The following is a 60948-nucleotide window of genomic DNA, read 5'->3' as shown; positions in this document are numbered from 1 at the left end:
ATGCATACAGTGCCTTGCAAAAGTGTTCAACCTGTGTTAACATAAGATTTACACCACAAAATATTTTTTTAAGAAAATGAAAAATGGATTATGCTGTATTCAACCCCTTTCACTTTGGCAAAACTCAATTCAATTAGGTACACAATGTTACCTTCAGAAGCAACCTAATTAGTTGGGTGGTCTATTGTAGTGTATAATAATAATGGTTCAAATGTACTGTAAACCATAAAGCCCAATTCTATCAGAATAAGAAACATTGTGACTACTTTAAAATAATAAAGTGCATCAGTTGGCTCCTTAGCTGGCAACTGTGCAAGGAGACTAGCTCAGAAAGCTAACATTATCCGATTATCTCTAGCGAACTACGTCAACTAATGTTGTTTGACACCAACATGGAACCATGGAACTATAACCAGACACTTTGTAGGTAAGGAATAAACCACCACTGACAGTTTATTTCCATAGAACTGGACCGCCAATTTAAAATTTAATTACTTAAAAATGTACTATATTAGCCTACATTAAAAATACTATACGTATACATCTAGGCTTCAGCTACTGAAACTACAGTAACATAGACCATTAACTAGAAATTTCTGATATAGCCAGCTACACAGTGTCTGCTTAGCTGGTGAAGTGGATAATGTTACATTCGGTGACTATAAGCTACATCGTACTCATTTACTGAAATGAAATTGAACGTTTCCATTTATTGTAAAAGTCTCCAAGTCTAAATTCTTGCCAAAAGGTTAAATGTTATTTCTGAGAAATTCTCCATTTTAAGTGGCAAATGTCACCGTGCATTGAGGATGTCACTTTGATGATGCTCTAGCGATGTCGTTGCTGTTAACTGTAACGTTAGGCCTATCTAATGTTATTACAATGTTGCCGTTATGTTCAGTTGTAAATGGAATCTTCAGTAAAGTCGAATGAGCTTGCGTATCAATTTCGAACGGTGATAAGGTCACTTTCACTGGAACTACTTCATAGCCGTGCATTATTACCGTGCATTTACTGGGAAATAATGCACACCCCTCCAGCCAATCAGAAACGAGTATAAACGAGTATAAACCTGTTTAAATAAAGCCATTTGAACCTGTAATTGTTATTGTTGTTGTTATTATTATTATTATTATTATTATTATTATTAGTAGTAGTAGTAGTAGTAGTAGTGGTGGTGGTGGTGGTGGTAGCAGTGTTAGTGGTGGTGGCGATGGTGTTATTGTTATATTGGATGCACATTCAGCTCCCTATTTTGCATATCAGTTAACAGAGTTTTCTTTTTTATTGTATAGTGTGCAGGTGGCCCTGTTTTATTCCCACTGGGCCTGTTGCAGCCATCTTTTTTGCAATATTTTAAACCTCAGCCTCAGAACACTCATCACTGAACTCCATTGCAACTGGAGCGGCTTCTTTATCTGTGGAATGGGCAATTATCGGTAACCACAGTTTCAGTTCCGATGTAGTTTTGGTGGTCTAGTTCCCTGAGTTCAGGCCTCTGGTAAGGTCATTCTAGTTGGCCCACTGACTTTGCGTACCCTTGTCATGTGCATGCTGTGGTTAAGTGCATGACATCACAAATGTAACAAATGTAGTTAGGATGAGTTGATGACATCAGCGCCATTCTAATAAAAATACAGTAGACTGTGTCATCTGTACCCTTGGCAAGTGTGTTAAAAGGCGGACATTGAGACACTTAGGATATGGGATGGAGTGGATGTGTGCATTTGCTGTCCCCCACTGACACACCCCCAACAGCAGGGCTGCCTTTGAGGATGCAGCCAAGAAGCCCACACCAGTGTGGTTTATCCATCTGTCACGCTGGTAGATGGGATAGAATGCATGGGAGAAATGTTCAGCATAAGGAAACACAGTACAATGTTTTTTTTTTTTTTTTTTTCTGTGCTGAAATATATTGTAATTGTGTTTGCTTTTAATGGATGACTGTATATTGTATGAATATTAATGGGTTAATGTACCTTGCTTACCATTGTAGTTGTTCAGGCACTGTTATTGATAGAGTCTAAGTATATGAAATGACTTATTGTGCAGTCGATGGTATTAATAGATAAAATTACTTAAAAAACTCAAGAAACAATGGGAAGAAAATAATGTCATACGGAAAACCCTAACATTTCCAGTGCAGCAATGCAAAGACTGAGAGGAGTGGTGAAAAAAGTGACACTCATGACATCATCCAACTGCAACTGAGCTGTGGTCCGTCTGTTGAGTACCGCGCACGACTCGCAGCGCTACAGTCTTAATACTGTGCTTCCTGGTCGAGGTCTGGTAACGGACAGAAGGGGATGTTGGGTTCGCTTTAAGACTAGCGATCGCTCTTGCTGTAAGATTTCGAAATCGCCATTGTTGCATTCAGCACAGCGATGTGGAGTGGAGATTGGGGCTTCCGGTTTGAAAGAGCCATCTATGTGAAATACATCGAGCTGCGGAGCTGTTGAGTCCTGGACCTTTTAATCTCAATCTATTGTTATCGGAGATGATATAGAGACGGTATCAGCACGGTCCGTCTGACACACCTGGGATTTCGAGACCATCCAGAGTCAGCAAAGCTCATTTCGATTTTTTTCAGGCTGTGGAATATATAATTCCTGAAAGGGGAATTTGTTTAGCAGTAAATAGTAAAGCGAGGCATTCTAGGGAGTTTTATTTCATGGGGATGTGTTCAAGGCAAGAGAGAATACAAAAAGACGTCGACATCGTAATTCAAAGGTGCAAGGCAGAGAAAGACTGCCTATTTTCTGGTGAGTTTCCCCACTTCAGTGATGTTTCCCAGCCAGGTTCCTGGTTAGTCACTGTCGTAGACTACCTAATTTTTTATGCACTTGTGTACGTTTTAAATTATACACACATACACATGAGCACATGATTAAATGTATCGTATTTTGCTCAACTTCAGTGTTAATACCTCGCAGTTCAGACGAATTTGTTTGATTCATTTATATGAAATAATCGATGAGGCGATATTGTAAGCAATAACTGATTGGTTGATTTATGGTTATTTCGCTATTAACAAAATCATTTACCACAAACAGCTGCATTGCCTGCAAGTTTACTGGTTTGAAGCAAATGGAAATGGTTACATTAAGTATACTTAAAAATGTAATAAAACATTATTATGCTAGTCATGACGTTAGGTTGTGCTTTACATGCCAACCGAATGTAGCTATAGTAGCTAACACTCAGTCGAGCTGGAGCAGCCAGATAAACACCCAAGGATTCTAAATGACCAGCAGTTTTTTTCCCTGGCACAAAACGATTCTGAAAATATTTATTAGCCATCAATCAGCCTCCCTTTCATCCATTGTCAATGGAAACCCCTTCTGATGTTGCCATGGAAACTGCACTTGTTGAAGGGGGACTTTTCCTGAGATCGTTTTATTCTCAATGTAAATTCACTGTGTTGTGCACCCTTCTCGGTTTTACCTTACGGGTCAATTATTCTTGTGTTTCAGATTTCCGATTCACAGACGCCACTTTCACATTCACTTACTCCAAGGGATCTAAAAGGTAAATATTCCCTTGTATTTATGTGAAAAGACTTATATTTAAAATTAAGGAAGTCAACATATCTGACAAGTTAAGGCTTTTGATATTTAAATGGATAGACCTATATCTGTAATTAAATGAACACACAAACCTGTGCGCTATATGTTGTCAGAGTGTAATATGCTGCCCCTTTGTATTTAATACAAGGTAGCATGAAGACATTGCATCAGTGTGCAAGTCCTTCGCTGTTTGCTCAGAATATCCTTCAAACATACCAGAAGTGTTGATATTATCATGCCTCAGAGAGGGCCTACGTGAAAGAAACAATTATACTAATAACAATGACGATAAATTTAGGAAATTAGGGTACCGACTGGCAGTTCCAGCTTTGTGTTTTATTCGATATATGTAGTAGATTCCTTTTTAATGATACAATCAGGCTGTTGTTTGTTGTATTAAAACAAAGTACATGAAGACCTGTCAGTCTTATATTACATTTTTTTATGTGCCTTATTGAAGACTGTTGCCGTAATGCTTGAGGATATTTGGTTATGCTTAAAGGCAGCCTGAAAACCACCCCTTGTGGCACAAATTAGCACACTAAAAGAAATTCTCTTTTCCAGTCATGCAAATTTCATGATAAATATGCTAATTTAAAATGAGAAGCTCACAGATTCATTTTGCCTGTGTAGCAGCACCAGTATACACAAGACAGCATCAACAAGATTTATATTATATTTAAAGTAGCAACACCTACTTTCCAGAATTCCTTCTCTCTTAATTAGAGGAGACCTTTAGTCTAGACTACATCTTCATTGCTCCGCCAAGTGATTTCTGTTTTCTAAACCCCTGTAGAATTCATTACCTTGGCCATTGCTGGCGAAGGTTCTTTCCTCTGTTTGTTTACTGGACTCAGTGATATCATGTGTGCTGTGCTGATTTTTCATTGGTTAGCGCACAGTGCATGTAATGTTCTACCTGGTTATATGATACCACCCTTAGGCTGACATTTCATATACCTTTCTCCCTTATCGAGCAGTATAGGCCTGCTGTTCTTGTTTGATTGTAGATGTTGATACAGTATGTAGGATTGTACCTTTATGTTCCTCTTCCTCCTGCAGTAGTATATGATTCTTACTGTTGAGCATGGCCTGGATATAGTCAAGTACTGTAATGGGGTGAAGATAGTAAGTTAACCACTCATAGAAGAATATTTGATTGGTAATACTAGGGGAGCGCTGAAACTTTTTGGGCCGTTGCCCATTTCAGACGTTTGCCCCGGCACATCTGCTGATAGAGATCATGATGCTTCAGTAAGAATTGTTTACATATGCAAGCAGAGTGAGAATGTACATTTCTTGGTAACTGTGCCTCCAGTGTGCCCTCGTTACTGAATGGAGTACAACCTCTTTACTTAAAGGATGACGTCACCCACAATCCGAGTATAATAGGTTGTAATATTTTGTTACTTACCTCAGTTTAGTAGATGTGCATATTGAAAAACAAGGCAGCAGAGATAGCAGAGATATCTCCATTTCCAGAGCCCAGAATGCTTTGCAAATCTGCCTGCGAATCTGGTTGTGCCTGTGAGAATAAGACTAGTGCATTGTTAAAATGGATTTAAATTCACATTTAGTACAGTACAAAAAAGGTACAAAAGCAGCACAAAAAACAGTGGGTTTATGATTATGCATTTAAGTGATAGAGAAAGAATGAGTTAACAACAGTGTGAACCGCTGCAATCCAAAGAAAGAGGCAGAGGAGGAGCAGTGCATTCGAGACTTTCTATGATAGCCTGAAGTAGGTTACATAATCATGAAAACGTTTCAAATTAGCTCATGTCCTTAGTTATCAAAACAAATGAGGGGCCTGCTATAGTAAATGTAAATAAGAACGTAGTACAGTTACAGTGAGGGTACTCTGTAAGCGTCAGATGGACACATTTGTGCAGTATAATCTGCTCTTCCAGCTTATGAGTTATTTCATAGCAAGTTCATTAAAGTAGATCTCACAGCACAGTATGAGGAGGTGGATGTCAAACAAAAATGACACTCACCCATTTTAGCGTAACACAATAATGTTGACCAAATGAATGCTATCCCATTAGTCCGTTTTATGACACACTTATAGCAATTTAATATGAGAATTTATTTATCATTAAACAAGCTTAATGGGCTGATCTTACTACATTGCTTTGATCCTCCACATTTCTAGTACGTTGGATGAAATGGTCCCAGTTGGGTATGAATTGCCGAATTCCTGGGCATGTAAAACAACCCTGCCTAACTTGCGGTTAAGTTTAACGTGGAGGTAGAAATGCATTTGAGTGCTCAATGTCTTTCTGATTTTTCACAGTTAGGGAATTGCAACATTTGAGAGAAACTGTCTAGAGTGTAGTGCTGTGGACATCTAAATCACCAACAACAGAAAATGGCCGATCACAGTCCATTGTGATAAATGACAATAATTTTTGTGTTAGTTCACTTGCTCTCCAATTCTGTGAATGATTGTAAAGGAATTTCTGAGAATGCTGCAATTGCTTCATAGATGGCAGTACTGCGGCTTGCTTTTTCTGTGCAAAAGGTAACTGATCGTTTTTCCTTTCATCATTCTAAGGACTGCAAGGTGCTCAGTTCCTCTGTGTGAATATTGCAGAGAAATCTGTGGGTTAGCTGTTGTTTTCAACTGCACTGTGAAACTTACACACCACTGTTGCTGGGGGCTAGCTTAATGAGAAGACGCACAGTGCTTTCTGTACCGCAGCTAAGCTTGTCAACTCCTTCTCCATGTTCAGTGTTCATAAACACATGTTGTAGTCTCGTTTGTGTTGCATTTTACAGGTCATAGCACTGGTCTTTAACTTTGGTGAAAAAAAAAAAATGCCATTAGCTCAGAAGTGATGGCACATTTTAACCCTTTATCTTGTTGATATCAATGCCCAAACTGTGCGTCAGTGTACCTCTGGGAATTACATAGCTTCTCACTGCATTATATTTCTTATATTGAGTGTTGTGTTTTCAGTTCCATTGTCAATTCACCTCTGTACTAAAGTGTTTAAAGGACAGGACATGTCAAAACAAATTAAATTGGCTGGTGATGTCCTGGTTCCAGGCTGTATTTTTGTCGGTTTACCAATGAAGTACCCCATGAAAGCTGGCTTCAGTGTGTGCCCTGCTGGAATATCTCAGAGACTCATTTGGCCTTACCACAGAAAAAAAAAGGTCCTGAAGCGCACCTTGAAATCATCATGAATGACAATAGCAGCATTATGCCCCATCTCTGAGAATTCAGTGATCAGAATTGGTGCTTGTTTTGGAGTGAAATGAGTGAAGCCTGAGTTCCTACGGGTGCTCATAAATGATATTATTGATGGATGGACCCCAATACAGACTGTGCTGGAAAAATAGCTTGCGTAAGGCAATTTGTTGATCAGTAGTCGCTCTGTCATTAACCAGACGTGTAGGATTATGGATGATTCTTTGCCAGTGATTTCAAATACTTGGATGACTTCAGTATCCTCTAGAACGAAAATCCAAGGTCTTGTCTGTTGCCGGGGGTGAATAAAAAAGCAGATTTTACATTTTATATAGCCTGTTCGTTCCATCACTTTTAACTGCGTTTTGGGCATGAGTGATTGTTTCCCTCAAAACGTTTTTTTTCCTTGTCTTCCATAATGGAGTTTCCCCAGGAGAACCTAAGAGAGGACTTAAAGCCTGTAGCAGAGACAAAGAGTGTTTTTTTGCTGTGCAGATTTTTTCTGAAACATTTCATCAGCATTACATAGCTTTGCTATGAGTCAGACCTGCACTCCATGGAGAAGTTTTGTTTTATATTTTTCTGGCATCTTCGAGAGGAAGGGGTTGGCTCTTTTCCCTGCTTCACTAAACGGGCTCACTCTGTGTGGAAAGCTCAAGAGTGCTGGGTACAGATCGAGGGATACCGCTGTCATCTAACCTAGAACTGCACTGCACTGAGTCTTTTCATCTTTTACATAATATTTAATCAGAAAAAAATATGCATCATTGAAGCTAAAAACCAAGCAAACAAACTTTTGAACCATTCCTTTATGTCACATGCCAGACCAGAAATGCAGTTTTGCAGTTTTTTTTTTTTTTGTAGGGTAGACAGGAAACAGTTTGGCACAGCAGCGAGCAGCCAAAGTAGTACGGTAATGCCAACCTCCTTGCAAGAAATTTTTTGCCCAATATGATCAAACTCTGTAGACTGGGGTAGGCAAAAAACAATAAAATAAGAGAAGTATAATGGTCAAGGAACTGGTAGCTGCTGCTTCTGCTAATACATTTTGTGAAGCCATCACTGTTTGCTGGTTTCCAGAATTTATTAGAATTTCCTCCTAACGATCTATCAAAAGTATTTACAATTACAATTAATCTCTTGGTGTCGGTCCAAGCCTTGATTTAAGAAGACAAAATTATTTAGCAGGCAGGCTAATAGCTCTAAAATGGCAAACATTTTTTTAAGGGCAAGCTTTTTAAAAAAAAAATTTACTACATGGATTAAATCGATTAAGAGTGATAATTCCAAATTCCAAATGGAGAACTTTGTTGAAACCAAACCAGTGAATTGACGTGTGTGAGACTAAAATGTCACAGAGTTAAAACTTGCCAATTTATTTAGCATCTAAAAATAAAATCCGGCAGCATAAGTAGGTAGAATCTTTGCTGCTTTAACACTGAAAGATGGAAGTAGTACTCACAGAATGATCTTATTAAAAATGCTGACAGGGGGAACACGCCTTGTAAGCAAGCCCAGTTAACAAGTAAATGTTTTCAGGAAGAAACAGAGCCAGGGGAGTAAGCCACTATATGTACTGTTTATTTCTCATTTTAAAGCTGTAATAAAGCTGGCAGAAGTCACCAAGGGACAGTTTTAGATCATTTGTGCACTTGAGGAACTGCCAATTCTCACGGCCGACTTGAAAAGGGGTGAGTTTAAATTCAAAGCTAATCGACAGCTGTACAAGAAAAACAAACATGTTTGATATATCAGCCAATGGAATATCAGCCAATCACTTTGCATAAACAAAATGTTATTAAGGAAAAGCATCTCTTATGAAATGTAAATCCATCATGGTGTTAAGAATCAAAGAGAATTTTGACTGAATCAGCAGTATTGTGCATAGACAGGCGGTTGAATTATTATAGTTCCTCTAAAATTTTATCCGCCATGGTGGATGGAGATACTACGCTTTGTAAGCAGGAAGACAAGTGCTAGCAGTTCTTTTTTTTGCAGTTTTGTCATTGTGGTTCATGCTAAAAGGAAACAACTCACTTCCTGATACCGGTTCATAGAAATACAATGACTTACAGAGCCAGGTGGGTTTAGAGAGTGCATTGTTTTGTGTTTGAAGATTTGCATGTTATTTATTAGAAACTATGGTGTGACGTCCTAATGTCTATTTGACTAGGAGCAGAAATATTGCATTAACATGTTTTGATCTGCAAGCTAGCAGACACCTGTTAACATTACAATACACTTTATTAACTAGTTAACTGTATAATGCACAGTTTCTAGCTGACCTCCAGAGTTACTGTCCAAAAACCAGTGTGCGAGACTTGTTTGTATGTTGTGTAATGTACAACCGGGACATTTTATTGGCATTTTAGGGCATGCTGTAGTTTGCTAAATGTCAAATTGGGTGCATTCAAATTGAACAACCCCATTAGGAACAGTACTTCCCCTGTCCACAGCTGGTGCCTGCTTAATCAGCAATGCTCACCCAGGCATAGCCTCTGCACAGAAATGCATACATTTCACGCACACTCACACACAGGTGCACACACTTACAAGATTCCATATTCAGTGAGATATGTGTGATTTAGAATTGAATTAAGGTACTAACAGACATACATTCATGTCATTCAAAACATATACAGGAATACCAGAGATGGCTTTCTAAAAATATTGATTTAGAGTATTATTGCGCTAACTGGTCATATAAATATTGGGGCTAACAGTAAGTTTAAATAATAGATTTGTATCAGCATTTTGTGTTATTTTCCCAGAATGCTTCAGGTGTTGGTTTTCCAGAGAATGTAAAGACTACAGAACACTGAAGTGGGGCACATTTGGCCAGTGTGGCAGAGAGTAGTGTGTCTGAAAACCAACCTTTGCTTTGCTGTAGCAAGACACACATCAAGCAGCGTTAGTAAGCGTAGCAAATTGCTTCATTGTAAATGTTTTCATCCAAAGAGCCTATTGAGACGGAAGAATGACATCTCAGCGATATGAAGCTCAATCGTGTCTGCAGTGGCCTCTGACTTATCTCTCGACATAGCCTGCCTGGGAGTAAGCATTTGGTTCATATCAGCAGGAAGGATGTGAGCTTAACTGCCCCACCTCCAATCAAAGCCTGCTTCTAGCGGCCCAGTTGTGCGTTGGACCCGAAAGCTAATTAATGTGTTATCAAAATACACACAGTGAGCCAGCACTTTCATTGTGCAAGTCCAGTACTTATATGAATACAGAATGTTCCAAAATGCTTAGGATGTTACCTTTAAAATGTCTAAAAAATGCTTGCGTCTGCCTACAAAATGACTTTTTCTTGGTATTTTTCTTGCTTTTTGAGATGGCATTCTTTTTTTCTGTTCAGCAGCTAGTGTTAAAAACTAATAAAAAATGTAAGTTCCTTCTGAGGTTAATGAAATAATGTTTGCTTTTTTGTATGTGGACTGCTGTTGCACAGCTTGTAAATAAATAGAGAACGGCACCTTGTGTTGTTAGTACATTACAAGAGAAGGAAAGGGTTAAATACGGAAAACTGAAGCCTTTTTGTTTTACGGTACAGTTTATTTCTTTTAACTTATGACAGACAGCATAATTCCTTTAAGTGCTTTTGTTGTTTTCAAACCTCTTCATTTTGCTTTCCACTGGCAGGAGTAAGAATGGACACAATACTGTTTCAAGATATTGTGACAAGGACTGAGAGTCTGAGACATGTGGGTTGGCCATAGAGGAAAACCTGCTATTTCTCTCTGTTTGTTTTGTTGTACATTAAGATTTTTAGCATTTCTCTTAACGCTTAATTCACCCTTTCGAAATCACGGGTTGTGCTGGGTTAAGCAACATGCTCTATGTTCCTGCAGGAGCACTGAAGCAAGATGCTGCGATATGCTAGGATATTTTTCACACTAAATATAACGGTGCACCACTGTGGAATATACATCGACTGGAGGATAGGCCATTCTCCACTGACGTCATCTGAGGGACTTGCTTACCCCACTTTAGAGGGTGTCAGAGTGGTGGGACGAGGGGATGCTGGCCAGCAAAACGTACTCTTTCCTGGTGGAATGAATCCGCTTGTGTTCTGCTGCTGTGGAGTCCTGGTCACTGTTGGCAAATGACACAGCTCAGACTCAAACCTGGGACATATAGCTCAGCCTGCTCAGAACAAGCCCCTTAATCGGCTGAGCCCCAAATTACATTTTCAAACAAACAAGTATATGCCTCGCATTGGTGATTGGTTTTGAAATATGAAAAACAGAAAGATCTGCAGCAAAATAATGTAACTGGATTACTGTGTGCTCTGAAGTTAGGTAAACACGTTTCAGTACGTCCAGGAGTAGGTCGGCATGGTGACGGGGACGTTTCCTGTGGCGGTTTGGAGGAAAGCCCTCAGAGCATCCCTGTTTCCGTGGCATTTTCCATTCTGAAATGATCTGGAATTGATTTGCCGTTGCTCTGGGAGGTCAGGTCGGGATTACCGCAGATGAAATCCATTCCGCTGTGTTTTGGAGGCAGGACACGCAAAGCAAGGATCCTGCTGGCTTGTGTGGGGAATTCACAATCTAAAAACTCAGTGCTGGCAATGTGTGTGTGCAATGCTGTGATATCCAATGCTAAGGGCATTTATAGTAGGGGGAGGAACAGCAGATACATGAACGATGTCATTGGTCTGAGAATCCCCTGACTCTGGTATTGTTACAGTATTTTACTTAGCTCTCTTTGGGAGTGTGAAAATGCATTGCTCCCACACATTATTTGAGTAACTCTTCTCCTAAGTGGTGTGGGCAGACTGACCTGAAAAGGTCTTTTTTTATTGTGGTAATTTGCAATAAATGTGCTTTTTGTTAGTTCCAGCTGTGATTTGGATTGTTAAGTAAGGCTGTATGTGTCCTTGCTGAAAGCAACCATGGTGAATGATGAGCACTCAGCTCAGTGGTCAAGTAAGGCTGTAAATATTTGTGTTTATGCAGTAACTGGTGCTCGTGACAAAATACGCATTATTTGAATTGCTGAGTGAAGCTGAAACCTAAATTATTATTATTTTTTAAGACATCTTTGTATAAATGGATAGCTTTTCAAGAAAAGCTTTCAACTTTCTTATAAAATGAGTACACTGGTATTTTTTGGAGGGATTGTGCTTGCATGCACTTCATAGCTTATCTGCATAAGTTCAATTTAATACTTGTTCTGTTATTGTAAGAACTGCTAGCTGATACGCTTTTGTGAAATCAGCCTTTAGTTGTATATACTTGAAGGTTGAAGCAGCAGTGCTACCTCTTTGGCCTGTGGTATTCCACAAAAAAAGATGCCCGTGGTATTCCTGCTGCCTACTGAAGCAACATTCTACAAAAATTTCAATACAGTGATCTGTAAGCGAATCTTGGGAACTCCTAGAATTTGTCAGATGTGTGTATTTCTCAAAGTATGGTACAAGCTGTCAAAAATCCCACTTATTAGGGCTGAAGTAGGTTGACTCTTACTGGACTAGAGTAGCACTGGACCAGCGTGCATAGTGACATGCAATGCTTGTGTAGCATCAGCCTTATCCTACATATTCTTCTTTATCCCATTCTCATGTCAATAGGTCTCATCCATGTCTGTCCATTTTTTAAAGTTAATCATTAATAAGTTAACTATTAATATTAAGATGTACAGGGGCGATCATTTATCCTTTCCCCTCCTACTGGTGAGGGAGATCATTAAGAATAATGAGGTAGACCCAACTGAACAAACTCAAAAATAACATATTGTGAGCACTCTAAGGTATTTCCTACATCCCTGTGACTAATCAGGGCTTAGCTCTGAGAAGGTGTATGCTCTCCTTAAAAAAAAAATTCAGTTGATGATTGTTAAATTTCAGTTCTATATTGTATGAACATAGTTTGCTTATGTTGCTGTGTTTCTTTTAAGTGTGTGTGTGCGTGTGTGTGTGTATGTGTGTGCGCATGTGGGTTTCATTTTATTATATATGCTGACTTTTGTGAGCAAACGGCAGATTTTTACTTTAAAAAATACCTTTCTGTTGTGTGGAGAACAAATGGTTAACAGATTCCAGTGTCACTCCAATGAGCAATCTGTATGTATTTGGCAATGTGATTCCTTACCTGTGGACGTGTTTTAACATACACCAGTTGATAAGTGGGTAAGTCAATACCACATACATCTATGGTACCAAGAGCTTTTTCTCCTGTATACAACCCAGTATGGTAAGCGCATGATACTGCAACAACCTCCCCCCGTGCAGGAGTGCTGAAGTGAGACAAGTGCAATCCTTGGATGCACTCGCATGCAACTGTAGGCTGTTTTTTTGCGCTACAAGTCACACAGCTCGCTACAGTGGAGTGGGTGCTCATTGGAGGATAGGGGCTTCTGTGGGAGCCTATTGTCAGCAAATAACATGGCCGGTTCTGAGCCTGGGCTTCAATACTGAGCCTGCACTCAAAGCAAATGCCTTACCGACTGACCCTGGACTAAGTTTAAGTCTCTTAATGAAGGCTTTTATTAAAAATGGTCTCAAACTGCATTAGTCTTGTCCTTTTTTGGTGATAAATGCAGTGATTGATTAATATTGAGACATATGGCTCTCTTGGTAAGACTCACACAGTCTTACCTCCTTTGCTGTCTGATCTCCTAGAATTCTCCAAACCAGTGATGTCCAGCCCTCTTCCTGTGGCCAGCCTGATGTGGCAGGTGCAGTCAGTCATTGGTGACCGCTCTGAAGCTAATGTCTCCTTAAATTTCCCCTGCACGGCCATTCGTTGGTCTCCGTTAGGCGCCAGGAACTCTGGGACATATTTCAGTCATAGATTACGACGACTTTAAGGAGCAGTAGATTCAGCAAATCCAATTCCCCGCTCAGACTCTTGGCTCTGATTGTGAACGATCACCAGGGCGGAGGCTTGTCCTCGAACGGCCTCCATTGTTTCACGTCAGATCTACGGCAGGCGGTCCCGACCTGAACCCAAACTGAAGGGTTTCATTACTGCCAGAGGGAATGGGGGCGGTTGAACGATGCTGAATATGATGACCGCATCATCCTGGCTCTGGAAGCCCAAAACCTTGTACAGGAACTTGTCAGCATGCCACCGAATTGCAGGGTGGCATAGCAGGTGGGAATGCTAAATTAAACCGCTGACAGATTTACACCACATAAAACCCGTGGAGCGGTGTTACCCTCCAGCATAGCATTTAATTTAATTCTATTAATTCCCTCTGCCTGAATATATTTTCACTGCAGATGGCAAAACTTCTAACCCAACTTGTAGACTTAAGCTCTATGTATGCTTGAAATATATGGAATATGAAAATTATTTTAATCACAGGTTATTACCTTGGATATTTTGGCAGCGTTGGAGATGTTGTTGGAGTAGGATGTATACTTCAGGCTGCAGAATTTGTTGTATGTGCTTTTTGGATGAAATGAAAACATTATTTACGAATAACGTTGACTGATATTCCTGCATTCAATCATCCGTCTCCAACAGGACAGTAAAAACATTTTAATTGTGTCTCCTCTTGCATGGGGAAGAGAGCACACCTCGTTAGTTTGTGGTGCGTTTATGAGCAACTGTGAGCTTGGGAAAATAAACAAGGCCACTGTCTCTGCTGATGAGAAACTGCTTTCACCTTTTCTCTGTGCCTGCCTTTTTAAAAATTCCCTTTCAAATGCAGTGCTACCTCATTGTGCTTTTGATGGGGGATGTGCCTGAGAGAGGTGTGTCAACATAAGTATTTTACGGTTCCCACATATGAACTGATGATGTCTGAGAAAAAAACTGATCAGTCTCACAGAGTGGCAAAGAATGTCTGTTGGGTTTTCCAGCAAAAGCTGACCTTGGTTTGATACCATCGCGGGTACTTGAGGGTCCTCCAAATGTATTTGTCACTCAGATGACTGTGACAGACGTTTTCGCTGGATCTTGATGCTACATTGCTGCATAGATGCTATATACAGGACGTAATCAAAATAATGGCAATGCCAAACAATATACGAATATGTATTAACTAATAAGGGGTTCGACCACCCTTTGACTTTGGCTTCACCCCTTCTTGGAATGTTGTTATATGAGTTTTGAAGCACTTCTAATGGGATGTTGGGCCATTTGAAGAATAAAAGCCTCTAGTTCTTTGAAAGGAGGTGGAAATCTACTCCATTCTCCAGAGAATGATGTTTAGATCTAGGGAATGGGGAGGCCATTGGTGATGTGTTAATTCAACCTGGTGTTCACGAGACAACTCTTGAATCCATTTAGCGAGGTGTATGAGGCATTATAATCTTGGAATGTGGGGATGTCTTGAGGAAACAATGTTTGTGCCATAGTTTGCGCCTGGTTTCCTGAAGTAGCTCGTTATTCCTTGGCCAGAGTATTATTTCTAATATGTTGTCTACCCTCTGTATATATATATGTATAGATAGATAGGTAGAGATAGGTAGATAGACAGAAATATAGAGATAGATTGAGATATATGGATGGACAGACAGATGTATAGATAGGTAAATAAATATATTCCGTACGAGTGTAAAATACACAGTAATTCTCAGAACACTGTTTACGTGTCAGAGAAGGCATTCCTCTCAGTTCTTATAGGGAGAGATGAGGCAAGAGCAGAGTTGCCAGTGGAGAGGGGTGAGAGGGTGGGGGTGTTCTGCGCACTCCACTCTTTGAAAGGACCTCCGCAAGCAACCAGGGCAGGAGGTGCCAGTTCTGTACTGGTCTTCATTTGTCACTGAGCCGAGAGCGGGGGTTGTGTACTGCAAAGTGTTCCCTCATAATGACGTGCTTTGCAAATTCAAGTGGCTGGCGAGTGACACCCGACAAAGCGATGTGGATGTATCAGAGAGGGCGGCAATTTTCTATCCTCTCCCAGTCGCGTAAATCCCGCGGACGTCAGCAGGATCGAATCACCCACGCACCGGTATACAAAGGAATATTCAGCATAAACCGGAACTCTTAGAGACAGCTATATTAAAGTGATCAATCTTGGGTCTACTGCACAAGTCGGGGGGAGAAGACCCATCTTTTTTTCTCTTACCTATGTTGTGGAAATGGGTAACAAGGCCCGGATTCAATCTAATGAGACAGGGAGCTCTGTGACTAAATTTTTCACTAATATGTCACTTCTACAGAATGAGTTATGAGTTTGCGGATTGTGAATAAAAATGTTGTGTGGGAGTAATGTTAAAAAAATGTTGATGCTTGTTTAAATCTTATCTGAAATTAAGGACAAAGCATACTGCAGTTCGACCAAACTGGGGCCCCGAGACTCACTGGGTTTTTCTTAGTAGCGAGAGAAGAGGCTGCTGATTGCAAGGGACAAAAGGCGTCATTAGAGTGCGGCCCTGTTTTGAGCTGCATCAGCACAGGTGCGAGATCAAAGGCAGCACTCTGCTTGCCATCAGCGGTCTGGCCAAAGTTTCTGCTCTGCACACGTGCTCTGGGTATATTTCATATTTCATATTTACATAAGCAATGGCGGCGCGAGCGAAAACCGTTAAACCTGTTTTTAAAATGCTAAGGGTCTGGATCGTGGTGCTTGATTACTGAGGAAGTCTAACCATTGCTTGAGTTTTTTTTTTTTTTTTTCATGTCGGCACATTCCGAGTGAGGTCTCAGAACTACTCATTCTGTAATTAACGGGCTGATGGAGATTAATGATGAGTGTACTTTCACAAGTGTATTTAGATTTGCAGCCCCTGAATGTTGATTGGAAGTAAAATGCTCTAATTGACTACATTTATTTTTTTTATGCTGGCATATTTTTTGCAATTTAGAATGGGTGCCCTCGGCTTGTGTTGCCAAATCACGTATTTATTGTTGACGGGCTGCAACTGAGGGGTGTAGGGAAGTGATACTTTCCGCCATTAGAAGATGTGGCAAGATTTGACTCAGCGTGTGCTGTGTAATTACTGTTGTCCTCAACTCCATAGGGCCAGATGCCACTTTGAATAATGTCTGTTTTGAGTGTTAACCTCCACTGTCACTATCCTGCTTGAGGTTTTGAAATGTCCCCATGTGGCAATGCAAAATGTTCAGCCTCTCTGTGATATTTCAGGTTTTTGTCAGTTTCAAGTAAAACTGTGGACCTGCAGTCCAAAATCACCTTATATATAATATGCCAGAATCTAGATAAAATACCCTTTGTTTTCTGTGGGCGTCCTGAAAGAACCTTACAATACTGTGTCTCACACATTGCCCCATATCGGTTTCCCTCAGCTCCCCTGCATTCTGCAGACCTCATTTACTTGATTGAATGTGTAATTGAGCCAACAATTTGGTTAATTAGTTTTTCAATTGTTTCTTGCCTGAAAAACACCTGGAGCGTTCAGGTTATTTGCGAAGCCCTCAGTGTAACTTGACATCCCAACTTTTTAGGAGTGGAGAAAAAATTGCAAATGTCAACACCTGCACAGCCCCCATCTGTTCTCCTCCGGTCATGCCGAACGTGTGCTTACAGTGGCGGCCTGTTTCTCCTGTGGAGTGAAAGCCAAGCACAGGGATTAATGACAGCTTTACGTTACATGGAGCAGAGCTTAATGCGTCTCTGGTTTTGTATAGATTGATTTTACGTCATCTTTAGCACAAAATCGTCTCGGTGTAGCGAGAGCTATAGAGATCAGCTCTCAGTCCACGGTATCAAGGCTTTGAGGACAAATCTCATACATTCCCCTTAACTTCATGTGTTATTTCAAAGTAGCTGTATTGCCTGTGGTATGTCCTGTACAAACCAAAGCAATGAAATAACTCAACATCTCATTAATGTTAAGACCACAAAATCAGTGTTATTAAGTCAGTGTCTAAATCAGCATCTAATTAGTATCTGCTGAATTTAGTCAGGAAGTAGGCTAATGACAAGCATCAAATGTTTTCCTGATGCGTTAGACTGGATGCCCAAAACATTTTCTGTTGAAATGTCTGTGTGGAGTTGTCTGCTTCCTTCATATATCAAATGATGTGCATCCGATTTTTTCAGTAGCCTCCAAGGGCAAGACTAAAATAATGCAGGAAGAGCCTTTCAGCTTTACAGCTGAAGAGATCTAAACCAATACTGCAGCTTTCATCATATTAGTCACTGAAGTATTTGGCATTTGGGATTTGAAACAAGGAGAGCAACTTGCAGTGTGACAGCATTGTTGGTGAAAATGTATCCATCTTTCTTTTGTCTGGCAGGGAATGTTATCTCGAGTTCATGAAGTGCAAGGCTGCTAGAAACAGTACGATGCGCTCATTTGTAGCAGTTTGTAACCGTGCTAATTTCAATCGTGCAATTTCCCAGATTATGTGGGAGATCTGGGAGAGCAGTCATGCGGAAATGAGAAGGAAAGATATACCTCAGCCTGTGCTGTGAAGGATGTGTGCTTAGTGCAGGAAGCATTATCTCTGAAGGTCTGTGGTGCTGAGAATGTAAGTTGTTTGCTGCATTAATCACGTTCCAGCGTAAGCACGTCTTGTGAAGTTAGGTAACCCGGAAATGAAATGCCTGTTGGAAAAACTTCACTAGACTTTGGTTTGAAAAGCACATAGTGGGTGCCTCATTCACGGGTATGCATCGGAAGCCTTGAAGTTCAAGAAGTTGACAAGAGCTCCCAAAGTCTTGAAATTGGTGTCAGAGACAATAGAGACAATGTTTTTCTGATGTCTTCTGATCTTTTTCTCTCTCTGGCTTTCTGTCTGTCTGTCTCTCTCTCTCTCTCTCACACACACACACACACACACACACACATACACACACACACACACACACACACACATTTAAATTTTATCTCTCACAGATATACAGTATATCCAAGGTTTACCTTTTGTGTGGTTTAACTGTCTTTCGTAGTAGTGCACTGTCATAGTCATGCACTGTCAGTTCAAGGACTGATTAATAATTTTGAAGAATGACTTGTGTGGGTAAATCTGTTGATTCCAGTGAGTGTTTCATATAGCGTACCCATTGCTAAAGTGCCTCCCTGGAAACATGTTCTAGATTTTGGTCATAAATTACAGACTAATGATTAATCTTTCCTTCTCAAAGGGTGTCCTATTCTGTGCACGTCTCGGAAGACTATCCAGGTAGGCTGTCAGTCCATGTTTACATTTCTAGTAAAAGAATTTAAAAAACTTTGATGGATAATTTATGCAGTTTCGATCTCTGTTTTGTGTAATCGCACACAAGTTGCTTAAAAACCACATAACCTATTTCAGAATAGCTATTTCCTGTCAGAGTTTACCAAGGTACACTGTCCACAAAATTTCCAGTATGCTACTCATTCACTCTGACTTAAATTTAGCCACTGAACCCGCATTACACTGACGAGAATACAGTCTGAAGATGTGACACGCAGTGCCACTTTTTTTCTCTTTTAATTACTTCAGTCCTTGTAATGAGAAGCCATCCTCAGTAATAATAAAGTGTTGTAATCACCAATGCCTGTTTTAAAACAAGACCGTCGGCCACGCACATGAAGTGAGTCTCAAAAAAAAAAGTGATTACGTTCACTTGTCCACAGAATGCTTACAGTGCATTGTGAACTTGTGGGCATGTCTAAAAGGGGAAAAACAACTATTTGAGAGTGGGTAGTTTCTGGTGAAAACCCACAGTGCTCTCTATTCTCTGGACAGTTAATCCACACTAGCTCGCCTAGTCACTACCAGGTGTTCGCTTGGCTGCCAGAGAGCGCGTTGCCACTGTGTTCCAATGGACTATTTTATTCCAAAAGAACAAATGTTTTTTTTCCCCCCACATTGGGACTCAAACACCCCTAACCACAGCGGGTTGGTGAAGACAGATATAGCATGGCCCATCTCACAGCATTCTGCAGGGAAAATTTAAATATGCAGCTCAACTTACATAAGCAGAGAAATAGTGGTTGAAAATAGTTTTTTCATTGACTACTCCACACCCCAGTAAAAGTTGTTCTGGGCCCCAGGATGAATTTATCCAGCAGTTTTTAAAATTTTATTCTTATGTGCAAAATATTGTCTCCAAAAGATTTGTATGTAGTTGCTGATAGCTGTTCTTTTTTCACAGACAACACCTACGTGTCAAATTCTGAAAATGATGATGACGTTTTAGTTACAAGAGATCCTATTCCGGTCATTTTCCACAGAGTATCAACAGGTAAGCGAGTTTGCCATACTGATGAAGTGGACTGTTGCATGACTGTCCTGCACACATCTTAATTCACTTTAAACACTTGTCTTGAACCTGTTGTTTTAAATTCTACACAAGTAATATGTATACAACCAAATCAAAGACTTATGAATTTCACATATCATTGTAATGAAATCAATGGCGCACAAATTCAAGAATGTCACAGATTGTGTTTAGTGAGCTCACACTTTTCACAAAGTGAAACAAGAGTTGTGGAGGCAAAACAGCAATCCAGTACTTGTCTACACTCTTTCCCTTTGGCGATTATTCAAAAGTGTTTATCTTTCTTCATATACTGCCTGCACATTTGACAAAAAAATGTTGACACTGCAGGCAAAGAATCCGATACCTAATAAGCAAATCTGTGTACATAGTCTGTGGGGCCTGAAGTGTATTCAGCTTGCTAATTTAGAAAGCATGTTGTCTTGGGCTCAGCACGGACTCCTCCGTAAACAGTGAATCTTATTTTTTAGTTTACTGATGTCTCAGCAGTACAACCTCATTTCGCCAAGCACCCTTTGTCGAGGGCAACATTTCTCAACTCTGGTCCCGAGGGACCACTGTATATGCTGGTTGTAGCTCCAACTGGGATAAATTAATCAGGGTTAATTAAATGGTTACTTGATTTCTGTTCTGGATATGACACCTCCTCCGGGTTATCTGGTATAAATCACTTGTAGAAGAAATGCATAACAGGGTGTGGATTTAAACTAAGAGACATAAGTGTGTGCTCTAGATAAGTACTATAGATTACTTTCAGTGTAATTGATTACCACTAATTGTTCAATTATCTGTAAGGGCCAAGGACAATAAAGCTGTTAACTTTAATCAACTGAGACAGCTGTTCTAAATTTGAATAGCATATGGTAAAAAAATATAATAAATAAGCATTACATAATAATGTAGTAAATCAATAAATAATAAATTAGCAGTACAAACACTTCTTATTACACCAGGTTATTGGATTAGTAAAGGTGATCAGCATTAAATCAACATTTCAGGCAAATATAATTCATTAAAAGCAGTTTGAATTAAAACCAGCATACATATTGGTTCACCAGGAGCAGGATTTGGAAAGGAAGTGGTTTAGATTGATTTGCCAGACTGCTGAATCTTTAGATTTATTTTTGACAGTTTAATTTTCATTGTCAACAGAAATTAGAATAAACAATGATGCCACCAGCTGCCTGTCCATCAAATCAAAGCTTCAGAATGACAAAAACCAGGTAAGACAGTTCACAATGATTATTGTGTTGCCATAGAAAATTATGTCACTGTGCGGCACATGAGGAATAGTTATTTTTATATGCTGATATAAAAACATATTTTGTGCTGTATTGGTTATCTTGAATTCATTGGAAATGCTCGATGCAGTGTCAACCATATGCTAGAACTACCATTACACATTTCCTACAAAAACATCAAACATTTCAGAATCATTTATATAATGAGCATGAAAAGAAATGTATTACTCTGTACATGACTATTTAAATGTGTTTTTACAAAAATAAAGCGCACAATTCATGACGATGTGTTCAAGACTTTCCTGCTAATGGGAAAATCCATGAACACTGTACTGCATCATGCAGGTTTAGGTTAGTGGTTAGTTCTTGATGGTATTTTGAGTATAAAATCTATATAATAATGTGATAAACAATATATTATATGTACATTAAGTGCTAATACAAAAATAAAGGATTCATATTTCTATTTATGCAATACATTAGTGTTAAATAGGATCCAGAGTGGATGCTGGTAAAGACACTCATTCCGAGCACAGGCTGAGCCTGTGCTCAAGGAGTGTTAAGTTCAAGTCCAGACAATATCTAGCAAGTACACAGGAAGTCCACAGTGCCAGAACATTGTTCGCTAAGTTCTGCCAGGGGTTGTGTGAATTAGGTCGCCCAGGGTCCCCTCATTGCTTTGTCTATCAGAACTCTCTAGCAGCTCGTCCTATCAGATGATGTCAGTGAGATGTGCGTATCCTCCAATCGACATTCGCTTTCCTGTGGCGCACTGTTCGTCTTGCAGTGTTAAAAACAGCAGAACATGAAAGCGTATCGGAGGATTCCGTTCACCTTTCTTCAGCACTCCTACATAAGCAAAGCACAGTAAAGTTTCACACACAATTAGCAATTCCAAAAATGAGCACAAAAATGAAAAAACTGGAAATTTATGATGATAAAAAAAAAAAAAAAATTGACAGAGAAAAGGAAGTGTGCTATCTGAAGCAAGCGCTCAAAACTGCAAATCACAAACTTGTTAATAGTGAGGGTCTTCAGCGTATGGATTTTGATCAAATGTTATGGACCTCAATTTCATTAATTTATCATCCATGACTGACCATGATGTGCTTCAGCGACTTTGACTGTTACATAAGCCACACATCACCTCATCAGTCGGAGAGGCACATGTGATGAGAGGCGAACAAAGTCTGATGAAAATAGAGAAACAAAAACATGTTGCTCACACAGGCTCTCAAAGCCATCCTATTTTTAACCTGGAGAGATGTTAGAGCCAAGCAGAGTTTGTGAATGATTGGTTAGATTGATAGGCTGCAGCATCTTGACAATATTGAAATATCTTCGTGTTAAATCTTCATGGTGGTTTTTGCACTACCAGTTTCACTTCAACACAAATGAAGTCAAGACAACAAAAGTGAGCGGTTCAACCATGAGAAGGGTGCTATACAGTCATTACTTGCAGGCCAGACAACTGCACAGGGAACCAGTACTTACTTACATCCATACTGTACTGTGTGCTGGCACAGACACAGGGAATAGTGTGTTAGTCAGTGTGTACATAGACCAGTGGAAGGGCAGGTCTAAGTGTGGTAGTCTTGGTAGAAGCGTCTAGTCATATTACTCAACTTTTAATAAATGGAAATGTGACGGGGTGTGGGACTTGCTACAAGAAGAGATTTTTATCTAGATTTACTTCATGCTGAGTGTATCATCTGCAATATATTTTGTGGTTATTATCAGTTTTTTTTTTACTCAAAAATGGAAATACATTTGAGCAGATATTTCAACTGATCAAGTAAGTGCACTTTGAGCTTCAAAAAAAGATTGAACGGAAATAACAGAATCTCTCTGTTCCATAATAAGAAAATGACATCAGTGAGCTCCAGGCAAGGTTTAATCTGAAGGAATATTTAGACCTGGAAGGTGAAGTAATAAATTGCCTGCATCTTTCAGTGTCATTCCACCATAGAGGAAGATTCGGAGGACAATGACTCAGAGGAGTTCTATTACGGCGGCCAGGTGAGTGGGAGGAGCATTATCCTTTCCTTATACATTTATAGATCCCAGCTTCCCTCCAGGGGCTTACTTGTCAGAACGGTCAGATAGTCAATAACTGTCAAAACCTGCTCAGAAGCACAGTATTCTTAACTGCGCCAAAACGCGAAATCACATGAAGCCATTTTTGCGGAGTAAAGTGTGATTTGTTGAAGTCAGCAGTTACATGCGCTCCTACTGGCTTGCTCATCTACAATTCAGAGCAATCTGCAGAGCCACTAAGAGGCAGTGCCACTGACAGTCCATTAATGAAACTTTGAAGCTTGTTTCCATTTTACATGATGGATTTGCAACATTTATTAAATTAGTGCTTCGGTTATGCAAACTGTCTAGAGCTGATCACTCTTGCAGTTTCATTAATATTGAGCGTGTTTGGAGAAACTCAATGTTTCATAATTGCTAGCCTGTCTGTCACTCAATTATTCAAACAAATTAGTCTCAGAACCTGTCAAGAAAGTGATTATACATCTTTCCAAGCTCATTGAAACAAACTGAGGCTGTTATTTCTATAGGTATCCAGGAATACGCCTGCGACAACAGTGCTATATGTGAATCTCTATGGAATTAAAACTGATCTGAGTTTGTGTAAAATAAATCTGCTTATATTAGGGTGATATTAATAGACTTATCATAGATGACTCACCAATATAAAGTGAATTTAACACAGTATTGACAAAACGTGCCCCAACGAGTGATCCCATTGCTGTTGTCTTGCCATATATTTATCGGTGATGTTGGATTTTTGCCCCAGCACAACGTATTGGCTGCTGATATAGTTTAATTATGCTGCAAGTGAATGTTGATGTAATCAATTTGTTAAATTGACTGTGTTGTGTAATATTCAGGAATATCTGTCATGGTTGTATGTAAGGGTTTCATTTGGTATGCATTGCATTGTGCCAGTTTTGCATTGTGTTAAATAAAACTAACCCCCATTATTCTGCAGGTGCTCCAAACACGGAACACATAATGTTCCTAGTTTGATTGCATACTATTACGAACTCATTAGAGAACTCCTGAAGGCAATCAATTTCACTGCAACTCTGTGCACCAAGAGCCATGATGCATATGTTCGTTCTAGAGCAAAGTAAAGTATGTTTATTTCATTTGTTCATTTAAGACTGTCACCAACCTGTCACATCCACAAGTATAAAATTCTCACTCACCACTTCATTCTCACATCTGCTGTTCACAGCATTCTTCCTCTTCCTCATCACTTCCTCTTATTTTTGTTCTTGTTATGATGTCCAAATTAAGGGTCAACAACAAAGGTACAACCCCTTCCACAGACTCCAAGCCAAAGACCTGTACCCCTTTACCCCCATGAACGACTGCAATTCTTGTTACCTGATGAAAAATAAGAAACATATTGCATTCCACAACATGGCCTAATGTGGAGCTTGCGTGTAACAACAATGCTCTTTCCCAGGGAAAATTTCCAGTTTTGACACTCAGCTCAGCACCTTGTGAAAAATGGTGCGAGATGTTTTGCACGCCTTACAGTTTGACTGCATATGCATATCGTAACCCATTTTTACTGGCACACAAGAACAGTGTTGGTTACAGCGGTGCTAAACATCCGTGCCAACCGCAAGGCCCACAGCACTCTGCTGCCCTAGCCACTCTACCACCTGCTGGTTTACAGACTTAACAACACGCTGGAAGGGACCCAACAACACAGGAGAATAGAGAAATAAAAATGCTTTATGTCACGTCTCTACCTAAGCATGGAGGCTTTTGATTTCATGGTAAATTACCTGAAAGAAGTCAGGGGCTGTAATGTGCTCTTAATAAAAGCACTTTTAAAACTTTTCAGAACTTCTGTCAGTTCAAAGGTTTGTGTGACTCATTCTGCACTGTAGAGAGTATTTCTCAACCAGCAGAATTAATATAATTCTTCTGTGTTGACTTTCCTCTGAAGTATAGTGTGCCGGTTCAGTTCAACAGTGGCAGTGTCCATCAAGAATGAGTGTTTGAATGAGTGCATCCTGTTTTGCCCAAGATAGCAGCATGTTTCTGGATTGATTTACACACTACAGCGCTTACATGATGGCGCATCTAACCAACCATGTTAGTTGTAGCTTTGAGTATGTATTCACTACGCTACGTTTACCGAGCCAGTGCAAGATGCGTCTACATGTAGCATGTAGCGCAGACAGGGCCTGGAGTGTTGAGCAGCACAGCACTTCATTGCATCTACACGCTATCCCTCATGCCTTCTGGTTTGCTCTGACACAACTGGATCATGGTCTGCCTTCCGGGACTACCATCAGATCCCTGTAGCAAGGACACGGCCATACGCCCCTTTCTCTCCACACCCGGTGTCAGTCATCCTCACACCATGCTCCACCAATGGAAGGTCATGGTGACTTTGCTGTGTGCACGCGTGTGTAAACATGTGTGGATAAAGTCGGCGATCGGTTGGACAGAGAAATGCGGAAGAGCAGCCTGAAGGACGCCGAAGACCTGGCCTCATCACTCTGCCATGGCAGGCAGGCTTGTGACGAATGCTCTTTGGCTCTGAGACGGAAGACATTTGTCTTGTAATAGGGAGAGAGATGTCTCCAGACCAGTGCCCCAGCTTGTGAGAATATGCACTGATGCACAATAGATTGCTAACGTAGTGCTAAACGAAGGAAAGATAACCTCAAAGGATTCAGTGTACATGGCATGCAACTTACGCATGTCATCCATACAGTTAGATACAGACTCGGGTACCTTGGGGCAATTCGGATACCTTGTTGGAAGGTACTGTGTCCCATTTAGGATCTGGCATCCACACTGGGCGCGATGGCAGGGCCACTAGTCCACAAAGTCACCAAAGACCTTTTCTGACCTTTGTGCTGTCTGAGCACGCCCGGTTTGTCTAATTTAATTCTGGTCTCCAACAAAAGAACCAATTAAAGAGATGGAATGGGAAAGGAAGTATCGGTGTAGTTAGCTGGTTATTTATAAAGTCACAGATAGCGGCTCTTCAGGCAATGTCTTCCATGCTTCCTGGCAGTGTTTTTATCTGCTGATTAAAGCACAGGGACATGCATACAAAGCTGACAAAGTGTTCACATATTCCTCTGTTCTCTTTTGTGCTGTGGGTTTTGATGAAGGGTGGGATAAAAACGCTTTCCACTGTTCAGACACCGTTCCAAGATGTGATTTTCTCCGTCTGTATTCAAATGGCATCCTGAAGGTTTTGAGCTTATAGGCTGGCTAACTTTGGACAGGAATGCTGATCAGTCACGCACCGAGTCTCCCTGGAGATCTCTGCTCACAAATCCGATGACTTTTTTTTCCCCCAGCCTGCCGAAGATTCCACTCCTGCTTTTAATCATCCGTCTGAACAGAAGGTGAAAGTTGAGATCAAAAAGGCTCACTTAGAATCCTCCGGTATATGGGCACCAGAATGAGATGCACGGAAATGTAAGATAGGCTTTGCAAGTCACCTGACCCCAGGCCTGTCTGATAGGTGAACTACGATGGAGAGCTCCACAAACACCCACAGCTGGAGGCTGACCTGGCAGCAGTGAGGGAAATATATGGACATCATGCAGTATCTCTCAGGTAAAGGAGCCTGCCCCCCATTTCTCTCTCCCTCTCTCTCCGTCATTTATAACCCTTCTCTCTTCCTCTACTTCTGTATTACTCTCTGTGGGATCAAGACCACTGCTTTGGAGTGAGGCTGTATTGTCCATCAAAGGGGCTTACATAAGAGTGTGACAATTGTCTTTCCGAGATTCACTATATGTTAATGAGGGTTTCAAGAGTGCACATCGAGTATCACATGAATATTCTGTGTAGAGGGATGGATTTTGTGTGTTCTCAGAATGTAATTCTCTGCAGACAGGGATATACCAAGGGAATGTGGACAGCTGATGAATTTGTGTGATGTGCTTTGAGTTCCATCGCAGGGCTGTCACTGTGGACAATGCTTAGAGGGTGGATTTAGTCATCGTTGTCATTGAGACAGCGGTATCGGGGGCGGTCGGACAAGGTGGGAATCCGTCACCGAAAATCGATGTGGTTGTTTGTTGGCGCCACGATATGATTCAGCATGTGCCGCCTCGGCCCACGAAACAGATCGCCCCAGACACATTTAAATGTCACAGCCGTGTATCTGATCAGCATCCTAAAGAGACGGAAAGTGACAATGTACGCGGTGGACCTCAAACATAAACAATTATTGCTAAATGTGAATGATCTTAAAACCAAACTGACTGCAGCATTTGGGGGGAGGGCATACAGTGACGGAATGCTGTCATGAATGCTATATTTTATTTTTGCTTAAAAATGCATACTGCAACAAATAATGAGACAATAAGTCAGTGGAAGCAAATCCTCAGATTATAACCGAGACCTCATGTACATTTGACACTAAAAATATGCTAATGACCTGCACTATAAATAAACAATTACACTATTGTTGCTCACCAGTGATGACAGGATTGCCTGTGCAGAACGGCAAAAGTAAAATGTTTTGATTAGTTTAGGTCTTCTCATTCTAATAACAGTTACAAACAACACGCTGTTACCTTTTTTCCCCTTATGTGAGCCGTACCTCTGCCACGTATTTGATATGTAATGTATGTTTGCACTTTCCTTTAGTTTTAATGATTACTGTCCTGCTGCTAAGAGTAGAGACGCTTAGGCTATGTGCTGCTGTTATCTCATGTCTCTGAAGTGCTCCAAGATGCATCAGTCCCACAATAAAATCATTGCAATACATTATTTATCACAAACGGTCCGCGAGCATCGATGCTAACCCCGCCGGCGTTTGGCGGAGCTGTTGTTAAAGACCCATGTGCCACCAGCCGCGAAATATGATGTAGAACGCGATCACCTGTTTCTCCATCCCCACGCCCGGGCAGTCACCGGTCCTCTTCCAAACCATACGTCACGGAGATGGATGGGCCGCCCCCCCGGGCCCCCTCGTGGCCTGCCTTAACAACCTTTACGGGGGATGATTTATGTGTTACAGCACGTCGAGCCCTGCCATGACGTTAACCTCCTACCTTCGTTGCGGGGAGGAGTCCACTCAAGGTCGTTCCGTGCCAACACGATTACAGTCGCACCGCTCGCTGAGCGAGACGGAGAGAGGGAAAGACGCTCAGGCTTCTGGGCTCCGGTGGCGGCCCCTTTTCTGTCTTAATCTGTCGTCAGCGGGAGACGTGGTGTCCTTTAGAATGTAACCGGCCAAATGAACACCTGACGGCAATCTGCTAAGCTTCCAAGATGTTCAGCCTAATGAAGCTTTGATTACTCCGGCGCCTGCCTCGAGTGGAAATGAACACCGCGAGTTTCCCTGCCTCTCCGCGCAGCCCCCGCTGAAAGACTGACTTTCTGTCACCATTACGACTTAATGGTTCATTAAACTTCGCCGCAAACCGCGTTCGGTGTAGGCAGTTAACATGGGCTCATGATTCCCAATGAAACCCATGTTGAGGTTCTCTTTTTTCCTGCATACAATTCAGAAATGCGTTACCGTAAGCCACCCATTATATTCCAGGGTCAGATTTATGAACAGTGTATTTTTGCTTGTGTAAACAAGTTTATAGGTCCATTAAACTTCACATTGTTAAAACTATGTCTGGAGATGCTTTTTGAAAAAACAACTTTTGTAATTTTAAATGCAATTTGAGTATAAGTTAAAATGCTCATAATTTGGTTGTCCGTATTAAAAGGAGCACCTTTGGGAAACAGTGGGCTTATGCAGTATGAGGAATTTGTTAAAGCTGATTAACTTGACTCACTGTTCAGGGAAGACTGCATAAGGAAAGAGTTCAGATAGCAATTATTTAAGTCCATTTTTAACTCATTAATATCCTCGTGGAAATGTTTGACATGGAGTTGACACCAGTGCAAACAGTATATGTTTTAACCAACTGCATAAATTGATGGTATTTAAGTGATGAAAGTATTCTAGATAAGGGTATCTGTTAATAATAATAATGCAAAGTCTGGAAACTACAAATATTTCCATGCACCCATTTTTGATCAATGGTGGCTTTGAATAAAAATGTTAGACATGCATGAACCATGAGCCCCAGGTCAAAAAATATTGAAGCTGTGCACAGAGAATTGGATGTCACAGGGAACGATGCGTTGTTCCCATGGTTGAAAATGCATTAAGGCTGAGCACAGCACATGACATTTGCTTGTGTACACTGTGCTCAGTTGGGGCTTGTTTGACATTCAAAGGTTCTTTGGGGGAAAACCAAAAAAGGTTGACATGTTCAATACTAATGACTTTCAAGAGGGCATGTAATGAATGTCAAGCACCAATTAGATGTATGGGTTCAAAGAAAGAGTGATTGTAAAATATTGATATTCTTACATAAATCCCCAAGGTTCTCTTTAAGGGGCTTTGAAACTTACATGGTACATTTTCATGTGAAATTACATCATTAGGCATGCCCTTCATCCATGTGTGCAAAAGTTTAGTCCAGCTTGCCAGTTGTATTAAGTGCTTGTGAAAATCCACCTCAGTGGTGTGTCTTTTTCCCAAGACACTGTTGAGGACAAAAAAAATACACCATTGGCTAAAAAGACAGAAAAAGACTGCAAATCTAATGGAGTCTGAAGTGATTTACTAAATTATAATGATTTTACAAATTTTCAGTTTGGATATATATATATATATATATATATATATATATATATATATATATATATATATACACACACACACATACTAGGCCCCTTATCTCCAGTGAAGGGCAATCTAAATGCTTCAGCATACCAAGACATTTTAGACAATGCTATGCTTCCAACTTTGTGGCAACAGTTTGGGGAAGGTCCTTTTCTATTCCAACATGACTGTACCCCAGTGCACAAAGCAAAGACTATAAAGACATGGTTTGATGAGTTCTGTGTGGAAGAACTTGACTTGCCTGCACAGAGCCCTGACCTCAACCCCATCGAGCACCTTTCGGATGAACTGTAACAGAGATTGCGAGCCAGGCCTTCTCGTCCAACATCAGTGCCTGACCTCATAAATACTCTACAGAATGAATGGGCACAAATTCCCACAGAAACACTCCAAACTCTTGTGGAAAGCCTTCCAAGAAGAGTGGAAGCTGTTATAGCTGCAAAAGGGGGACCAACTCCATATTAAAGTATATGTATTTGAATACAAAGTCATTACAATGTAATGGTCAGGCGTCTGAATACTTTTGTCCATATAGTGTGTGTGTATATATATATATATATATATATATATATATATATATATATATATATATATATATATATGTGTGTGTGTGTGTGTATATTTATATATACATATTTTTTTTTTCAGTATATGTGTACATATTTATATGGTTATATGACTTAGCGGTCTAAATTTGCATGAAATGCCTCTCTTGCTGAAAGGAGGATTACATTTTTAAAGAGCCCAGCTTCACAAACGCTGCTGTTGTTAGGGAGTGGTGGGTAGCCATGGTGACAGTTGGCCCTGGGCGTTTCGACAGCCATCGCGGTGACTTTATGAAAAATGAACGTGCGGAGTGGGCTGCAGGAAGTCGCTGCTGTCAAGGAGCCTTAATCTCCTCAGAATAAGCCTAATAAGGGTCCTCGCATCTCATTAAACTCTGACCATTTTCCGGCCTTTTTGGGAAACGACAGCGGGTACTTTAGATGAATGGTAGATAGCGGTGGATGGCACTTGGCTTTGTTAGGAGAGCAGTGCCATGCCAGGGGCTTTTTCTTTTGCCCATATGTTCCTCCTCTGAACTGGAAACCGTTCTGTCGCTCTGAATACGCTGCCATAAATAATCAATACAGCATGTTCAGTAAGGCAAATTAAGACGTCTTACATCATTCATTACGTTTTAGTTTTTTTTTTTAATTAACATGATGGTTGTAATCCATATTTTTTGGATAATTCAGAAATTCCTTTATGTGGATTATCTTCTGTAGAAAGGAGACAGTAACAGGGGTCAAAGACAGACATTGTCAGCTTGTCACACAGCTTCCGTACACAGACACAATTTTTGTATGATATGTATTGGTGTTTATGTTCATATTTTAATCTGTTCACATATTCCCCATCTATTCCCAAATCACCAGTCTTGTTTATCCCTGTGATTTGGGGTTGTTTTTTTATACCAATCAGTTTATTGAGAAAAACGTATTATTGGGAACTGTTGGTAACCTGCAGCAAAAGTAATTATGCTCCAGCAATAAAATGAACGGTGTATCAAAAAGTGGCAGATCTGCTTATAGTTACTGTTAATGAAGGCATCTTTGCCTATACTCTGAAAAAAAAGTTTAGGTCTTGGAGAATTCTAAATGATAAAGGTAGTGAAAGATGATATTTATAGTATACTTTTTAAGCATGAATTTGTGACTGATCTCACTCTCTCCTATTTATGGACTTATGGTTAATTAGTATGCTTGCCTGCGTTGAAAGATTTTGCAGATGAATTAACTATAAACATTTAAGATGTACTGAGTGTGGAAATGTCCAAATCCCTGAACTGTGGTCTAACGTAACCTGCAGTACTGTATGTCAAAGTGCATAGACTTTGAAGTCAGCTCAGGTCTCTGGCATTTGCCCAGTGACCCCCTAGTGTTCACTGACCTGGTCATTTTGTCCGTCTGTCTTAAACTGTCTGAAACCCCTCTCACATATTCACTGAACTTCAGAGAGCTGAAGAATGCACTGATGACTAAACTGCAATGTTCCTGAAGCGTGGAATGCTGCTTGAATAATAAACATCAGTTGGATAATGACAGCTGCAGTTAGACTGATGATGATGATGTTAAGACAAGTGTGGTGATTACCTTAGCATTTAATCTGTGTCTTCAGTGTTAATCTCAAGGTAATGAAGGTGTGCAGAAGCTGCATTGTATAGAAGCAATTAATATGTTTATCTTAAATGGAATTATGGGTTTATACTGTCATGCTGAAAAGTCCTGATATTATGAACCTGCCAAAGAATTTCCTAATGTTGGCAAAGTCTAATTTAGGTGTTTAACTAACTCCAATTTAGGATTTAGTTTGGAATAAGAATGTAAACACCCAAGTTAGACTCCGCAAAACCTAAACAAAGTTTTCTCTAATGTTTCATAGGGAATATGGTGCGATCGATGATGTTGACATTGATTTACACATCGATGTCAGTTTCCTAGATGTAAGTAATGCTTTTTCATGTTTCCTTGCAAAAGTACTTACTGTATATGTAGCAACATTGGTGCTGTTGCCAGTTTGATTTTTCATCCCATTCTTCCATAAATCAAAAATTTTACCTCATTGTATTTCATGTTGTGGAAACATTTTACACCATCATGTTATTTTTTCCCAGGAGGAAATAGCACTTGCGTGGGATGTGATCAGGACAGAACCTGTCATTGTGCGTCTCCATTGTTCGCTGACGCAGTACCTGAATGGACCAGGTCAGGACATAAACAATATTATCCAATCAGATTTATGCAAAGCACAGCATGCAACATTTAGATTGATCCAGTTAAAGTACAGCTGAGCTGTCCACAATATTGAGAACCCTAAGTGTATAGCTTTTGATAAAACTTATGGCACACTTAGCATATTAGGACTCAACAGCCCGTTACCAATATCAGAGATTACCTTTGGTACTTACACCATTAATTTTCCACAGCTCCCTAATTAGAATTTCTGATGGGGCAGCAATTTGTAATGTTTGCTTTAGCTTCCTCCTTCCATTGTTCTGTAGACATGTAATTAACCAACATTGCTTACCTTTTACAATTTCACACAGAGACTTATTAATCTGTTACCAAAGGCTGATTTCTATGATATACAATACAATCAACAGCTAGTTGCCCCACACCCTTCCCGTCGACATTTAGAAGTGTGGGAATTGTAAGCTTGCAGAATTCATCATTCTCCTTAGGTTTAAGTGCTTGTTGTCAAAGTAATCATGAATTACAAATTTTTCAGTTCCAACAGTTGATGTTTTCCAAGTGTCTACCAAAGACAGGTTTGGGCTCGGACATCAATTAAAAAAGTAAGTTAATGATATTACTTTGTGTTTTTTTTGTGTGTGTGTGTCACCTAAATTTGTTAATGATTTTTGCTTCCTTTTTGTAATTTTTTGGAATGTTTGTGAACATTTTTTGATTTGTTCTGAAAACAAAAAGCCCTTCATAATTTTCTCCAGCAAAAAAAAGCAGATGGGATCGCTGCTGCTACTGAATCACTTAATCCTATATAAGAGCAAAGTAGTTATATCATTATTGTTATGCGTTACATCTGACCAGCTGTACGAACTGAAATAAGAGGTTGTTTCATGTTGTTTGAAAAGATGTATCTGTTCTTTGCTTGCTTTCAGGATCATGCAGACATTCGTCACACAGCAATGGAAACAGCAGAGTAAAGAGAAACTGAACTGCCCACACAGCAAAAAGCAGCTGGACAAGAAGGTGAAGTCACCGCTGCACATCTTTTCAACTCTTCGCAGGTAAAGAAACCGCGTTAAGCTCTTCTAAGCAGCCTACACCACATGGTTCGTTCAACAGTCTGTTTTGGTATATTGAGTGTATTTTTACATAACAGATAATTTGCCTTGTAGCCTTATCGGGAGGGTTCATTTAGAGTTCTCTCCCTTTGTTTCTAAATGGTAATATCTACAGTATTATTACCTCAAAGCACTGGCTCTTTTGTTTGTTTATGGTAAATACTATATATATATATATATATATATACTATATATATATTTTCTTAGTACCCACACATTTCAAGAGCAACTGCCAGCATTATGTCATGTTATTTATACAGTTGGATATTGACAGATGAAATTCAGGTTAAGGTCCTTGCTCAAGGGTAAAACCACACTGGGACCTGAACCTACAATCCTAGGGTTGCAAGCCAAACTCTTCGACCACTGTGCATTTCCGACTTTGTGGTTACAGATCACCCAGCTACCCTCCTCCTGGATGCGGAAAGAGTAAGAAGAAGCTGAAGCCGGAGCAGGACGGCGTGTCCAAGTCCCATAAACTGTTGCGCAGGACTTGCTCCAGCACGGTGAAGCCAGAGGACGGCTGCGCCAGCAAGTCCCACAAGCTCCTGGGCCGCTCCCTGTCCAGCGACCCGCGGGCGGAGCAGCCGCTGCTCCCCAAACCCCACAGACTGCTGCCCCGGCCGTGCCCGTCCGCGGTCAAGCCGGACGACTGTGCCTCCCTGAAGCCTCACAGGCTCCTGCCGCGGTCGTGCTCGGGGGAGCCGCGGTGCGAGCACGGCGTGGGCGGGGGCAGCGGCGGGGGCGGCGCCGGCTCCGCCCTCAAGCCCCACCGGCTGCTGAGCCGCTCCTGCTCCGGAACCATCCGCACCGAGGAGCTGGATGGGCTCAAACACCACAAGCTTCTCAGCAGGTCCTACTCCAGCAGCACCAAGCTGGGCAAGGCGGACCTCTTCAAGGAGCCCGTCTCCGAGGGCCGGCGCCTCTCTCTTACCTCAGGGCTCATCGGGATCCTCGCCCCATCGCTGGCCACGCCTCCCACGGTAAGCGGGCGAATGTCATGCTGTGACCCCTACCAGGCTGGCCGACCAACATTGTGACCTCACTATAATTTTTTTTTACAGAGGTAAACTTCATGTGCCAGAAATGCAGTGTTTTGAATGATCATACTAACATGCCTTTGACGGTGGTCCTCCAAAGAACCATGTGGAATCAGATAGTCTTCCTTCTGCATCAGCAGTGAGCTGGAATGTAGATGGAGATGCATCATGGGGTTTTTCACATTTGCAAATTCACAGCACATTAATGGATCGCCTGTGTTTTCAAAGGAGACTAGCCCCTGCGGTATTTGAAGAAATCTTGTGATGTGATGAAGGATAGCTGCAAGAGTAGCGCATAATGTATTCCTCTCTCCTTCCCTGGGCAGCCCAACAGTGGGGCGAAGTCAATACCAGTAAGAGATCGAGGCTTTCTTGTTCAGGTAAAGTCTTTCCAAAGTCAGGCCTATTTAAACAGTGTGTTTTACACTTGCAGAGAGTGCTTACTCATCAGCCTTTGTGTGATTGCTTAACTGCAGACTATGGAGTACGCTGAGCAGAGGATCCCTGTCCTTAATGAGTTCTGCGTGGTCTGTGATGAGCCCCATGTGTTCCAGAATGGACCGATGCTGAGAGTGAGTAGGGCCACCATTTCACCCGCAGGTCTGCGGGGTTCAGGACATGGTAAATGTCTCACTTGTTTGCTTAGGATGCAGGAAAGCTTTTTCATAATGCTGTGTTTTTACCAGTACTGTATCAGTATATTTGCAAAATATACATACTGAAAATGGGTAGGAAGGAAGGCAATTTTAAAAAATCCTCACACGTCTTTCTATTAAAATAGTCCCATCGAAACTGGCAAAGCCTCCTAATAGAACTGAGAGAGCACCCGTTATATCTCGTCAACTTATTTTCGAAAAGGAATGCCATAATTCCCCTGCAATTATGTTATGATTGTTCAAGAGACAAAATGTTCCGTAACAAGAAGAACTCTATTTATGCAAAATGTATTGATTTAATTCTAACAGAGTAACTCAGAATAATACAGTGAATGCAGTTTCTGTCAGTCTAGGAAAAATGGTCTTTCTAGTGCTGACTTAAAGTATGTGAATATATGTATGAAATGTTAGCGGTTCTTGTGGGGCAGCAGTTTTTGTATAATTAGTTTCCGTTCAGATGTTTGGGCACTAGTATATGCAGTGAAACAACGTTCCGTATTTGCAAGTGCCATTGCTATTTTTGGCATAACTCCCACAACTGTACACATTATTTCTCCTTTGCTGAACATAGTTTATCTCACAGAAATTAAAAAAAGCTCTTCTCGAAAGTTGTGTTTTTTGCAAGGCAGGTACATTCAGTACTGAAACCGACTTGTACTTGCTGGGAAATATGTACTTTTGTATATGTTCAACGCCTTGGTATGATTACCTATAAAATGAAAATGCAATATCGGCAGGAAATTTATATGGTGTTGACAGGCTCTTGAGTTGGGGATTCTTTCCAGAAGTGGAAATGTTAGGAAATGTTTTTAGATTGGCCATGTTATTGACTTTCCTTGCTTTTGTAATACTGTCAGAATTTCACACACAACCTCAGTAGTAAAATGGATATCTAAATGAAAATCTTCCCTTACTTAATTATAAAATAATCAGGGAAGATTTAGGCTTATGCACACTAACTACAACTAAATAAATCTGGAACAAAATATATTATCACTGTTTTTTTCTTTTATTTGGTTTTTTTGGTATCCTTATATCAGGACTGAAGTAATTGTTTGAAGTGACTTTGTTTCTCCCTTTCAGGATTATGGCTAATTTAATTTCATCTTCCTGAAGGTCTGTGTTTGATCCCTTCTCTTTGTTCTCTCTGTTCCAAAAAGGAATTCAATTATTTCACTGTAGATTTTTGCCCTACATACACATTTTTTTACTGTCAGGCATTTACCCAGGTAAACTTTGACCCACGGGATAATTAGAAGTTACATCATGCTGATGGAGTTTGATGAGAGAAGGGGACTTTTTAAAGTTTTTCCAATACTTAAAAAAATTCTGTACCTGACACTGTATTGTATAATTGGCTTCATTGCTGAAATTCATTCATATCAGGTTTGTTAACTCAAACTGTTTGTGCAATATGATGTGGAACAGCTTTGAAAATAGTCAATATTGTAAATTCATTTGACTGTCTGCCACTGAAGCATGGAGAGGGCCTGTTTTAGTGCAGTGCATCTGATAATTAATGTTGTATGACCTTAGCTCTTTTAGAGAGTACAAAAAAGATGTTAATACACATTATAATCTGTGTGATGAAGCGTTTTATACAATCTCTTCAGTATGCATAAGAGCCTCGTGTTTAAGCACTGGACGGTCATTAAATGCACTGGAGTGTGGAATTAATATATTTTTCATCCCATGTACCTATAACCATGTCTGTTTACGTTAAATACAACGAAGGAGATTATTCCAGTCTGTAAACTAAGGTTTGTCCCTAATGGTACCTAACCAGTGACAATTTTTACTGACTAAATTAATCCAGTGATTGGTGGGTCTGATGTTTTTGGTTCCTGTTCTAAATGAAGAACAAAGAGGAAGAAATGTTGGTGCTGTAATGACGGAGGCGGAAAGAGGTGTGGTTTTCATTTCTGCTAGAACGCGCAGGAGCATCTCAGTGGACATGCTGACTCCTAATCCTTCTGTCTGTGGTATTACACAGTTTCAAATTTGCACAAATAATCTGCAAAGATCAACTGACAAGAAGAAAATTTGATTAGTTTGGGTTATATTTCCATCCAAAATGTTCTATTAATCTTCTCAGAAGTTACATAACTGGTTTTAAATAAAGGGATTATTATTATTTACAGGGAGTAATACCCCCGGAAACTGCTTCTACGTGTACCGTTGGTTTCGATACACTCTGCGAATGGGAAACTACACAACAAATTAATTTAGGGTTATGGCGTGTCAACTAAATGAAAGGTTCTGATTAGGGTGTTCCACTTCTTATGATATGGACGTTGTTAGAGAAGGGATGAATGGCCCTTTAGTATCTCAAGTATGACTGTTTACCGTCAGTAATATTAGTAATAATGATTAATAACACATAATATAAATGGCATATACATTCTGGATACAGGACAAATGCGGTACCAATTGTCTCTGTTATGCCTATGCTTGATTGCATTAATATGGATGATGTGTTTAGTCTGATTATTAAATGACTGTGCTGCATTTGGACACTCTCCCTGGTCGCTGGAAATGGAACTCTTCCCACAAGATACTCGTCCGAGTTTGAAAAGCAAACAGAATGCCCCATGGAAATGACTCTCCTGGTTTACACTGTCAAAGGTCAATGTTTTCTGAAGGACACTGCCAAAGATGTACAGACGTACATTGCGGTGAAATGAATAACCTTTCGGGGGTAATTATTACAGTGTTTTTGGGTGCTTTGCTTTTTGATGGAGCATACACTTAATGCACTTCATAAATTCACTAACACCTACCACCTGTTATTGAATGTTCAGTAGAGATGAACAACTCATGCTTCGTGTACATACCTCGTAATGGGTGGAGCTGTCCATGTGACAGATACAAACCAATGCAAACACTCTACTCGCTGTCATTGTCAGTACTGTAGGTGCATTGTGTTTCAGAGAGACGACCTACAAAATCACCTAGTTTTATTCATATTCTTTAGGAAATTGTATAGTCATACTCCTAGCATGTTTGGGACCATCTGCCATTTTAACATTGTCAGGTTCTGATGCATTTTGTAGATATGTGAAGTTGAAGCTGGTCCTGTGTGTGTCCACCAAAATGACACATGGCAGAAGTTTTGATATTCATGGCTCTCATGCAGTCCTGGTAACTTTCTTTGTAGCCCACGGTTTGTGAGCGGGAGCTCTGTGTGTTTGCCTTCCAAACCCTGGGGGTCATGAATGAGGCTGCAGATGAGATCGCCACAGGAGCCCAGGTAACGCACAGTCCACACATTGTATGCATTTGTCTGGGGCCAATTTGGCAGAAAGAAAAGTTTCCCTCTTTTGCAGTGGAGTAGAAACAAGAGGAAAACCGATTGATGTGTTTTATTTGATCAGTCAGATAAAACTGTCCTGTTGTGAATTGTCCCAGATTTCACTACTGAGACAGAATATAATTACAGAGGAAAGCAACACTAGAGGCTATTTTGAAAAGAGTTTTAACAGAGTGAAGAAAAAAATTGTTGTCTTCAGTTTGTGGATATGCAATTCTTAAATTCAGTTTCTCACCAAATTGACTTGACTTAAAAATGTGTACACATGGTTTGTGAATCTAGCCCTAAATGTCTTAGGACATAACATTCTAGGTTGTCTCAGAAATGCAATATTGACAAAACAGAGATAATCTGTACATTCTTACATGTACCTGTACCACCCAAATGAGGCTTAGTTCTTACTTAACAGTTACATTAACGTTAATCATTTGCAGACAGTGTATTGTCCCATGAATCTCTTCAGGTGTGCATCCCCACCATATGAATCGTATATCAACTGTTTACTCTGTCATTTTTTGAGGAAAAGCGGCTACATCCTAATATATTTCCTGTTATTCAGATGGGAAGCAACATCGTTGTGATTCACAGATTAAAGCAGGCAGATCTTGTGATTAAGGACGGAAATGGGTCATTTGTTCAGAGTAAACATGACGCTGCACTTATTTTACAGGTTGTTGATTTATTGGTCTCCATGTGCCGATCTGCACTTGAGTCACCCAGGAAAGTCTTGATTTTTGAGCCATATCCTTCTGTGGTCGATCCCAACGATTCTCAAACACTGGCCTTCAACCCACGGGTATGTCTACCTCTGTTTCATTATTAGGTCATTGTAATACATTATTATTATTACCATTGCCACTATTCATTGGGGAGAAACAACAAGATAGTACTTCACTTAAAAGAGGTACATTGAAAGTTGTTTATAACCCAATAAAGGCCAGTATAGTTACTCCGTAATGCTTCATGTTATCAAAACAGATGTCTGTCAATAGTCATTTCAGTCTGTTAAGCATTAATTCCAATAGTAATGGAAATGTTATGCAGGCCTAATGTTTTGCATGTTGCCCACATAACCCTCTACAAAAGGTTTGCCATTTTTAAATATAGATAGGAGAGTGTACCTCAAAGAAGTGTCTTTATTTCTTTCATGTAGGGCAGCACCTCTTTATACCTCAAAGGTTGCGTCTGTCTTGCATAGTGCTCAAACAAAATAAATTATTTTCAATCAAAACTCAGAATAACAACAGAAAATTAAAGCAGTGAACAGTGAATGGTGCTGAATGTAATAATAAACAGAAGTGCAAGTAGTCAAGCCACAAGTGAATGGCCGTGTGTTATATTTCACCTCCTTACCTGACCTGTCTGTGGTCATCAAGTGTGTGTTGTCCCTTGATAAAGAGGGCGGCTAATGGGTATGTGGTGTGTGTTCCCTCAATAGAGTCTTTATGCTCTGGAATATTCCTTTGTAAAGCATGTCACAATTATCTACTGAAGTGGGTGGCGGCATTCAATTGTGTAGATGACTTTGAGTCACAAGAAGTGAGAGTTATAAGTTTGATGTTGTTGCTTTAGTATTAATGAATCTGAATCATATCAGGCAATTCTGCCTTGTGCTTCTCTTGCTGTTGACAGTTGCTTATGGTTTTTTTCTTCCATTTTCCCCAGTATGTGTACAAAATTTGTTCATTGAAACCTCACCATCAAATTGACCTGTTGTGTCTCACGATGTAAAGACCAAGGAAATGAAAGCAGAAGACTAAAAGTAAAAAGTATATTAGACAGCAAGCATGCAAGGACATAACACATGAGGACTTGTATACTGTATGCTGAGGTTTACACATCCCAGTGGACCCTATTGACTTTTGTCTGGATAATGACTTCAACAGAAAACAATACAGCTGCAAACTTTGCGGTAGTGATACAGTAGTGATTAATCTGCTTTTCTTTGAAAACTGCAGAAAAGTGCAGCATTCTGCAAAAATGAGAACTTGCATTAGCGTACTCTTAGCTCTCTGCATTTTTCAAAGCAGCCACATTGATTGTGCTTTATTTGTTTCAGAAAAAGGACTATGATCGAGTGATGAGAGCCCTTGATAGCCTTACATCTATCAGAGAAATGACCCAGGTGAGGAGCTTGCATATTTTCAGATGTTGCCAGCTCATGGTGTCATAATTTAGTGTTTATTTATACTGCTGGCTTGTATTAGAGAATAGTTCACTCTTTCTCTTCATCATCGTTTTTCGGTATTCTTTATTGATATTCAGTGATAAAGATTAAAATGAATGACTCTCATTGCAGGCACCTTACTTGGAAATTAAGAAGCAGATGGACAAGCATGACCCACTAGCTCATCCCTTATTGCAGTGGTACTTTAAACTCTTTCCCTACCACACTACAGTAGCTCAGGCCGGGCCCTTCTCATATGAAATCCGTTTAAGTCTCTTCAATGTAATGGTGAAAAGGGGGTTCTTAGGATTTTTGGCAAATTACCACACACAATTCCATTTTTGCCTGATGACTTTGTAGACTTAGGACACTAATGAAAGATTTATTATTTTTTCACTTTTTATCTAAAAAAGTAGTGCATATGTTATTATCTGTTCCAATTTGATTTGGGATTTAAAAGCAAAACAGAAACCCCTTGCCATTTTCAGGTTTCAGGGATTCACAGTTGTCTGCGCCAGCTGTCACTCCCTGTTTTTAAGCGCAGGCCCTACAGCACAGTACTAATCCACACTCTCACATTCATATCACATACTACACACATTTATCGCATCATTACATAAATGTACATAATACAGTGGTTACAGCAAAATTACATTCTTTTCATACTGAAAATGGGTTTGTTTGTGTCAGGAACAAAACCAATTTGTCCGCAAGTATGTTTTAATGCCACAGTGCAGTATATATAGAGTCATGGTTCTCTGGAACGTATCCTCTGTGAATGGACACGGTCTCGGAAATAGAATGAACGGGCATGTGTTCCCTTTTTCTGTGAATCCGTTCTGTGAGTCACTCTGAAATTCACAGGCGCCACGTAGCAGAGTCCGACCGATATAGGATTTTTAAGTCCGATACCGATTTCAGTATTTGAGGCTGTAAAAATCTGATAATGATATATCGGCCGATATTCAGTTTTATTTTCCAGAAACACATAATGCATCAATGAATGCATCTAATACTACATGACTGTCTGCAACGAGGAATTGCGACTTTGGGATTTCACAGTACATGTTTGAAAGAGAAGCTGGATAACTTTGTTTGGTTACCAAACCATGTTAGATACTCGTTCAGCTCACATTTATTTACGTGTCCCCTCTGGTTTAACCCTTTTGCACATTACTTATTTTTTATAGATAGATAGATAAATAGATAGATAGATACTTTATTCATCCCCTTGGGGAAATTCAGGGCTATGTAGAGCAATTATGCTATATAGGGCGCGTGTTGTGTGGTTTGTTATGTTTTCATAAGTGTTATTAAGTTTCTCATAGTTTTCAGTTAGCATTTGCTATATTTTTAGAGTTAAATCGCTGTTTCCTCAAAGCTGAAATTAGCTAGAATTTCTCCAATCTAGTGTTCTAATCGCACTAGTTTTAGCATACGTGCTAAACGGCTAATCACACCGGTGTGACTATGTGCGAAAGAGTTAGTAATTTCCAATGCACCGACTAACTACAGACATGCGAGTCGCAGATATATTTATCATTGTTTCATTTACGCAGAATAAGTTAAACGCTATAGTTTAACTGCTCATTAACGTTAGCGGTTTGTGGGTAACCTAATTTAGCAATGGACAGCATTATAAGCTGCTGTAAGCGATGTTGCCAGAGAATTTTTAGAAGTGATGAGGGAGAAATGATAGGACCGTTGTTTGTTTACTTGCTAGAACTGCCACACTGTTTAATAAATAAACCTACAATCAAGTTTGTCAACAGCTTAGCCTACACCGCTCAACTACCGTAACTTAAACGTAATTTTGATGTTTGACTGACGGTACCGGCTTTCACGTTACTGCAGCAAAACCAGGCATGGCTGACATGAACGGTGTCAGGCTTATTTAGGCTAAGAGGAGAAGTGATGGGGGATATTTATTATTATTTAAGCAATGTATTTCACGTGACAATTATTAATTTACCATGAACACAGATGATCTCCATCGTGGGCTACTCTGCTCGACTCTGCTTAGGTCAGCTGATTGTTGTGATTTGTGGCGTTCCAAACACGTGTGTTGCCAACAGTGGAGTTGCAGTGTGCCCTCTGGTGGACAAACTACACAATGACAACACTCATAACATGGTTGAAGGATCCATCTTCCGTCTCTCCGTTTCTTTTTAATTGTCATTTATCGGCTGTTATAAACGCAGATACCAATTTATCTGCAATTAGCTCATATTGGCCGATAATATCGACATGCCGATTTATCGGTCGGGCTCTACTATGTAGCGCTGTGCAGAACTTGTTCTGTATCACAGCTCTATTTGTGTTCTATGAGAACATGGACCATGGAAATGATAGCGTGAGACTGTATGTTTGAAGGGGGTCACAACCTCAAACAGCAGCAGTCTTCAGCAGATGTATGTGTGATTCAGTATTTACTCACAATTTACCCAGACAGTATAAATGAACATACACACTCACATATCTCTTCTGACTGTTGTCTTTTCCTCTGTATGTTGGACCAGAAAAACACCCTATTCAATGATATGGCATTAATGTTACATGCGAACACAAAAAATACATTGTATGAAACTAATGAATGTATTTTCAGCCTAAACATAGAAATTTTCAGGTGTTACCACTGAATGCAATAATGAACTCCATTTCTTTTCAGGGTGATATCCAGCAACAGGTCACATATAGTTAAACTACCAGTAAACAGAGTAAGTAATCTCACATTTTGTATCATCATGTCACCACTGTTTTAATCAGAGCTGTGGATCAACATGGCCATTAATGATTTCTTGTCATTCTAAACAAATGTGTGCTTGAATGATTGTTATGCAAGTATGGTTTCAGTCAAGTTCAAAATCGTTCAGAGATTACACAACACAGGACACCCCATCATGGACTCATTATGTTCTAAAAGGATGTGCTAGTGTGACTGCCTGGATCAATATCTGAATCTCCCATAGCCGGCTCCCTGCTTTTGATTCAAAGTACTTAATGTAATCCCTGTCATGGAAAGCAGTTCATTGCTTTCCAGTGACCCTTAGGCTTGATTAGCAATTTACACTGCTGCCATGCGACACTCTTGTATCACCATGATTTTCTGTAACTCCAAGAGTTGTCAGCACTGGGTAGATGGTGTATGTAATTTTGAGTAAACATATCAATACAGTGTCTGAATCTTAGCTTCTATGTCCATAAAGTACCATCCTAACAAATGAAAACTGGTCAACAACTTCTTTGTAGGAATGCATCCAGGTCACACTTTCCAGTTGCTTTCCTGTTAATATTCCCTCTGTTTCCTGATATTTTCCTTTCAAACTGGTTGCAATGAAAGTGGTTCAGTGCTGTAGTGATCCTGGCTGCCGTGGCCACTAAATTGAGGGTGGTACTTTTCTTGAGCAACCGCAAAGCAAGTGTGAAGCCAAACTCAGCTAAAAATCCAGAGAGGTTATGCGGAACTATTTTGTGCTTAGAAGACACTTTAGCTGTAAGTGTGCATCCAGTTGACAAATTTAATTTCACTTTTGGATTTCATTTTGCCCCAGTCTAACTTTCTGTGTGCTTTAAATATTAAATATTCCTGTGAAGTCTGAAGTCTCCCGAGTACTAACAGCAATAAGCACAGCTTAATGTATGAAACATGAAATGCGCTTACATCTCGTTTCTGTCACCACGACAGCAACTGAAGTTCATGCACACGCCACACCAGTTCCTCCTGCTCTGCAGTCCACCCGCCAAAGAATCCAACTTCAGAGCTGCCAAAAACCTCTTCGGAAGTACCTTTGCATTTCAGTGGGTGGAACAGTTGTTATTAGTGTTTTTTTATGTGTTATATGTTTTTTTTTTAAATATTGCCAGATAGTTACTCTGAATCATATTTTTTGTTTCTGTTTTAATATATGTTCCTAATATATTCCACACTTTCATTTTTCCTACTTAAATAACAATATATTAATGCCATGGCCTTTATGGTGAAAACATGCTAGATGCTATATGACTTTTTATGATGTGATTGCTATTATAAATATAGCTAATATTGCATAAAACCATTTCACAGAAAAATCTGAATTATTCACATGTGGCTTTAAAAACAAAGTAACTGCTCACTTCCTTGTACATGGAAATCATATTTGTTGCTACTTTTTTCTTTACTAATTGCTGAGGTAATGATTTAGGTTTTAAGACAAGGCCACACATCCACTTGTATTTATTATACACTATTATGAATTGGAAAAAATGACATTTTTATAAGCAAGTTTCTTGTTTTATTTTGATTGTTGTTTTCCTTGTCAGTGGTTCTCACATAGAGAACTGGCACTCCATACTGAGGAATGGTCTGGTTGTCGCATCGAACACAAGACTCCAGGTAAAAAGAGCTTTTGCGTCCTAACACGCATGTGTTTCCAGACATGCTAGCCTACCCAGCTGTCACAGGGATGATGTACACAGTGTTGGTTTAACTAAAGGTGACTGTCATCTTTAGGGTAATGTTTTTTATGTACAGTCTTTTGCTTTAAGTATAGAGACAAAATGGGCCAATTCTACTTGAAAGGTACTTCCCAGGTACAAACCCTCATGGGCTTTGCTTTTTGAATGATCATGAAAATTCTTCCTGAGCAAAGTTGTGAAGCCTTTAATGCATCAGTATTTGAATGGGCCTTCCTACCAATTCAAATATTTACTATAAGGTTAATGTATTATTATGCATGTTCACTGTGAAAAATCCAACATGTTAAAATACTATTCACTGCATCTACTATATATGAGAGTCTCACTTGTTTTACAGGTAATGTTTTAGTGTTACTACCATAGACACTGGCACATAAGTAGAATGTTTCCCTGTTCATACTACCAGGACAGGAAGTTAAAAGTAGCTTCTCCAGACGTTTCTAATGTTCCAATGTTGTTGTGTAGCTCCATGGCGCCATCTATGGGAGTGGAATCTATCTCAGCCCATTGTCAAGCATTTCCTTTGGTTACTCAGGTCAGTGTTGCATATTTATATCCACTGTCAACTTTACATTGTTTGCAAAAAGTAATCTTTAATATTCAATACACCAAATTATATTTTTCTCAGATATATGTTGAAGGCTTTATTACTTAGTTATAATTCATACTGAACAGCTCCATAAAATGTATTTTGACATGCAATAGATACAAAATTAAGTATGAACCAATGTAACCATTTTCAGGTGACACTGTATATATGAATGCTGTGTGGATGTACTGTCTCTAAAGCTAAAAATCTAACCTTTTTTTCCAGGGATGAATAAAAAACAGCAGAAAGTTGCTTCGAAGGACGACACAGCGGCTAACAGCAAGACCAACATTAACTTGCAGGTGAAAACACTGGAGAGTTTGGATGCACAAACTCAGCCAAGAAAATGAATCCATGCAAAAAAAAAAAAAAAAAAAAAAAACATTGTGCAGATTTTTCAGTCTTTGAAGTGTGCATGAGGATGTGCTCTGCCCATATGGGAGTGAAAACTTTCTGATGTTTGCTATGTTTTGTCACAGTCACAGAAGAAGGGGCACCAGCCGCAGTTTTTGCAAAGTCGGAATCTGAAGTGCATAGCCTTATGCGAAGGTATGTGTGCTTGTGTCTTGACATCATGAAATTGACAACCAGATAAAGAATGTCTGAAGACTGAAGTGATCCTGTCTTTTCCAGTTATTACTTCTCCTGATCTGCACAAGCACGGCGACATCTGGGTAGTTCCGAACACAGATCACGTCTGCACCAGATTTTTCTTTGTGTAAGTATTGACCCATGGATGTAACACCATTCATTACTCTTGTCCGTAGCAAATCCATGTCAGTGTAGAGGAGCATTGCGGCAATGTTAAAAATAAGTATTATTGAATTATTTAAACTTTAAATGTTAAATAAACCAAAATATTATTATTACAAAAAATATTCAGAAAACATTTTCATGATTGAAGTTGAAACTTTCACTCAAATTTCAGTCAAGAGCAAGCCAAAATTTTCCGGACCAAAGTCAAAATGATAAATTATATTAATCAAATTATTAAATTATAATTAGATTACATTAATTACTAAATTATACATTTCTACATGACTTCAGTGTTCTTCTGTACATCAGCAAGTATGTATCTGCAGAATATTGAAGACATTTTCTGAGAAAACTGGATAAATTAGTTTTAAGATGTTAATGCCATTTTGTACAGATCTATGGTAACCCACATTTTATCACAGTGCAAACTCAGTACAGTAGAAAATAGAATTTAAGGCTTCATAACTAACCTAAGTAGGTTATCAGGTTTTTTTGGACAGCAACCATTTCAGTAGTCTTTACCATTTCACATCAATTTAGTTTGCCTGAGTGAGTTAGCTAACAAGATACTTAGTTAAAATCTATATATGGTATAGGTATACAAAATCTCCAGTACAGGAAGTCATCTGGCTAGCTACCAAGGAGTAATTTATTTTACATTAACTTTTGCCTTTTTTTAAGATTAAATATAACAAGGTATCAATGTATCTGGAAGGTCTGTTACAGTCAGAATAGCTCAATGATATTGGTGGAATGGATTTATGTGTAAGTGAGACTAAGTGAAATTTAAATCATTACAGCTATATTCTTAACATGGGTAGGCTATGCTACTCATGTGTTGCTTTCAGATTGTCAGAATCATTTTTAAATGAGCCCACTTCATGGTCCCACTGTCAATTAGTTTCTTTTTTAACAAACATTTCCCGTCTCAAGTTCAGTATTCGCTGGTGCAGCTTTATGCTGCCGAATGGACCACAGTTGTCCTGACAGTTTGTTTTCATTGCATAAATGTCAAGTTTTGTCAAATTCAGAATGTCACTGCCCTGTGGGTTTTCTCAACTGTGCACGACCAACATGACCATCTTTCATACCACTCCTACACCGGACAAGTCACTAGTGCAGTCAGGTTGAAAACCATGCTGTCGGCACGTCTGAGATTATTGTCAACTGCGCTTGGGGCAAGGTTACATAAACAACTGCATCGCCACCTTGTGCACCATTTTTGCACAAATAAATGGCTGTTGTGGTTTTCCTCCCAAAGATGGCTTTTAAGCACATTAAGGAGGTGGTGAAAAAGGTTGACTGCTTATCCGTGAGTGCTTGTGATGATTGCTAGTGATGGTATTCCTCTCGTAGGTATGAGGACGGACAGGTTGGTGACACGAGCATCAACACACAAGACGCTTGCATCCACAAGGAGATCCTGCGCGTTATAGGCAATCAAACTGCCACTGGGTGATGAGGACCCATGCAATACCGCTGCCTGGACACGCCCTCTTCTGTCTCAGAGCTGGATTTTGAGCTGAAGACGTGAATCTAATGTTTTGTCAAAAAAAAAAATCTGAAGAAAAAAAAAAAAAATCACAACAAATTTAGGTACACTTGAAATAGCTACACTATTTGTACCTCCCCTCAGTGTGAACTCCGTAGGTACGCACACTGAAAACATGTAGCAATCTGTTTAGAAAGTACCATTTTGCAGAGTTTATAAAGGAAAATACCCTTTTTCAGGAACTTCGAGTTTGACTGATGGACGACTTCGTTTTTGTAGTGAAAATTTAAATTGGTATTACTCTTTGGCAAAACGTTTGAGACTTCTGGTAGATGTTGGGCCTTTACAGGAAAATTTGTTATTCCTGTACAGTAAGGTGCCATCAGACTTTGTTTACTAAGTAGTGTACATTTTTTTAATTTAATGTACTTTCTGTATACTGAAGGTGTGAAAATGCACTTTAAACTTTTATTGTAATATATGTTTCAGCTTAATCGTCTTTTGAAAATGCCTTTTTTTTCTCCATTTCAGGATTCAGTTATGATAAAATAAAAACATTGATGTTCATGTGTTATTTAATAGAGGTTTATGAGTACAAGCTTTCTTGGAGCTTGAATACAGCAAGAGTTGAGCCAAGAAATGGTAAGATGAGTGACATCGACACCGGATTGGATGTGAGGTAACATAACAGGTCAAACTGCGGAATTTCTGTACGTTTGTCTGACTCCAGCTTGGCTAAAGTTGCTGTTGACAGAAGTTGTGATAGTTTCAGCGCTTTAAGTGTTCCCACCCACAGCATATGCAGAAAACAATGTGTTTTCTGCATTTTTCTGACAAAGCATTTTTTTCTGATAATTCTGACCCCCTCAAATATCAGACATACAATGACAAAGGGCCCAATGACAAAGGGCCCAGCTGAATCTAATGCAAAGTGTACATAATGATACATTAAAAAAAAACAATGAAAATAAGGCAGTATTACATCTGGTGAAACAAACTTTCAAAAACAAAAACTCTTGAGCAACTTGACTGCCATAATTTTTTTGTTTAGACTTTGCGTTGCAACCATGTAAGTTAAATCATCTCCAAGTTTAATCTTGAAGACTTTTTATTATGGGGGGTATGGTGGTTAATATATAGCAAGCTTCTGTGTTTGCTGCTTGGTGTTTATAGTAGTGTTCTTATTCTGTAAACGTATGTACAAGCATACCAATCAACCCTCAGAATACTGCGTTCCCCCTTTGTCTTTAGTTTGATTTTAAATTACTGTCATTACACATACAATTGTGAAATGTTCAGCTTTACAACATATATTGATAAACAGCCACATAATACCATTAGTTATGCTTATCAGAAATACCCCAGATGATTTCTAGTTGATAATTTACTTCTTGTTCTTACTTCTAAGGTACAGCAGATTGGAAGAACTGTGCTCTGGTGAAGAAAAAGCAATACACGCATAGTTTTTTAAAAATGTATTGGAAGTCATACGATTAAGTTAATTAAAAAGACAAAATTCTCACTAATTATAAAGCTACTTGTACACACACTAAAGATTTCTGTTTTCATGAAAACTAAAAATAAAAAAGGTTAATTCCAAAATTATCAAAGTTTTTCAACTCATCTCCATAATTCAAGATACAACAAGTGGAAATTAGCACTTAATTCTGTCTTTTTAAAATTGAGGCTAGATGCTTTAGCGACTGCAATTCAGTTAATTGTTGTACACACTTATTTTAGTATTGAAAAAAAAAAGTTACTGCCTTTAAGAGTCAACTGATATGTCATTAAAATAACAGTACAGGTTGGCAAATTCACTGATCTTATACTCTTAATTAAAAATTAACAGTCACATGCCCACAAAACATGCCTATAAAGATGAAAATATTCACAAACGTGCTTTGAAAATATATTTCCAAGTATTATCTAATTTAAATAGACTAATTTAAAATCTTGCCATTTTAATTGTCTGTTGAAAGAGAAATGTAACGAAATGATGATGTGCTACGCAAATACATGATTATAGTGTTTGAAAAATAAGGCAGCCAATGCATTTTCAGTGTGGTTTTCATTTTTTTTTTCACAAACTACATGATCACGATTGAGTTAAAGTGGAAAAGGAAATGTTTCAGCTTCATAAAGCTGTAGTTCGTGGAACAGCATCTCCAAAAAGCAAACTGAAAGTAAAAGCAAATTACCTGCTGTCAATGGAGAGTCCTCACTGACATACACAGTCACACCACAATCAAAAGTGCACATATGATGCAAATCTTCAGATTTGATTTTCATTGCAGCTGACTACTGTATTGGTTTGGTTTTGGGGCTTTTAAAATTTTTATTTAGTATTTTCTGCACAAATTGAAAAATATGCTACTTAACCTTTGGTGCCTTAAAAGACAGATTAATGGCAAATACATGACAATACTGTTTATATTGTAAATACTGCCACAAAACATGGAGGCCAAATATTTTCTGTATTATTTTGTTTTTACAGCTTTATCCTTATTTTGCAAGCTTTTTTCGCCTTTTGTAGTTATGGAAATAGTAGCTTATATTTGTGTTTATGTTCATTAAATTCAGATTTGATCAAAAACAATATTTTTCCCTGTGCTTTATTTATAATGTGAAATCTGTCCCCAAACATAATTCACGTTGATAACCACTACTATAAATTAATCTACATCCAACAGGACCAGTGTGAAGCAAGTAATTACTTTTATTTTACATTTTACATCCACAACTGTATGCTGTAGATATGATTACAGAAAGGCTATGATGGTGAAATTATGTTTGTTTTCTTTGTAAAATAAACTATTGATTTTTCCATAGACAATTCTTGAGTCATTTTTCTTCCATTACATTATGGAGAAATACCACTACAGAGCTGACAAAATTAACATTTCAATGCATGCAATATACGCCATAAGTATGTCAGGAATTCAAATCCGAATAGCATGATTGAATGCCCACTGAAGTGTATACAGCAGTTCACCAAAAATAACAGTTCAAAATGGAGGTGATTTGGGTGTGTGTGTGTGTGTCTTCAGAGAAAATGGCATCATATGAAGTTTAATACAAGTAATGTGGTAATGTGTATAACTACTCACATGCACTTACAGATATATGTTTGAATTTGAGAGCATTAATGGGGACTTCAAAGTCATTTAGCTGATCTTTTAATGCAAATGCAATTTCATACAGGCAATGGTATGCATGAAACACAAGACATGAATAAACATTTGTCAAACAGCAATACATGACCTCTGCTGTTATCTGCTCATTTTATCAGTAAGTTTGAGACTGCTCTCTTATGGTCTGAAAATATAAAATGATCACTTTAATCAGCAGTATACTTTTCCCAAAGCAACACCATAAAGTACACCCAATTAAGAGCCCTACAGCTATTTAACAAGCACTGAAAGTATTTTGTTAAAAACAAACAGAATTCTGGCAAAGCACTTAATTTGGCTCACTTTCTTGAAAAAGACCAAATGAATGTACTTCCAATGTACCAATGTACTTCACAGTTTTCCTGTCTGTTTTTGACCTTAGACGTGTACAGCTCAGTTTAGTGATTGTTTGTGTCACTGTCACCATAGGCCTGCAGAGGTCAGTAAATTCCTTTAGCTTTCAGTTCTTCTTGCACACGGGCCAAGTAATCTGGATCGGGGTAACCATAGCTACAAAAGACAAAAAAATAAAAATTCTTAAGTGTACTCACTCCAACAAAAAGCCCTCAGTGATCCATGATATAATTCTCAAACATATGACAAAGACAAAAAAGAAGACTTTGTCCACATTAAATTATTTCAATCACAGAGGTAGCCCATTCCATATTGACTTATGCCAAGTGTAGTGGCAGATGTGCCCATAGGAAGTTCCCCTTACGTGGCTCCCTGTAGGTGCTTGTATGCCTTATACTCACTTGGTAGGTCCTCCCTCCCGGTTTGTTTTGTGGTGAATGTCGTTCCAGGTGACCACGTTAGTCCTGCCGCTGGTGGATGACTGCCCAATGGTGAATATGAGCCTCTGATCAAAGGCCCTCTGCAGCAGCTTCAGCACACTCCTGCCTTCTGGGGAGTCTGGGAGAAAGGCTGTGCGGCTCGCCCCTTCGTACCTATGGCCAGGATTAGGATGCTCCTCCTGAGAGTGACAGACACATGAGCCAATGGCGAGCCAAGAACAATGCGGCATGCACGGGCAGCTTGAGGAACACTGCTTTCAGTTTGCACTTGAGCCGCAAGGGTCATGGACGTGCATTTAAGGAGGAACCCTCCAGCTGTGTTTGTGAATAAGGGACTTCAGTGTACCTCAAAGCAGCTGTTAAAGAAATTTTAAAAAATTATCTGTATTGTGGGTTGTGTTAACACTTAAATGTAAAGGGTAAATGAGTTGTACTCAGTAGGATGCCAGTTAAAACTTCATAACATAACACAATGTTGTTCTGCACAGTAATGACCAAGTAAAGACCCATACAGGAATAGACTCTCAGAAACTGATCATCCCTCTCTACATATGTCTACATACAAAACAAAATAATGATATTGCATTAATGAACTTCAAATTGTTTTATACTCATATCTCCTAAGAATGCAAGAAAGGATTCTCTCTCAAAGCATCACAAAACCAAGCTCAGCAGATCTGACTGGTTTGTAACACCTGTTGGTCCTTCATCCATGTAGCCAGGAGATGTCAATGCCTGACTCCACATGCTAGCCATCATCAGCTGGCCATTAAATGCTGACAATTAGAAAGCATTTGAAGAGCATTTAAGCTTTGCCACAGAAACACTGCAGTAGGAAATGTGCAGGATGAGCTTTAATCAATTACTTTTCAAAAAAGAATTAAAAAAAAAAAAGACTAAAACAACCAATTCTAAAAAAAAAAAAAAAAAACATTAGCCCAAACAAAGAAAACTTGCAGGACTTCAGTATTGCTGTATCACAGTTGTAGATGTAATACTGTTCACAGATGCATACTGACAGCTCTAGATGTTGATATCTGATATTCCAGCCTCGGCACCTATGTGGCCTCTTCCCTTTTGTGTTTCTCTCCACTTATAACACAACTACAGAAAGACATGCAACTGACCAAAATCACAGCCACATTTCAAAACCATGCAACAGCCTGACACAAACATGCAGGTGCCCAAGAGGGGTGTTTTATGGTTTGTTACTGTATGTGTAATTGATTATTTTGAAATTAATTGAAAATTCTGTAGAACTATTCATTTGTTTATGACTATAATTTTGTCAAAACACAAACCAAAATGTGCAATTACTGCTCCATATGCAATTCAGGGAGAGTCAACAAAGAAGAACATTATTGTCAAGTTGTTACATGATCTATAATTTATGAGGCACATTCCAATATTCGCGTACACTTACCCCTTGAATTCCGCCTGGTATGTGATATCGGATGACAATTGTTCCATGCTTAATATTTCCTGGTAGGGATGATGCGTTAGTGGAGACCTCCATGGTGCCCCTGCGCGGTTGTGTACCCGTCAGGTGACCATAGACTGCGCCACAGATGGGACATGTAGGTTTTGATTCAAATGCCCTGTCCAAACAGTCTCTGCAGAACGAGTGCTGGCAACGCGACAGAGTCTTCTTATCTTTAACGGTCTCCAGACAAATTGGACAGGCTTCTTCCTTCTCCTGCTGTGGACTCTGCGCCCTTGAGGAAGCGGACGCACTGGCGCTTGCCGTCTGCGGCTGCTGCGTTTGGTGCCTTGGTAGTTGGTAGTAGCTCATTGCTCCGCTCTTCAAAAACTCATCCAATCTCGACACGTCTGCGTAGCTGCCGGTTACAGAAACCGAGCTCGTAGATGCAAGTCTGTGAGAATCACTGCTGATCAGAAGTTTGGGAAATTCCAATTGGATGGACTTAAGTCGTGTCTTCAATGCTGGATCAAGGGGGAATGTTCTTACCAGCAGGTTTGTTGCAATCTTCTGGTAAAATGTTATAAATCTCTCCCTTGCAAAGTGACAGCAATAAATATCCTTCCCACGATGCAGAGGTCGGAAACTGACAAGCGACTTGTTACTGGCTCTGTTATATTGCATAGAAACCGCATCCCCAACAATTTTATTAAGTTCCTTGGAGTATTTTTGATTAATGTAGTCCATAACAGTATCAACCACCTCGATATCTCCTACCTGTGTGGGAGTGCTGTAATCCTGGTTGGCATCGGTCTGATATTTCGGAGCATCTAACCTCTTTAGGCTTGATAACTTCCAAAAAACATCTTCTATGTCCTTAAATGAGCCTTTGACTTCATAAGTGCTTTTTTTATCTTCCCAGTCGTAGCCATTGAGAATGTGTGATGCTTTATCAGTCCGTTGAAATTTTGTTATGTCAACTGTCAGCGTTACACCCGAGAATATCTGTAAGGAAATGAAAACAAGGCCGTGATACACAAGATCACGTCACATATTACTTTTAAATGAGACTAAACCAATCCAATGACAAAATAAGTGAATGTTAGTGATGCACTTCAAATTATGTAATCCAAAATTGTACAGCATGGAGACTTGGAACATTTACAATGGCTCACGGATTAACTAAGGATTGCATTGAGTTACACACATGGTGACCGTTCTGAACTCACTTCTATTACATGCTAGGACAGGAATGCAGATGACTCATGAGAAAAAAAGAAAAGAAAAAAATAGTTCGCTGTAAAACATAGGCCTACTGCCTCTGACAAACAAATTTAGCCAAACACCATGGTGTCCGACACGTAACCTAGCCAAAACAAGCAGCTCAGCCACACATCAGTCTACCAGCGATTTCTCTATTGCTCTAAATAAAACAGGTGTTGTTCTCTCGGTCTTCAAAGAATCTTGATGTGATACCGGACAACCTGTCAGTGACCCAGAGCTGTACATTCTTCCTCGACCGCTTTCGTAGAATCCAGTCATTTCTCTGCGCCTAAAGTCACTTTACCTGAGAGCCTTACACTTTACAGTGTGCAGGCTCTCAGGCTCTCCTGTCCGGTCGTTAAACCTCTTGCTGGTCTCTGTATGTACCGTAATGCCTGTCCAACTTATCCAGCATACTTTGTATTGACTTGTTTATGACCCACCGAAAAGGCTGCTCATGTCCTTTAGTGGATAACCGTCATAGCTCACATTAAATTCAGACCTCAAATGATGACTTCTAACTTGCTGGGTAGGAAAAAAATCACTGCTCCCACCTGTACTACGTATTCCGGCACAGGGTGAAAACTCCGTTGTCCAAATCTTGGTGCCCTGAACACAAGCCCATCTCTGACCTAGCACTGACGTCCTTCCAAATTCTTGCATGCATGGTTAACTTTGTGATTACCATGACAGTGTGATATTTGACTTATTTTATGTCGTCATTAGGCGGCTTCTGCAAGCATTCTTATAAAGACACTGTTCCAATGTTATGATCGCTAGCTGTTTAAAAGCCAGCAACTAGTAAGTAAAAGCAAGTACAGAGGTAGGTACAGCAAACAGTTACATAAAGGGCCTTACCCGATCTTGTTTTCGCGCCATGACTCTCATACAATAAAACCCTGCATTTCGCCTTTAAAGTAATCGACACCCAAGAGAGTGCATTAAACGCAGCCATCGTATTTATACAGACACTTCATGGCATAAAAGCATTTTCCAGATGCAACACAACACATACCTCGTCGATCGGCGGACCTGACATGTTGCAGTATAAAAAACGTTAAAAGCTCCTAACGCCAGGCTCGTTGCTAAGACAAGCAAACAAAACTTTGTTGCAAACAATGGCGACTGAATAAAATTTGTACTGCTCGTACTCTAATTTCATTGGACAAATTTTACAGTTGAGACTTGTACTGATACATCCATTGGATTGTTATAAAGTCACTCAATCTCTCTTCTCGTTTAAGAGAAATTTCACTTTCGTTTTCTTAGCATTGCTAACTCGAATTGATGCGCAAATAGAGACCTGTATACCTCACCTTCTCGTTCGTCTGTACGGGATGTAATCACTCTGTTCAAGACAAACGTGTGACGCATGAGGTTGCCATCTTTTGAGGCTCAAAGCACCTCCGGGTTAGGTACATCTCAAGCATAATGAATCATTACAGAGTAATTTTTGGTTTCACACAATCCTTATCACTAATATAAAAGTTACACAGATATCATACAGGATTCCACAAAAATAAATCGCCGTAAGACGTCTGAAAGTTTATGTAATATACGCATGCGCGGTGAGGCTCGTCACACAAAATTTGAAGAATGAGTGTATCAAGTAGGCTACAGTAGCGGGAACAGTGAATTCAGTTTACTGTTGATTTATTTGTTATAACCGAATTGATTGTATTATTTTTTTTTTTTAAAAAAATGCTGTCAGTGGATCGGACATATACAGCCTCCTTCATCCCACCCACCGAAGCGCAAACTGGGGGTACACCAGGATTATTTTTCGATATCGCTGAGCAAATAATACTTTATAGCAACTATCTGCAGTTAATTGAGTAAAAGACACTGTATTTTTCATCTGTTCGGTTATTTTGAACAGACTGTCTTTCTTTAACGTTATAAGCGTAAATAAGCACTTTCCTGTATTGTATGTACGCACAACAATAAAACGGAAAACAGTTGTTTATAAATAGTTTATTTATACTTGTTATAAACTAAGCATTCAACATTGTAACGAAGGGAACAGAGAGTAGTTTTCCATTACATAAACTTGGTGCAAACATAGTTACTCATGTTAAAAGAATATCACTCCTATATATAAACTTATATGTCCTCCCACACAGAGCTGACATGTAGGCCTTTGGGGAATCCAGCTTTTTCTTCTTTTTTTTTTTTTAACAGTAGAAACATCCCAAAGTGTAGTATTAAAAATGACATGGCAGTGGAAAATGAATCAATTTTAAATCTTGTACAAGTAGAGAGTATAGATTTGTATTTATGTGTTTATTTTTTGTTACTGAATTGAGCTTTGTATTTGTATCTTGCAATGCAGATTGTGTGACAAGACAATATTCCTTTATTCATTATAAGCGAAATTGTTTTTTCATCTTCAAAATCCAGAATACTCCCTTTGCAACACATGGTCATTTTAATTACTCAATATGTCTTCTTTTAAAATAACCATAATATAAAGTATATAGTTTTCTGCTTCAGTATATTCTGTCGATGGTGGCTGCATGTGCTTGAGGAAGCTGCCTACAGATTTTTGTCACATCTATTTGTGAGGAGCTTGCATGGTCCACAGTGTGACACACAACAGAAGCCTTCCTCTGTGATGTAGCACAAAGACAAAGAGAATGAGACACAATGTGTGTGTGCGTGCACATGCACGCGTATGTGTGTCTGGAAGCACAACGCTTGCATTTGTTATTCATGTATTATTACACTATGTTGCAAATAAATGGGGCTTTAAAGTCACTGAGGCTTATGGGTCAAAGAGGAGGGGGGGGGGGGGGGGTCTGTTGTATCAATAAGGTCTCAAGTTTAAGATAGACCTATGGATCCTACCATAATGTAAGGCACCCTGGTGCTCAAAGTCCTTTTACTCCCTTGCCCATATGATTTTGATATGATTTTGAGCCACCTTTATATGCAATGTCCTTGGACGGCTAAGGGTAGGCTTTTATTCTTAAAGGAATTGTATTTCAGGGTAGTTTTGCAACACACAACTCACATGATTGTTTTATTTATTTATTTATTGCTGCGGAGGAGCTTTTTTATTTACTTTATATTTCATAATAATGTATTCAGACATATTGAGACATATGTTTATTCATTTACGTCTGTCAGGGTTTCCTCCCCCCTACATAATTGCAGGCTATTTATATCATTTATAATTACAGATTTAGTAATTTAATTGGAATTGCCCTCTCATAATTTTATACACTTTCAGTAACGAGGTCGCTACAACATGTAATCGTAGTAAGGAGCAGCTGCGTTCGAAGTAATAATATATGTAGTAAAAGTAATTCCTAATCTAAACCGTTAGGGGCCACCACAGGCTTGCAGATATTGTCCAGAAAAGGGAAAAAAAAATCACATTCCACTACATGACCACTAGGTGGAGTAGTACTCAAAAGGATATGTCAAGCATAACCTATTTTTATTATGAAATAAACCAGATATTTTAATAGACTACGTACAGTGCTTATGATAAACCAAGCTGGACGTCTACCAAACACATGGTTCGTTATATATATTTTTTACATATCATACTTGCAGATTATCATACATTGGAGATTATAATTCGATTTTCTTCATTAAATCCAAGGAAACGTGTTGTGCGTGTTTGAATACAAGTACGTGTTTGAACCAAATAAAAGATCTTCCTCCTCTTAAAAAAACCCGATTCCATTACATTGTCTGTCTTGTCTGACGTGCTAGAGAGTGGCTAAATGCATTTCTTTGTGGATTAGCTTTTAACCGTAACCCTTGCCAACAGGGTACTGCAAGGCGAAAGCTTTATGTAAATCGTCGGTTTGTCTGACACAGTTTTCTATTCTGTACTTAATGATATGGTGCTCCGAGTAACTTAAAATTAATTATAAGGTACTCGACTAGGAGTGAGGCTGTGCCATTGAAACGGTTCAGTATTCACGGAACCGGCCACCTGCAGCAGGACGCACTGAAAGATATAAATTAAGTTTTTTTTTAAAGAAGACACCAAGACTCAACGCGAATTTTTGGGACGTTGCATAAAATTTGAAACCCTGAGCGGATTTTAAAGGGATATTGGTTTATCGCACAAGGTATGCTGCGGGACTACGGAGAAACATTGACTTTGTAAGAACATGAATATTACAGTGTAAAGACAAGCCTGGCTCCGATGGTTTACCCAGACAGGCACAAAATGTGTTACTTAGGCCTATTACTGCGTATAGAGGAGAATCAGATGCAGATTCCTCTAACCACAAGGGACATGTATATATAGAAGCTGTACCGGTTTATAATGTTCCAGGATTTTGAAATCGCCTGTCATTATTTGCAGGTTATAATAAATTAACGTTTATTGGAATTCAAATTTCTTCTTTTAAAAATACTAGGTTTCATTTACGAAAGGCAAATCTACGTGTAGAGTTATAATAAATTACGTTGGTAGATTTGTCTCGGTGCGGTGGTTCGAAAGCTTTTTTTTTTTTCCACGTGCTTGTTGATTGCCCAGATATATATTGCTCTTCTTTCCCTGTCTTTTTGTTGCTGGAACCTGATGCATTTAAGTGGACACGAGTCAGATACTATTTCAAATAATGGGACTAAACCCTTATTCAGATGCTCTTTTAACAATCACCATGCATATCCACGAAACATCCAAATATGTGCAGCTTAAAAAAAAAAAGTTAAAAGAGACATACGATGTGTTCATACCATGTTCATGTAGCCTATTTCAGCGAGTAAAAATAATTGCTAAATCAGTGGTATTTTTAGGAACGTTTACTAGAGGGAGAACTTATTTTACAGTTTCCACAGGGGCATGGGTTCCCCTTGGATTAATGTAGTTTTTCTCAGTGTCAATTTTTCATCTCCAGGATGAAATGTGACAAACATTTTGTCAATGGTTAACACTTGAAGTGACAGCTGTTGGAAGTTTAAAAAAAGGGAAAATTAAATTTTGGGGAGATCTTGGAAAATTAGGAGCCACAGACAACGAAAATTGTACATTTAAATAGATTCCAATAATTGTGTCATTAATCTATAATATGAGGTAGTATGCATTAAGGGAATACTTCTGCGTTTGTAGAATTTTACGATCAAAATCTGCATATTTCATAGGAGTCTGCATTTTATCAGAACAATTGAGACTATTTCAACTGATTTACAACCAGTCTCTAATGATCTGTTAAGAGCTATTTTTCAAATATGGATAGATAATCTAAGCATTCATTTTATGGATGAATGAATGGTTAATGTAGACATCTATCAATTATTAATTTTCAGAATGACGAAAAATAAATCTGAATTATCACCATTTAATTACGTGGTGTATTTACACAATTTTAGAACTTGCATTGTTTTCGCTCTTCCATTCGCTGAAGATAAATAGTGAATCCTGGATCAAAATACTGATGTGCGTTTGATTTTTAACATTAGTAAGTCTGGGTAGGTTAAGTAAGAGATTATACACAGAGTCGGGAGATTTATTTCATTTAGAGAAGACAGACGGGATTTTATTTTAACATAAAACAGCAACGATATTAGCATTCTACTTCTATTAATAATTATAGTAAAAAATAACTGTTACTATTATTTTGTAACAGGAAATTGTTCCGAGAAGACTGTATGCAAAAAAAACATCTTCTAGTGGGCAGCTCATTTGCATGTATTGCATAGAGAATGGTAAATTACAACTAGCCCAATTTGTTTGGTCATGAAAGACCCACGTTCGGTTCACTGCTTTTCGAACAACTCGATATCATTAGTGAACATTTATTATGACAGTAGCAGGCCGACTAATGACCTGATTTAGTGGCGAATGAACGTGGCATATTCTGTGCTGCCAGCCTATCAGATGCTGAGTATGAAAATAGCATATGGACCGAAATAAGAGAAGCATTACTTTGATTTGTCTTGACATGGTGGCAGATTTATAGATCTCCTCCCTATTGATCTGAGCAAGTCGACGGACATCACCGTGCCGCATACTCCGCAAAAACATTCACAAATAGCAACTGAGCATTCTATTGCGCAAGAATGTAATGCTTTTCACATATAAAAATATCACGGGTAGCTTTTAGAATAAAAGTAAAAGACCACAAGTGTGGATTTAATGGCAGTGAAAGTATTATGTGGAATCGGATTGAGGGAGATTTAGACATCTGTC

General features: G+C 39.3%; 2 protein-coding genes across 3 annotated transcripts; one reads left to right on the top strand and one right to left on the bottom strand.

Moving 5' to 3' along the window:
- Positions 1–2284: 2284 nt before the first annotated feature.
- Positions 2285–48402, top strand: parp8 (poly (ADP-ribose) polymerase family, member 8). Its single transcript, XM_036527828.1, has 26 exons — positions 2285–2762; positions 3474–3528; positions 18772–18809; positions 19768–19857; positions 21046–21116; positions 23088–23153; positions 26653–26747; positions 32257–32317; positions 32489–32579; positions 33103–33169; positions 33494–33622; positions 34074–34662; positions 35046–35099; positions 35196–35291; positions 38533–38625; positions 39356–39481; positions 40745–40810; positions 40985–41052; positions 43521–43569; positions 44538–44650; positions 45152–45224; positions 45773–45842; positions 46122–46198; positions 46376–46445; positions 46530–46614; positions 48009–48402. The coding sequence occupies exons 1-26, from the start codon at positions 2672–2674 to the stop codon at positions 48109–48111; spliced, it is 2586 nt and encodes an 861-aa protein (XP_036383721.1). The 5' UTR covers positions 2285–2671; the 3' UTR covers positions 48112–48402.
- Positions 48403–51667: 3265 nt separating this feature from the next.
- si:dkey-3h3.3 (uncharacterized protein LOC100144568 homolog) lies at positions 51668–56017 on the bottom strand. Of its 2 annotated transcripts, none has more exons than XM_036527776.1 (4): positions 55807–56017; positions 53532–54533; positions 52070–52287; positions 51668–51824 (listed from the first exon to the last, which is right to left on the bottom strand). In XM_036527776.1, the coding sequence occupies exons 1-4, from the start codon at positions 55828–55830 to the stop codon at positions 51755–51757; spliced, it is 1314 nt and encodes a 437-aa protein (XP_036383669.1). In that variant the 5' UTR covers positions 55831–56017; the 3' UTR covers positions 51668–51754. The 2 variants fall into 2 exon arrangements, with proteins under 2 accessions (XP_036383669.1, XP_036383668.1); XM_036527775.1 differs by lacking the exon at positions 55807–56017 and adding an exon at positions 55650–55685.
- Between the last annotated feature and the right edge of the window lie 4931 nt (positions 56018–60948).

Source organism: Megalops cyprinoides, chromosome 4, assembly GCF_013368585.1.
Source record: "Megalops cyprinoides isolate fMegCyp1 chromosome 4, fMegCyp1.pri, whole genome shotgun sequence".
Classification (NCBI taxonomy): domain Eukaryota; kingdom Metazoa; phylum Chordata; class Actinopteri; order Elopiformes; family Megalopidae; genus Megalops; species Megalops cyprinoides.
This window is presented reverse-complemented; position numbering and strand designations above follow the sequence as displayed.

Coding starts and splice junctions, on each gene's coding strand:
- parp8 (XM_036527828.1), top strand. CDS start 2,672: ATGGGGATGTGTTCAAGGCAAGAGAGAATACAAAAAGACGTCGACATC. Junction 32,580..33,102: donor GCAGTACCTGAATGGACCAG/GTCAGGACATAA, acceptor CAAATTTTTCAG/TTCCAACAGTTGATGTTTTC. Junction 45,843..46,121: donor CATTTCCTTTGGTTACTCAG/GTCAGTGTTGCA, acceptor CTTTTTTTCCAG/GGATGAATAAAAAACAGCAG.
- si:dkey-3h3.3 (XM_036527775.1), bottom strand. CDS start 55,679: ATGAGAGTCATGGCGCGAAAACAAGATCGG. Junction 52,288..53,531: donor TACCAGGCGGAATTCAAGGG/GTAAGTGTACGC, acceptor TGTCACTCTCAG/GAGGAGCATCCTAATCCTGG. Junction 51,825..52,069: donor CGGGAGGGAGGACCTACCAA/GTGAGTATAAGG, acceptor TGTCTTTTGTAG/CTATGGTTACCCCGATCCAG.